Source organism: Lolium perenne, chromosome 4, assembly GCF_019359855.2.
Source record: "Lolium perenne isolate Kyuss_39 chromosome 4, Kyuss_2.0, whole genome shotgun sequence".
Classification (NCBI taxonomy): Eukaryota; Viridiplantae; Streptophyta; class Magnoliopsida; order Poales; family Poaceae; genus Lolium; species Lolium perenne.
The window spans coordinates 338,133,230-338,205,318 of NC_067247.2; the positions used below are offsets into that span (position 1 = coordinate 338,133,230).

A 72,089-nucleotide genomic window follows, 5' to 3' on the forward strand; every position below is an offset into this window, starting at 1 on the left:
CCTTCTTAAAGAATTTGGGGGAATAGCGAGAGAAGCTAGAAAAGTCTTCACTAAATATAATATGCTAGGCTCTTATACCAACTTTGCCAGTACCCTTGAGAAGATGGAAAAGGATAGACAAAAGTACACTAATGAAGTTAATTATGAGGGGGATATTAAAACATCAATACCTTGCAAGCTCTTGGGAATGTGTGAGGCACTAGAAAAGAATTTTGATTGGATTGTTCCTGAAGATTTGTTTGATGAGAGTAGCAAGCCCAAGACTAATGAAAAGGGAGCCTCTGAAACTCACATAGAAAAGATAATATGCATAGTTGAGAAAACTCCACACCCCGCTGTAGAAGTACCACCCTTCGATAATACTTGATACACACTTTCTGCGCCTAGCTGAAAGGCGTTAAAGAAAAGCGCTTATGGGAGACAACCCATGTTTTTACCTACAGTACTTTGTTTTTATTTTGTGTCTTGGAAGTTGTTTACTACTGTAGCAACCTCTCCTTATCTTAGTTTAGTGTTTTGTTGTGCCAAGTAAAGTCGTTGATAGAAAAGTTCATACTAGATTTGGATTACTGCGCAGAAACAGATTTCTTTGCTGTCACGAATCTGGGCTGTTTTCTCTGTAGGTAACTCAGAAAATTATGCCAATTTACGTGAGTGATCCTCAGATATGTACGCAACTTTCATTCAATTTGAGCATTTTCATTTGAGCAAGTCTGGTGCCTCGATAAAATTCGTCAATACGAACTGTTCTGTTTTGACAGATTCTGCCTTTTATTTCGCATTGCCTCTTTTGCTATGTTGGATGAATTTCTTTGATCCATTAATGTCCAGTAGCTTTATGCAATGTCCAGAAGTGTTAAGAATGATTGTGTCACCTCTGAACATGTTAATTTTTATTGTCGCTAACCCTCTAATGAGTTGTTCTAAGTTTGGTGTGGAGGAAGTTTTCAAGGATCAAGAGAGGAGTATGATGCAACATGATCAAGGAGAGTGAAAACTCTAAGCTTGGGGATGCCTCGGTGGTTCACCCCTGCATATTCTAAGAAGACTCAAGTGTCTAAGCTTGGGGATGCCCAAGGCATCCCCTTCTTCATCGACAACATTATCAGGTTCCTCCCCTGAAACTATATTTTTATTCCATCACATCTTATGTGCTTTGTTTGGAGCGTCGGTTTGTTTTTGTTTTTTTGTTTTGTTTGAATAAAATGGATCCTAGCATTCACTTTATGGGAGAGAGACACGCTCCGCTGTAGCATATGGACAAGTATGTCCTTAGTTTCTACTCATAGTATTCATGGCGAAGTTTCTTCTTTGTTAAATTGTTATATGGTTGGAATTGGAAAATGATACATGTAGTAATTGCTATAAATGTCTTGGGTAATGTGATACTTGGCAATTGTTGTGCTCATGTTTAAGCTCTTGCATCATATACTTTGCACCCATTAATGAAGAAATACATAGAGCATGCTAAAATTTGGTTTGCATATTTGGTTTCTCTAAGGTCTAGATAATTTCTAGTATTGAGTTTGAACAACAAGGAAGACGGTGTAGAGTCTTATAATGTTTACAATATGTCTTTTATGTGAGTTTTGCTGCACCGGTTCATCCTTGTGTTTGTTTCAAATAAGCCTTGCTAGCCTAAACCTTGTATCGAGAGGGAATACTTCTCATGCATCCAAAATACTTGAGCCAACCACTATGCCATTTGTGTCCACCATACCTACCTACTACATGGTATTTTCCGCCATTCCAAAGTAAATTGCTTGAGTGCTACCTTTAAAATTCCATCATTCACCTTTGCAATATATAGCTCATGGGACAAATAGCTTAAAAACTATTGTGGTATTGAATATGTACTTATGCACTTTATCTCTTATTAAGTTGCTTGTTGTGTGATAACCATGTTCACTGGGGACGCCATCAACTACTCTTTGTTGAATTTCATGTGAGTTGCTATGCATGTTCGTCTTGTCTGAAGTAAGAGCGATCTACCACCTTATGGTTAAGCATGCATATTGTTAGAGAAGAACATTGGGCCGCTAACTAAAGCCATGATCCATGGTGGAAGTTTCAGTTTTGGACAATATCCTCAATCTCATATGAGAAAATTATTAATTGTTGTTACATGCTTATGCATAAAAGAGGAGTCCATTATCTGTTGTCTATGTTGTCCCGGTATGGATGTCTAAGTTGAGAATAATCAATAGCGAGAAATCCAATGCGAGCTTTCTCCTTAGACCTTTGTACAGGCGGCATAGAGGTACCCCTTTGTGACACTTGGTTAAAACATGTGCATTGTGATGATCCGGTAGTCCAAGCTAATTAGGACAAGGTGCGGGCACTATTAGTATACTATGCATGAGGCTTGCAACTTGTAAGATATAATTTACATGATACATATGCTTTATTACTACCGTTGACAAAATTGTTTCATGTTTTCAAAATCAAAGCTCTAGCACAAATATAGCAATCGATGCTTTTCCTCTATGGAGGACCATTCTTTTACTTTCATTGTTGAGTCAGTTCACCTATTTCTCTCCACCTCAAGAAGCAAACACTTGTGTGAACTGTGCATTGATTCCTACATATTTGCATATTGCACTTATTATATTACTCTATGTTGACAATATCCATGAGATATACATGTTACAAGTTGAAAGCAACCGCTGAAACTTAATCTTCCTTTGTGTTGCTTCAATGCTTTTACTATGAATTATTGCTTTATGAGTTAACTCTTATGCAAGACTTATTGATGCTTGTCTTGAAGTACTATTCATGAAAAGTCTTTGCTATATGATTCACTTGTTTACTCATGTCATATACGTTGTTTTGATCGCTGCATTCACTACATATGCTTTACAAATAGTATGATCAAGGTTATGATGGCATGTCACTCCAGAAATTATCTTTGTTATCGTTTTACCTGCTCGGGACTAGCAGAACTAAGCTTGGGGATGCTGATATGTCTCCGACGTATCGATAATTTCTTATGTTCCATGCCACATTATTGATGTTATCTACATGTTTTATGCACACTTTATGTCATATTCGTGCATTTTCTGGAACTAACCTATTAACAAGATGCCGAAGTGCCGAGTTGCTGTTTCTAACTGTTTTTGGTTTCGTAAATCCTAGTAAGGAAATATTCTCTAATTGGACGAAATCAACGCCCAGGGTCCTATTTTGCCACGAAACTTCCGAAGACCGAAGAGGAGACGAAGTGGGGCCACGAGGTGGCCACACCATAGGGCGGCGCGGCCCCCTTGGCCGCGCGCGGCCTGTGGTGTGGGCCCCTCGTGCCGCCTCTGACCTGCCCTTCCGCCTACTTAAAGCCTCCGTTGCGAAACCCCGCACGAGAGCCACGATACGGAAAACCTTAGACGCCGCCGCCGCCAATCCCATCTCGGGATTCAGAGATCGCCTCCGGCACCCTGCCGGAGAGGGGAATCATCTCCCGGAGGACTCTACGCCGCCATGGTCGCCTCCGGAGTGATGTGTGAGTAGTCTACCCCTGGACTATGGGTCCATAGCAGTAGCTAGATGGTTGTCTTCTCCCAATTGTGCTTCATTGTCGGATCTTGTGAGCTGCCTAACATGATCAAGATCATCTATCTGTAATTCTATATGTTGCATTTGTTGGGATCCGATGAATAGAGAATACTTGTTATGTTGATTATCAAAGTTATGTCTATGTGTTGTTTATGATCTTGCATGCTCTCCGTTACTAGTAGATGCTCTGGCCAAGTAGATGCTTGTAACTCCAAGAGGAAGTATTTATGCTCGATAGTGGGTTCATGCCTCCATTGATATCTGGGACAGTGACAGAAAGTTCTAAGGTTGTGGATGTGCTGTTGCCACTAGGGATAAAACATTGGTGCTATGTTCAAGGATGTAGTCACCGATTACATTACGCGCAATACTTAATGCAATTGTCTGTTGTTAGCAACTTAATACTGGAGGGGGTTCGGATGATAACCTGAAGGTGGACTTTTTAGGCATAGATGCATGCTGGATAGCGGTCTATGTACTTTGTCGTAATGCCCAATTAAATATCACTATACTCATCATAATATGTATGTGCATGGTCATGCCCTCTTTATTTGTCAATTGCCCAACTGTAATTTGTTCACCCAACATGCTGTTTATCTTATGGGAGAGACACCTCTAGTGAACTGTGGACCCCGGTCCAATTCTCTATACTGAAATACAATCTACTGCAATATTGTTCTACTGTTTCGCAAACAATCATCTTCCACACAATACGGTTAATCCTTTGTTACAGCAAGCCGGTGAGATTGACAACCTCACTGTTTCGTTGGGGCAAAGTACTTTGGTTGTGTTGTGCAGGTTCCACGTTGGCGCCGGAATCCCTGGTGTTGCGCCGCACTACATCCCGCCGCCATCAACCTTCAACGTGCTTCTTGGCTCCTCCTGGTTCGATAAACCTTGGTTTCTTTCAGAGGGAAAACTTGCTGCTGTGCGCATCATACCTTCCTCTTGGGGTTCCCAACGAACGTGTGAGTTACACGCCATCAATCTCCAGATCCCGCTGTTGGTTATTGGTTGGAGAGAAGTCTCAACCATGTCTACATAGTTCGCGAACCGTAGGGTGACACACTTAAGGTTTGATGTCGTTTAAGTAGATATGGAATATGGAATGGAGTTCGAAGTTTTGTTCGGAGTCTCGGATGGGATCCAGGACATCATGAGGAGTTCCGGAATGGTCCGGAGAATAAAATTCATATATAGGAAGTCACTTTCCAAGTTTGGAAATGATCCGGTGAATTTATGGAAGGTGGTTTCTAGAATTATCCGGAAATAAATCACTATGGAAGAAGGAGTCCCGGAGGGACTCCACAAACCCTAACCAGCCAACCAAGTGGGAGGGTGGAGTCCATGGTGGACTCCACCTCCTTGGCTGGCCAAGAAAAGGGGGGAAGGGAGAGAGTCCCTGTCCCTCTAGGTTTCGTCCATAAGGCAGTTTTTCTGTTGGGGTCTTATTCGAAGACTTTGGGCAAACCCTTGGGGTTCCACCTATATAATGAGGAGGAGAGGGAGGGGGCAGCCCATGGCTTGGCCGCACCACCCCTGCCCCCCTTGAGGCCGGCGCCCATAGCCCCCTCTCCCCAAACCCTAGCCTCCCCTCCTCCACATACAAACTCCCGCAGCGCATAGGCGAAGCCCTGCCGGAGTTCTCCACCACCACCGCCACCACACCGTCGTGCTGCTGGGATTCCGAGGAGGATCTACTACTTCCGCTGCCCGCTGGAACGGGGAGAAGGACGTCGTCTTCATCAACACCGAACGTGTGACCGAGTACGGAGGTGCTGCCCGATCGTGGCACCGTGATCAAGATCTTCTACGCGCTTTTGCAAGCAGCAAGTGATCGTCTACCGCACCAATAAGAGCCTACTCTTATAGGCTTTGGAAATCTTCAAGGGTGAGTCTTGATCATTGATACGCGTACAGCACGCATCCGTTGGGAACCCCAAGAGGAAGGTGTGATGCGTACAGTGGCAAGTTTTCCCTCAGTATGAAACCAAGGTTTATCGAACCAGTAGGAGCCAAGAAGCACGTTGAAGGTTGATGGCGGCGAGATGTAGTGCGGCGCAACACCAGGGACTCCGGCGCCAACGTGGAACCTGCACAACACAAACCAAGTACTTTGCCCCAACGAAACAGCGAGGTTGTCAATCTCACCGGCTTGCTGTAACAAAGGATTAGATGTATAGTGTGGATGATGATTGTTTGCAGAAAACAGTAGAACAGTATTGCAGTAGATTGTATTTCAGTATAGAGAATTGGACCGGGGTCCACAGTTCACTAGAGGTGTCTCTCCCATAAGATAAACAGCATGTTGGGTGAACAAATTACAGTTGGGCAATTGACAAATAAAGAGGGCATGACCATGCACATACATATTATCATGAGTATTGTGAGATTTAATTGGGCATTCGACAAAGTACATAGACCGCTATCCAGCATGCATCTATGCCTAAAAAGTTCACCTTCAGGTTATCATCCGAACCCCCTCCATTATTAAGTTGCTAACAACAGACAACTGCATTAAGTATTGTGCGTAATGTAATCAGTAACTGCATCCTCGAACATAGCACCAATGTTTTATCCCTAGTGGTAACAGCACATCCATAATCTTAGAGGTTTCTGTCACTCCCCCAGATTCACGGAGACATGAACCCACTATCGAGCATAAATACTCACTCTTGGAGTTACAAGCATCTACTTGGCCAGAGCATCTACTAGTAACGGAGAGCATGCAAGATCATAAACAACACATAGATATAAATTGATAATCAACATAACAAGTATTCTCTATTCATCGGATCCCAACAAACACAACATATAGAATTACAGATAGATGATCTTGATCATGTTCGGCAGCTCACAAGACCCGACAATTAAGCACAATGGGGAGAAGACAACCATCTAGCTACTGCTATGGACCCATAGTCCAGGGGTAGACTACTCACACATCACTCCGGAGGCGACCATGGCGGCGTAGAGTCCTCCGGGAGATGATTCCCCTCTCCGGCAGGGTGCCGGAGGCGATCTCCTGAATCCCCCGAGATGGGATTGGCGGCGGCGGCGTCTCTGGAAGGTTTTCCGTATCGTGGCTCTCGGTACTGGGGGTTTCGCGACGAAGGCTATTTGTAGGCGGAAGGGCAGGTCAAGGGGCGTCACGAGGGGCCCAGATGACAGGGCCGTGCGGCCAAGACCTAGGCCGCGCCGCCCTGTAGTTTGGCCGCCTCGTGGCCCCACTTCGTTGACTCTTCGGTCTTCTGGAAGCTTCGTGGCAAAATAGGACCCTGGGCGTTGATTTCGTCCAATTCTGAGAATATTTCCTTACTAGGATTTCTGAAACCAAAAACAGCAGAAACAAAGAATCGGCACTTCGGCATCTTGTTAATAGGTTAATTCCAGAAAATGCACGAATATGACATAAAGTGTGCATAAAACATGTAGATAACATCAATAATGTGGCATGGAACATAAGAAATTATCGATACGTCGGAGACGTATCAGCATCCCCAAGCTTAGTTCCTGCTCGTCCCGAGCAGGTAAACGATAAACAAAGATAATTTCTGGAGTGACATGCCATCATAACCTTGATCATACTATTTGTAAAGCATATGTAGTGAATGCAGCGATCAAAACAATGTAAATGACATGAGTAAACAACTGAATCATATAGCAAAGACTTTTCATGAATAGTACTTCAAGACAAGCATCAATAAGTCTTGCATAAGAGTTAACTCATAAAGCAATAATTCATAGTAGAAGCATTGAAGCAACACAAAGGAAGATGAAGTTTCAGCGGTTGCTTTCAACTTATAACATGTATATCCCATGGATATTGTCAACATAGAGTAATATAATAAGTGCAATATGCAAATATGTAGGAATCAATGCACAGTTCACACAAGTGTTTGCTTCTTGAGGTGGAGAGAAATAGGTGAACTAACTCAACAATAAAAGTAAAAGAATGGTCCTTCAAAGAGGAAAGCATCGATTGCTATATTTGTGCTAGAGCTTTGATTTTGAGAACAAGAAACAATTTTGTCAACGGTAGTAATAAAGCATATGTATCATGTAAATTATATCTTACAAGTTGCAAGCCTCATGCATAGTATGCTAATAGTGCCCGCACCTTGTCCTAATAAGCTTGGACTACCGGGATCATCGCAATGCACATGTTTTAACCAAGTGTCACAAAGGGGTACCTCTATGCCGCCTGTACAAAGGTCTAAGGAGAAAGCTCGCATCGGATTTCTCGCTATTGATTATTCTCAACTTAGACATCCATACCGGGACAACATAGACAACAGATAATGGACTCCTCTTTTATGCATAAGCATGTAACAACAATTAATTTTCTCATATGAGATTGAGGATATATGTCCAAAACTGAAACTTCCACCATGGATCATGGCTTTAGTTAGCGGCCCAATGTTCTTCTCTAACAATATGCACGCTCTAACCATAAGGTGGTAGATCGACCTTACTTCAGACAAGACGAACATGCATAGGAACTCACATGAAATTCAACAAAGAGTAGTTGATGGCGTCCCCAGTGAACATGGTTATCGCACAACGAGCAACTTAATAAGAGATAAAGTGCATAAGTACATATTCAATACCACAATAGTTTTTAAGCTATTTGTCCCATGAGCTATATATTGTAAAGGTGAAGAATGGAAATTTAAAGGTAGCACTCAAGCAATTTACTTTGGAATGGCGGAGAAATACCATGTAGTAGGTAGGTATGGTGGACACAAATGGCATAGTGGTTGGCTCAAGTATTTTGGATGCATGAGAAGTATTCCTTCTCGATACAAGGTTTAGGCTAGCAAGGCTATTTGAAACAAACACAAGGATGAACCGGTGCAGCAAAACTCACATAAAAGACATATTGAAAACATTATAAGACTCTACACCGTCTTCCTTGTTGTTCAAACTCAATACTAGAAATTATCTAGACCTTAGAGAGACCAAATATGCAAACCAAATTTTAGCATGCTCTATGTATTTTTTCATTAATAGGTGCAAAGTATATGATGCAAGAGCTTAAACTTGAGCACAACAATTGCCAAGTATCACATTATCCAAGACATTATAGCAATTACTATATGTATCATTTTCCAATTCCAACCATATAACAATTTAACGAAGAAGAAACTTCGCCATGAATATTATGAGTAGAGCCTAAGGACATATTTGTCCATATGCTACAGCGGAGCGTGTCTCTCTCCCACACAAAGAATGCTAGGATCCATTTTATTCAAACAAAACAAAAACAAAAACAAAAACAAACCGACGCTCCAAGAAAAGCACATAAGATGTGATGGAATAAAAATATAGTTTCAGGGGAGGAACCTGATAATGTTGTCGATGAAGAAGGGGATGCCTTGGGCATCCCCAAGCTTAGACGCTTGAGTCTTCTTGATATATGCAGGGGTGAACTACCGGGGCATCCCCAAGCTTAGAGCTTTCACTCTCCTTGATCATGTTGTATCATCTCCCTCTCTTGATCCTTGAAAACTTCCTCCACACCAAACTTAGAACAACTTATTAGAGGGTTAGTGCACAATTAAAATATACATGTTCAGAGGTGACATAATCATTCTTAACACTTCTGGACATTGCACAAAGCTACTGAAAGTCAATGGAATCGAAATATCCATCGAACATAACAAAACAGGCAATGCGAAATAAAAGGCAGAATCTGTCAAAACAGAACAGTTCGTATTGACGAATTTTATTGGGGCACCAGACTTGCTCAAATGAAAATGCTCAAATTGAATGAAAGTTGCGTACATATCTGAGGATCACTCACGTAAATTGGCATAATTTTCTGAGTTACCTACAGAGAAAACAGCCCAGATTCGTGACAGCAAAGAAATCTGTTTCTGCGCAGTAATCCAAATCTAGTATGAACTTTACTATCAATGACTTTACTTGGCACAATAAAACACTAAACTAAGATAAGGAGAGGTTGCTACAGTAGTAAACAACTTCCAAGACACAAAATAAAAACAAAGTACTGTAGTAAAAACATGGGTTGTCTCCCATAAGCGCTTTTCTTTAACGCCTTTCAGCTAGGCGCAGAAAGTGTGTATCAAGTATTATCAAGAGACGAAGTGTCAACATCATAATTTGTTCTAATAATAGAATCAAAAGGTAACTTCATTCTCTTTCTAGGGAAGTGTTCCATACCTTTCTTGAGAGGAAATTGATATTTAATATTACCTTCCTTCATATCAATGATAGCACCAACGGTTCGAAGAAAAGGTCTTCCCAATATAATGGGACAAGATGCATTGCATTCAATGTCCAAGACAACAAAATCAACGGGGACAAGGTTATTGTTAACGGTAATGCGAACATTATCAACTTTCCCCAAAGGTTTCTTTGTAGAATGATCAGCAAGATTAACATCCAAATAACAATTTTTCAGCGGTGGCAAGTCAAGCATATTATAAATTTTCTTAGGCATAACAGAAATACTTGCACCAAGATCACATAAAGCATTACAATCAAAGTCATTGACCTTCATCTTAATGATGGGCTCCCAACCATCCTCTAGCTTTCTAGGAATAGAAGCTTCGCGCTCTAGTTTCTCTTCTCTAGCTTTTATGAGAGCATTTGTAATATGTTTCGTGAAAGCCAAATTTATAGCACTATCATTAGGACTTTTAGCAAGTTTTTGTAAGAACTTTATAACTTCAGAGATGTGGCAATCATCAAAATTCAAACCATTATAATCTAAAGCAATGGGATCATCATCCCCAATGTTGGAAAAAATTTCAGCAGTTTTATCACAAGCAGTTTCAGCAGTTTTAGCAATTTCGGGCAGTTTTTCGCGCTTTGCATTAGAAGTGGAAACATTGCTAACACCAATTATTTTATTATTATTAGTAGGAGGTGCAGGAACTTGTGTAGCATTAGCATTACTAGTGGTGGTAATAGTCCAAACTTTAGCTATATTATCTTCTTTTTCATTTTCTTCTCTTTCCCACCTAGCACGCAATTCGGCCATCAATCTTATATTCTCATTAATTCTAACTTGGATGGCATTTGCTGTAGTAGTAATTTTGTTATCTAAATCCTCAGGTTTAGCAGCCATTTTATTAATTAAAGAAGATTGTGATGCAGACATGTATGAGATTCGATTTTCAGCATTAGCAAGTTTAGTTTGCAACCCCGAGATCTCCCTATTCAGATTTTCAAGTTGATTCCCTATATTCTTCAACAAGGTAGATTGCTCATTCATAGTTTTAGTAAACAATTTATTTTGCTCATATTGTGATTTCATAAAGCTCTTGGTGGATCTTTCAATTTCTAGCATCTTTTCTTCATCAGGTGAAACATATCTACCATAAGAGTTACCATTAGCAGGATATGGCCTAGAATCATTGTAATTTTAATTTTTAATGAAATTCACATCAACATATTCTTTTTGAGCAACCAATGACGCTAACGGAACATTATTAGAATTAACATTAGGCCTACCATTCACAAGCATAGACATAATAGCATCAATCTTATCACTCAAGGAAGAGGTTTCTTCGACAGAATTTACCTTCTTACCTTGTGGAGCTCTTTCCGTGTGCCATTCAGAGTAATTGATCATCATATTATCGAGAAGCTTTGTTGCTTCACCAAGAGTGATGGACATAAAGGTACCTCCAGCAGCTGAATCCAATAGGTTCCGCGAAGAAAAATTCAGTCCTGCATAAAAGGTTTGGATGATCATCCAAGTAGTCAGTCCATGGGTTGGGCAATTTTTAACCAGAGATTTCATTCTTTCCCATGCTTGTGCAACATGCTCAGTATCCAATTGTTTAAAATTCATTATGCTACTCCTCAAAGATATAATTTTAGCAGGGGGATAATATCTACCAATAAAAGCATCCTTGCATTTAGTCCATGAATCAATACTATTCTTAGGCAGAGATAGCAACCAATCTTTAGCTCTTCCTCTTAATGAGAAAGGGAACAATTTTAATTTTATAATGTCACCATCTACATCTTTATATTTTTGCATTTCACACAATTCAACAAAATTATTGAGATGGGCAGCAGCATCATCAGAACTAACACCAGAAAATTGCTCTCGCATAACAAGATTCAGTAAAGCAGGTTTAATTTCAAAGAATTCTGCTGTAGTAGCAGGTGGAGCAATAGGTGTGCATAAGAAATCATTATTATTTGTGGTTGTGAAGTCACACAACTTAGTATTTTCAGGAGTACCCATTTTAGCAACAGTAAATAAAGCAAACTAGATAAAGTAAATGCAAGTAACTAATTTTTTTTGTGTTTTTGATATAGCAAACAAGATAATAAATAAAGTAAAACTAGCAACTAATTTTTTTGTATTTTGATTTAGTGCAGCAAACAAAGTAGTAAATAAAACTAAGCAAGACAAAAACAAAGTAAAAGAGATTGGGATGTGGAGACTCCCCTTGCAGCGTGTCTTGATCTCCCCGTCAACGGCGCCAGAAAAAGTGCTTGATACGCGTACAGCATGCGTCCGTTGGGAACCCGAAGAGGAAGGTGTGATGCGTACAGCGGCAAGTTTTCCCTCAGTATGAAACCAAGGTTTATCGAACCAGTAGGAGCCAAGAAGCACGTTGAAGGTTGATGGCGGCGAGATGTAGTGCGGCGCAACACCAGGGATTCCGGCGCCAACGTGGAACCTGCACAACACAAACCAAGTACTTTGCCCCAACGAAACAGCGAGGTTGTCAATCTCACCGGCTTGCTGTAACAAAGGATTAGATGTATAGTGTGGATGATGATTGTTTGCAGAAAACAGTAGAACAGTATTGCAGTAGATTGTATTTCAGTATAGAGAATTGGACCGGGGTCCACAGTTCACTAGAGGTGTCTCTCCCATAAGATAAACAACATGTTGGGTGAACAAATTACAGTTGGGCAATTGACAAATAAAGAGGGCATGACCATGCACATACATATTATGATGAGTATTGTGAGATTTAATTGGGCATTACGACAAAGTACATAGACCGCTATCCAGCATGCATCTATGCTTAAAAAGTCCACCTTCAGGTTATCATCCGAACCCCCTCCAGTATTAAGTTGCTAACAACAGACAATTGCATTAAGTATTGCGCGTAATGTAATCAGTAACTACATCCTCGAACATAGCACCAATGTTTTACCCTAGTGGCAACAAAGACATCCATAATCTTAGAGGTTCTGTCACTCCCAGATTCACGGAGACATGAACCCACTATCGAGCATAAATACTCCCTCTTGGAGTTACAAGCATCTACTTGGCCAGAGCATCTACTAGTAACGGAGAGCATGCAAGATCATAAACAACACATAGATATAAATTGATAATCAACATAACAAGTATTCTCTATTCATCAGATCCCAACAAACACAACATATAGAATTACAGATAGATGATCTTGATCATGTGCGGCAGCTCACAAGACCCGACAATTAAGCACAATGGGGAGAAGACAACCATCTAGCTACTGCTATGGACCCATAGTCCAGGGGTAGACTACTCACACATCACTCCGGAGGCGACCATGGCGGCGTAGAGTCCTCCGGGAGATGATTCCCCTCTCCGGCAGGGTGCCGGAGGCGATCTCCTGAATCCCCCGAGATGGGATTGGCGGCGGCGGCGTCTCTGGAAGGTTTTCCGTATCGTGGCTCTCGGTACTTGGGGTTTCGCGACGAAGGCTATTTGTAGGCGGAAGGGCAGGTCAAGGGGCGTCACGAGGGGCCCAGATGACAGGGTCGCGTGGCCAAGACCTAGGCCGCGCCTCCCTGTAGTCTGGCCGCCTCGTGGCCCCACTTCGTTGACTCTTCGGTCTTCTGGAAGCTTCGTGGCAAAATAGGACCCTGGGCGTTGATTTCGTCCAATTCCGAGAATATTTCCTTACTAGGATTTCTGAAACCAAAAACAGCAGAAAACAGCAACTGGCACTTCGGCATCTTGTTAATAGGTTAGTTCCAGAAAATGCACGAATATGACATAAAGTGTGCATAAAACATGCAGATATCATCAATAATGTGGCATGGAACATAAGAAATTATCGATACGTCGGAGACGTATCAATCATCCCCTCGTTGCTCCCATCTTCTAGATTGCATCTTGGCTTGGATTGCGTTCTCCCGGTAGGAAAATTTTTGTTTTCTATGCAACAAATCCCTACAGTGGTATCAGAGCCGTGTCTATGCATAGATGGTTGCACGAGTAGAACACAATGGTTTTGTGGGCGTTGATGCTCTTATTGTCTTTAGTTTGAGTACTTTGCATCTTTGTGGGATAGTGGGATGAAGCGGCTCGGACTAACTTTACATGACCGCGTTCATGAGACTTGTTCCTCGTTCGACATGCAACTTGTATTGCATAAGAGGCTTTGCGGGTGTCTGTCTCTCCTACTATAGTGAAGATTCAATTTACTCTTCTATTGACAACACTAGTATCACCGTTGTGGTTCATGTTCGTAGGTAGATTAGATCTCTCTCGAAAACCCTAAACCACGTAAAATATGCAAACCAAATTAGAGACGTCTAACTTGTTTTTGCAGGGTTTGGTGATGTGATATGGCCAAGATGTGATGATGAATATGTATGAGATGATCATTATTGTATTGTGGCAACCGGCAGGAGCCTTATGGTTGTCTTTAAATTTCATGTTGAGTAGTATTTCAAAGTAGTTGTAATAGTTGCTACATGAGGTGAACAACCATGAAGACGGCGCAATGAACCTTGACGCTACGCCGACGATGATGGAGATCATGCCCGTTGATGATGGAGATCATGTCCGTGCTTTGGAGATGAAGATCGAAGGCGCAAAGACAAAAGGGCCATATCATATCACATATGAACTGCATGTGATGTTAATCCTTTTATGCATCTTATTTTGCTTAGATCGCGACGGTAGCATTATAAGATGATCCCTCACATTAATATCAAGATAATAAAGTGTTCTCCCCTCATATGCACTTCGTCGTTTCGAAGCATCTCGTGATGATCGGATGTGATAGACTCAACTTTCACATACAACGGGTGTAAGCCATGTTGCACACGCGGAATACTTGGGTTTGCTTGACGAGCCTAGCATGTACAGACATGGCCTCGGGACAACGGAAACCGAAAGGTTGAACACGAGTCATATGGATGATATGATCAACATGTTGATGTTCACCATTGAAGCTACATCATCTCACGTGATGATCGGTTTTGGTGTAGTGGATTTGGATCATGTACCACTTAACAACTATGAGGGATGTTGTATTAAGTGGGAGTTCATTAGTAATTAGATTAAAACATGAACTAATTATCATAAACATAGTCTGAGTAGTATTTTGGATTAATTTTTGTAGTATTGGCATCCGCTTTCTACCATGCGCTAGTCTTGTTATAGAAATACTGTTAAAATCTGACAAGAAACTTTAAGGATTGGTACCGTATTGTTAAAGAATCAAGAATTGATTAAGTTCTATTGCAAACTTTTAGTAAACCTCACATTGTTGATTCAAAGAACTATGGTTTCAATTAGTACCTAAAGTTATCTTGTCTCTGTGAAACTTGAAAGTTCAAATATGTTTGAAAAGTAAGGAGCTGAAAATTTAGTTTTCAGAAATAATCAAGGTATGAGATATATGTGATATCTAAGACCTTATTGCAAGATGATAGAATATAATTTGGTGAGACTACATAAACTCATAAGTTTTATGGGAATGTACGAAGGTTGAAGACGCAAGGCGTCCCAATCCTCCAACTATTGGGGCACTAACAATATTCGCATATCCATGAAGTAATCGTCCTTAGTATGCACCGTTGCTAAGACTCATCGTATCGAAGCATCACGTGATGATCGGGTGTTATAGATTCTGCGTGTGCATACAACGGGTGCAAGCCAGATTTGCACATGCGAATACTGAGGTTAATACTTTACGAGTCTAGCATGTACAGACATGGTCTCGGAAAGTCATCATGATACAATGGATAAAATTATGAGTGAAATTGTTCATCATATTACAAGGTTACTAATAGTGAAATCCGGAACACTTGTCATATGATGATCAACTTCAAAGTAAGAACCTCAAAGTTATTGGTATTTGACCAACAAACCTAGAAGTTATTGATGTTGAAGTGTCTTTCTGAATAATGTGGAAAGCTAAAAGAGAAACTACAAAATATTATTAGCAGAAAGAAAGAAAAGACTAGAAAGTCTAGCTCAGGTGTATATAAAAGATATACATGTTATGGATGTATTCCTCGTTTGGTCACACAATGAAATTCTTGGGTATTTGTACCATATTGGTTGGTATGAAGTGTCATACAAAACAACGCAATACAAGAATACAATGGCCTAAGTGATTGACAAGGAATATGATAGGAATGCACGTCTGGAACAAAAATAAAGTGTTATTATGTTCATCGTTGGCATTCTATCTAGCCCTTAGAATTTATAATAAATAACTGAATAATTGTTATTTTGCTCTTGTCAAATAAAAACAATGAGTTGTTCAAATTATGACATTACTCCATGTACGATGGATAAGTTATTATAAATGTTAATGGTGAAACACACATACATAACACTGACGCTAAAATGCCGTAAGGCAAATGATTTGAATTCCATTTATTTGTGGAACCGCCATTTAGGTCATGTTGGAAAGGAACGCATGAAGAAACTCCATGCAAATGGATTATTGGAGTCATTTGATTTATGAATCATTTGGCGCTTGCAAATCTCTTCTAAAAGGAATGACTGAAATACCATTCATAGGCCAAGTTTTGAACGGGCAACTAACTTAGTGGAAACATACATGATGATGTATATGGTTCACTGGGCATAGTTGTGTGCGGGAGATTCTTCTACTTCATGAAAACTTCAAACAATGAATTGAGTATATATATGTGGATATATTCGATAAGGAAGAAGTTTGAAACATTTGAATGGATTCAAATAAATTTCAGCATGATGTGGAAATCATCGTAATAGAAAAGTCAAATATCTATGATTGGATCATAGTGGAAATATTTGAATTACGAGTTTTAGCGAACATCTAAGAGAGTTATGAAAATGTTCTACAACTCACATTTCTTGAAGTATCATAGTGATGATGAAGTATCCAAGAGATGTATCTAAACCTTGTTGGGTCAATGATGAGATAAAATATTAATGCCATTATAATTTTTGTGGATTATGTTTTAGAGACTACTGCTTTTACACTAAATAGAGCATCATCATGATCCGTTGAAATGACACCATACAAGTTATGGCATGGGTATGAACCTTAATAGTCCTTTCTTAAATTTTGGTATGCATAGCATAAGTAAATAAGTTTACAACCAAAATCGGATGAATGTTTTTGTTGGTTATCCCAGAGAATTGATTGGGAATTCTTCCACTATGGAGACAAAGACAAAAGTGTTTCTCAATGTTTCTTATTTCCAAGAAATTTTTTTCTAGCGAAGTATTTGAGTGGGAGGACAATAGAACTTGATAAGGTTTATGAACCTGAGCATAATGATCAGAATAGCGCAGCATCAGAAATTGGTTCCGGATGCGGCCACGACGATCATGGCTCCCATGACTACAAAGTGTTATAGCCATGGAGATCGAAGTACATATTGAACCTTGTAGGTATGGTTTACTTTGTGATCAAATAAATGATTTATGGACAAAGGATTGATTTTGAACAATGATAAACCAACTACAAACAAAGAAATTATGATGGGCCCTGACTCCGTTAAAATGGCTATACGCCATGAAATCCAAGATAGATGAATACTTTTTGAAAGTAAATGGATATATAAAATTGATGGACTTGGATGAAATATTCTTGAAGAAGCTTGACTTGTTGAAAAAATTATTTACGACAAAGTTCAAAGAGTTGACTACGATAAGATTAGATCTTCCGTGGCAATGCTTATAGTCTATGTGGATTATTCTAGTAATCACTACATATTTCTTTTATGAGATATGCTAGTAGGATGGCAAAATACATTACTTAACAAAAATGTGTATTAAAGGTGTATACAAGATACAACCAAGAGTTTTGCTAGTCCGTGGAATACTAGATAGATATACAAACTTCAATTGGATGAAGTGAGTATCACGGAGTTGGAATCTTCACCGGATGAAATAGTCAAAAAAAGTTTTTGATTTCATCAGAGACGATGAAGAGGCTTGCATTTGCAAGAAATTAAGTGGGAGCGCTAAGACATATTTATAATACTTATGTAGATGACATATAGTTGGTTATAAATGATGTAATTATATACTTGATTAAAAGGTTTCATTGAGAAATTAAATGAAAGAATATGGACTGAAACAAATTTTGTGTCAAGATCTATGAAGATAGATTGAAACACATAATAAGTTTAAGTCAAAGTACATAGAATGGATATTGAAATAGTTCAATATAGAAATATTAAGAAAATGTTCTTGTCATGTGAAGGTTTAACAAGACTTGAGTGTATCTGACACTCAATGAGTAAAAACAAATAAGTGATTATAGATCACGAATAATATGTACACAATCAGATGTCCTGTGTTCTAAAGTGTTATGAGCATGTACCAAAATGATTCATGTGATGATCATTGGACGACAGTAAGAAAATCCTTGAGTACTTTAGAAGAACTAAGGATATATATATAGTTTTGTATGGGGTAATGACAAACAAATCGCTGTAACGTGTTACACCGATATTTGTTTGGTCACATATAAAAAAAAAATTCAATCTCAAATTAGACTAAGTGTTGTTTAAAAGGTAGCACAATGAGCTAGAAGTTGTCTATGCTAGATTTAGAAGAGTTCTAAATATTGTGACGGATTCTACAAACGAAGGCAGAGTATGTCATTGTTTTGACAATGCCTAAGGATGTTAAGTCAAGAGGTTCTTTGAGAACTTGGTGTAGTTCCGATAGTGTCAGAAGTTTGAAGCTATATTGTGTATGACAATATTAGTGACATATTTCAGACCGCGGAATTAAGGTTCCACCAGAAGACCAAACATATTTAATGCTGACTCATTTGGAAAATGAGTGATGCGTTAAGACGGAAATGAATTGCAAAATACATACGTTTCTGAGCATGTCAGATCCGTTGACTAAAACCTCTCCCGTAAGCAAAACATGATAAAACACCGGAAGGCCAAGGTGTTATATCTTTACAAATGTAAACTAGATTATTGACTCTAGTGCAAGTGGGAGACTGTTGGAGATATGCCCAAGAGGCAATAATAAAATGGTTATTATAATATCTTTGAGTTTATGATAATGTTTACATACCATGCTATAATTGTATTAACCGAAACATTGATACATGTGTGTTATGTGAACAACAAGGAGTCCCTAGTAAGCCTCTTGTATAACTAGCTTGTTGATTAATAGATGATCATCATTTCATGATCATGAACATTGGATGTTATTAATAACAAGGTTATGTCATTATGTGAATGATATAATGGACACGCCAAATTAAGCATAGCATAAGATCACGTCATTAAGTTATTTGCTATAAGCTTTCGATACATAGTTACCTAGTCCTTATGACCATGAGATCATGTAAATCACTTATACCGGAAAGGTACTTTGATTGCATCAAACGCCACTGCGTAAATGGGTGGTTATAAAGGTGGGATTAAGTATCCGGAAAGTATGAGTTGAGGCATATGGATCAACAGTGGGATTTGTCCATCCCGATGACGGATAGATATACTCTGGGCCCTCTCGGTGGAATGTCGTCTAATAGCTTGCAAGCATATGAATGGTTCATAAGAGACCACATACCACGGTACGAGTAAAGAGTACTTGTCATGAGACGAGGTTGAACGAGGTATATAGATACCGATGATCAAACCTCGGACAAGTAAAATATCGCGTGACAAAGGGAATTGGTATCATATGTGAATGGTTCATTCGATCACTAAAGTCATTGTTGAATATGTGGGAGCCATTATGGATCTCTAGATCCCACTATTGGTTATTGTTTGGAGAGAAGTCTCAACCATGTCTACATAGTTCGCGAACCGTAGGGTGACACACTTAAGGTTTGATGTCGTTTAAGTAGATATGGAATATGGAATGGAGTTCGAAGTTTTGTTCGAAGTCTCGGATGGGATCCAGGACATCACGAGGAGTTCCGGAATGGTCCGGAGAATTAAATTCATATATAGGAAGTCACTTTCCAAGTTTGGAAATGATCCGGTGAATTTATGGAAGGTGGTTTCTAGAATTATCCGGAAATAAATCACTATGGAAGGAGGAGTCCCGGAGGGACTCCACAAACCCTAACCAGCCAACCAAGTGGGAGGGTGGAGTCCATGGTGGACTCCACCTCCTTGGCCGGCCAAGAAAAGGGGGAAGGGAGAGAGTCCCTGTCCCTCTAGGTTTCGTCCATAAGGCAGTTTTTCTGTTGGGGTCTTATTCGAAGACTTTGGGCAAACCCTTGGGGTTCCACCTATATAATGAGGAGGAGAGGGAGGGGGCAGCCCATGGCTTGGCCGCACCACCCCTGCCCCCCTTGAGGCCGGCGCCCATAGCCCCCTCTCCCCAAACCCTAGCCTCCCCTCCTCCACATACAAACTCCTGCAGCGCATAGGCGAAGCCCTGCCGGAGTTCTCCACCACCACCGCCACCACACCGTCATGCTGCCGGGATTCCGAGGAGGATCTACTACTTCCGCTGCCCGCTGGAACGGGGAGAAGGATGTCGTCTTCATCAACACCGAACGTGTGACCGAGTACGGAGGTGCTGCCCGATCGTGGCACCGTGATCAAGATCTTCTACGCGCTTTTGCAAGCGGCAAGTGATCGTCTACCGCAGCAATAAGAGCCTACTCTTGTAGGCTTTGGAAATCTTCAAGGGTGAGTCTTGATCATCCCCTCGTTGCTCCCGTCTTCTAGATTGCATCTTGGCTTGGATTGCGTTCTCGCGGTAGGAAATTTTTTGTTTTCTATGCAACGAATCCCTACACAATCTACTGCAATACTTGTTCTACTGTTCTCTACAAACAATCATCATCCACACTATACATCTAATCCTTTGTTACAGCAAGCCGGTGAGATTGACAACCTCACTGTTTCGTTGGGGCAAAGTACTTGGTTTGTGTTGTGCAGGTTTCACGTTGGCGCCGGAATCCCTGGTGTTGCGCCGCACTACATCTCGCCGCCATCAACCTTCAACGTGCTTCTTGGCTCCTACTGGTTCGATAAACCTTGGTTTCATACTGAGGGAAAACTTGCCGCTGTACGCATCACACCTTCCTCTTGGGGTTCCCAACGGACGCGTGTTGTACGCGTATCACCCATCCCATGACCCATCAGCAGCTGGAAAATAAGTACCGCTCCAAACAAGCGGGAACGGCGCTTTAATACCTCTACAGGCTCAGAACGGTCGACGAGGAAAGCATCTGCCATCTCGCCAAGAGTCTTGTCCTGCTTCATCTTTGGGAAGATCATCGAGTATAGCCTCGATAATGCTCCTTTGGTCTTCTGCAGAAGTGCAAGAACATGAACGTTGGACTCAGCGGCGAGTGATAGGGCATCGGATGTAGAGTCCTCCCGAAGCATGCGAGCCCGAGTGATGGTTATGTCGGTAGCACCTAAAAGAGGGCAGATCAGCAACCTGAAAGGAAATACTAAAGAGGAGCTATGTGCTAAGAACCTTACCCAATAAATTCGTGATGGATTCACGGAGGACGCCTTCCTTCTTGTCGGCTGCAGCTGCCGCCTCGCGCCTGGCATCTTGCTCATCCTTCATATGTCGCTTCAGCTTTTTCAACTCATCCTTCAGCAAGGCGTTTTCGTTTTTAGCATCGGCGGCAAGCCTGTTGGCCTCCAGCATCTGGTCAGCCGAAGTTTTGACGGTCTTTCGAAGATGAGCATTTTCAGACTCTAGGCGGGTGAACTGCTCGGCGAAGTCTACCACAGCGTCGACTGTGGCATAAATCGGTTGCAATGGAGAAAGCCAAGGAAACTCAGTCGAATGAGGAAGTTCGGCAAAGCAAGAAAGAAATCAAGACAAATAAAACACTTACATGGTCGTGAGCAACCGACGAGGTGGGAGCGTTGCCAGAAGGGATAACCTTCGACACCGGAACCTTTTCCACGGTCGTCCTTGAGGGCAGCGTTGGTTTGGCAGGCGAAGGGATCGATTCTTCAGCTGACTCGGACTTCCCAGAAAATAAATTAGTCCCCTTTGCAAGAGGAACGTCGTCATCATCGTCAGAGATGCTTAAGAAGATTAGATGGTTAGCATACAGAACAACAAAGGATAAGTTACAAAGGAAAAATAGATGCTCACAGGTCCAGGTCGTCTTCGGCAGCAAAAAAGCCTGTCGAAATTTTCACAACAGGGGAACGCGGCGTAGTATCATCGGCATCATTATCTTGTCCGCTAGGACTTGATTCAGCCGTTGTAATAAGGTCCTCGTTTATCTGTTTACGCCGCCTGCTCCGGGTGAGGGCATCATCTTTGGCAGCTTCGTCCTCCTGGACGTCACTGTCTTCAAGGACATACTGGACGTCCTCGGTCTCCTCGGAGTCATCGTCATCATCCTCTGGTTCCACACCACTTTCGGGTGTAGGAGAATAGCATTGAGCCACGACGGAGGCCTATGGACAGGAGAAAAATCAGAGAACACGGTGAAGAATGGCATAACGATAGCAATAAAAGCGAGAAACAGCAAGAATTACCTCAGTCGGAAGATGGTGTAGATCGTATGGGGAACGAGCCGAAGTCAAGACAATATTGTCCTTCATACTAAGGCACGTCAAGCGGCGAACTTCATCTCGGAATTCATCAGCCGACAGGTAGGCAGAGCTGACCCTCGACTTGTCGTCCTTGCCAGTATACAGCCACAACTGGTGGGGCTGGGACATTAGCGGCTGCACTCGATGTTGTAAGAACATTGAGACTACCTCGGTGCCGCACATCGTTAAGCCTCCCGTGTTCTTCAGATCCACGACCTGGTCGAACAGCTTGTCGGCTATTGCCCTCTCTTCAGGAGAAAGGGTGTTTCGCCAGGACTTCTTCGACTGAGCTATCAGGACATCTTCAAACGGAGGGAGATTGGAGCGCCGCCCAGGCACCGAGGTGTCACGCAGATAAAACCACTTGTTGCGCCAGCCTTGGACGGATTCCTTCATCGGGTAGTCGAAGTAGTCGACTTCTTTCCTGACAACAAAGCCAACGCCACCAACGATGGGGGGGCATTGTTGTCATTGTGACACTTAACATAGAAGATTTTCCTCCAAAGACCCCAGTGGGGATCAATGCCAAGGAAGGCTTCACAGACAGTGATGAAGATTGAAAGATGGAGAATGGAGTTTGGGGTCAGCTGCCAGAGCTGAATCCCGTAGAAGAAAAGAAGGGAGCGGAGAAACTCGTGGGCAGGAAGAGAAAGACCACGAAATAGAAAGGCGACAAACATAACAGTAAAGCCCTTCGGGGGCCTTGGGCGAGAAACTGGACCTGGGAGACGAATGTCGTCCTCAGATGAGGAAATGATACCGAGAGCTCGCAGCTTGTTCACATCACGGTTGGATATGGCGGAGGCGCTCCAGTCGCAGCTGACCTTGGCCGCGTCTGAGGCACTGGTGCTCTTCTTTTTTCCCATGGCGTCTCGAGCTTCTGAGAGAAGAAAAGGGGTGAAACGAAAGGATGGAGGAGAAGATGAGCAGTGCGGAAAGGTGAAAAGTGAAAACAATGGGAAGGCTCCCTATTTATACCACATGATTTATGGGAAATCGTGGCCATAACTCCATAAACAGTGTGGGAGAAGGATCAGATCGGTCGTACATGTGTCACCCAAGAAGAGAACAAAACCGGCGGCCCATTATTCCCACGATGTGCGGAAATCGAGGAGACGCCTCGGTTAGCATGCACGCTCCGATCATTTCCTAAAAACTGCCCGTGCAGAACTAGGGTGGGTCCGCCAGGTCAAGTCTTGTCAGTCAGACCGCAGCAGTGATAACGTCATCAATGATGCCATGGAGCCCTCCGGAAGCATCCGAAGAAACACAAAAACATCGGAAGCATTACGTGCGCACCCGATAAAACGTAATATCAAAGATGCCTTTGCGAAGAATATTTGAAGAAAAATGGCGGAATGTTCAACTCGAGTCTGCACCCGGCCGCAAGCACCCGTGCCCAGACTCGGGGGCTACTCCCATCGGGAGCGCTGGACGCGCACCCGATAAAACTATTTTACACTCCAGGATCATGCCCGGGGACTTGATTCTGTGTAGGGTAACGTTGTTTTGCCATCGGCAGTTAACCAGCAAAGCTGGGCGCGGTACTCATTATCCCTTGCGTGTTGAAAACTTACTGAAGAATACGAGCCCCGACGCAAATGTATCGGATGACCCATGAAGACTCGCATAAAACTTCGGCAGAAGAAGACATCGAGTGGTATAACTTGAGTCTACGCACGGATTGCAAGCATCCGTACCTAGACTCGGGGGCTACTCCCATCGGGAGCGCTGGACGCGCACCCGATAAGAGAAGATGATGCTGTTACAAGATGGACAAGAACAATCAAGAAGAAGATCATTAGATGAAGGCATGCTTTAGTCTCTACCCGAAATATCTTCGACTAGACACTCGGGGACTACTGACGTGGGCATTACCCTTCGGGTAACCGATATTGTCTTATCCCGTTCAGTTCAACTGGAGGCCCATGAAGATACTTGATGGCAAGGCGGGCTACTAGGACGGCGCTGGAGAAGATTCCTTGAAGAACAAGACATAGAAGAGCCGAACAAGGAAAGTTTAGAGCTAGGTCTTTTGTAAACCTAGTCGTAGCCGGACAGACCTCTGTAGACCTGGCCTCCTATATAAAGGTCGGGAGAGGGGCTGCCGAGGGACACAACCAATCTTAGCAACTTTAGCCACCAAAAAGTCTAGAGCTAGGTCGCCGTAGCACTTAGCCTCTCGACAAGATTACAGCCGAAACCTTCGGCACCCCATTGTAACCCAATATTTTCATAATCAAGATCAGACAGGCAGGACGTAAGGGTTTTACCTCATCGAGGGCTCCGAACCTGGGTAAATTGCTCTCCCCGCTTGTCTGTTCACCGATGTCTCGTGTTAGCCTACATGATTCCATCAACCCTAAGCTCCAATCGGAGGGCATTGCCGAGGAATACCCTTGACACAAACCCTTAGTCCGCTTCGGAGTACGGCCAAACTTCGTCAGGGGTAGCTTAGTCGGGTGACCCCCTAGACTTTCTTGTTGAACTTTGAACGTTCTTGTTGTGAGACTCCGCACTTGCTATGTGCGCTTTTCTATAAAATTACAGATAAGTTAGGCCTATAATTTGTGACAATGAGTAATTAAACTTGAGTAATGTAATCTTTTAGCTTCTTAATCATAGGTTAAATAGATACACACACACATAAATGAAGCGAGGGAGAAAAGTCCGCTGCAACGCGCGGGCACTTAGCTAGTTCAGCAAAGAGTTATATACAGTTTTAGTCCCACAACTTGCATCAAAGGAGCATTTTAGTCCCACAACTTGTAAAACGTGCACCGGTGGTATCACAACTTGCTTAGCCGGAACAAACTAATCCAATCAATCCGAATAGTGCCAGGTAGGCGCTGGCTATATTTTTAATTGTTGCACTTCGGTCCATGAGAAGACTAAGAAATAATAAGTATGGTCCTTCCGCCATGCAGTGAAGAATTTACGGAAAGAGATCTCGTTTGCCATTTCTTCAGTTTTTCACTTACGTTTTATCTACCAACAAATAGAGCGCACATCTCGGCGACAGAACTGAAGTAGTTGGCAGCGACGGCAAAGGTAGTTCGTGTCGTCGTTTTCGTGGATCTCGGTGATCATGCGCTACCGCGAGCACAAGGAAGATCTGCCACTATACGGTATGACCAATTTCTACTGTACCCGTCTTATTTCTCCTATGATGGCCATGCTGGTGGTGGACGTAGATCGATGCCCTGTTTTCCCTGGGCAGCATCGCTCCGGCACCGGCACAGTCGATACTCAGCGTGGTGGTTGTTGTCGCTCCTGGTGCGTCTGTCGTGGCTGCCGCCATCTTGATCCGCGCGTTCCTCTCGCACTAATGCGAGATGGTGTTAGCCGCTGTAGACACCTATTGTATAGAGTATCTCGTCAGAGAAATTGGTGCAGACTCACTCCAAAATAACTCCAAAGCTGACCCAACCCCAATACTTGCATAGTGATTCTAGTGCTATGTTGTTCAACATAAAAGGAAGCTCATGCCTGCACAATTCAACATCGCGTAGCTACAGCATCTTCACTGCAAGGAACTGCGACGACGGCACCGCTGCAACCCTTCACTGGATGTAGAGCCTAACCCCAGTCCCAAAAGAACGGGCCTCCCGGCGGCGGCGCCCGTACTCGATGACGATGCAGAGAACCTGCAGGAGGCACCGAAGCACGTAGCCGTGAGCCAGAAGCGAAGATGAATAGCGGGGCTCTCGGTGACGGAGGCGACGAGTACTGCAGCGGCAACGGCGACGAATAGGACGTTCCAGAGCACGTCGAGCAGGACGACGGCTTGGAATAGGCCTAGTCTGTCTAGTGCTCCTCGAGGTGCTCCGCCGTCGGCTCCCGCACCCACACCGATGGCTCGCGCATCAGGCGGCGGCATCGCATGGATGCCTGAAGGAGTGACGAAAGGATTTTTTCCCCTTCTAAATATCCAGTAAAGAATAAGAAGATTTAGTTGGGGGGTTTCGGCAAAACGTTCACAGCAATGCGATGTCATGAAGCCACCGTGGCTCACACGTGTCGGCAGCGGACGACTTTGGGACGAAAATCAATCCGACTTGCAAGTTGTGGTACTACCGGTGTACGTTTTGCAAGTTGTGGGACTAAAATGCTCTTTTGATGCAAGTTGTGAGACTAAAACTGTATATAACTCTTCAGCAAATATTAGCAACTAGTACATCTAAATAAAGCTATGTCAACTAGCAGCTATTCCAATCAAATTGATTCAGCAAAAATTAGCATCACTAGTTATCCAATCAAATCCATCACTGGTATGTGCAAAATACGTCCATGAGAATGAGCTAGCTACTCAATCAATCCGTGCGAATGCTGCAAATTTTGCCAGCTGCAAAGAAATTTTGCCAATCAAATCCATCACTTAGTGCTTCTGAAATTTTGCCAGCTGCAAAGAAGAATTAGTTGGTACAAAAATATAAATATATAATCACAAGAAGCTGATCTTGGTTTTTCGTTAAATCTGGTGATGTGATTAAATACGAGACACTTATCCTAGGCACACTGAAATGCCTGATGAGCCCAAAAATGGTGACATGAAATATATCACGCTGACTAGAAGGAAGATTGTTGGACGTATTTCGATTGGGCTAAATCCTTTTTGGTAATTTAAACAACATTTGCTGAAAATGAGCGCGCCAAAGCACGCTAGGTTCATCTAGTTATACCAAACCAACAATCAAGCAAGACGGTTAGAGTTCTATTGTTATCAAGAATCAGAGCGATTAGAGGGCGGTGGGCCTTCAAAGTTTTGTATTGATAGCAATATGCACAGCACGTTGATAACAGAGAATTACAGAGAGTTCAGACCCACACCACGTCCACCCACTAGCTTCCGACCATTCAGTATTGTCTTGATTGCCAAACTAATCAAGATGGTTTTAGAAAATCCAGAATTCTAAGAGACTATCAACTACAGTAGCGCCTAAACAAATTTGATCATCCACAACTACAGTTAACTTCCAGTAGCAAAATTCCCCATGGTCAACAAAGAAGAAGAGATGGAAGTAGAACCAAATTAAGGCAGAAGAGTAGAACGAATCTACAGGCAGTAAGCCCATAAGCCCATAGTGGCAGAAGCTCGAAAACCATGCTCACCGCCGGCACGGGCGCGAGCTGAGCTGGGTGAGCAGATCGTCCATGTCGGGGTTCAGGTACCGGACCCAGCGCTGGCAACAAGACGAGTCGTTCGCCTAGACAGTGTGCAGCAGATGGCGTCCCACCCGCAGCAAGCGGTCCTCCTCCTCGCTCCACATCCCCTTCAGAGGTGGCCGCTGCGGTGGATGCTTCGGTAGGTAGTGGCCACGGCGGTAGCGAGCCAGAGGGGCCCGGTAGCGAAGATACCGACATGGTCGCAATTTTAGACAAGGGCAAGTGCAATAAATATAATTTACACTAAATTGGTATACTCTTCTATAGCTAGTTTTATTATGTTACAGTCTTAATAATCATATATCTACCTCATTACATAGTTATCGTACTAAATAAAATATAAAATTTTACAAATTTTAACTGTATCGTTTTCTTTTCATTACAATGTACAATTATTATTACACTTGCCTTGAGCTAAAGATAAGTTTGGTAGATATATGTACTGGATATGTCCTAACAAATATCTTAATAGGAAGATTTTTAGTGTACAATTATGAAAGTCTAGTGGTATTTTGTGGTCGGATGTGCCTTATAAGTTACAGTATGTTCAATAATAATCTGAAATTGCATGTATTATATGCACCTGATATTCAAAATTACTAATCACCATTTATCATAAAAAATTGAATTCTCTAAATTTCTTGAACACATGATTTGAATCGCTAGGACGATCAAGATGACTTTGGTATACACAACTATAAATGTCAGTTTTCCAAAACAAATTGCGCATCATATTAAAATGGAAATTGAGTTACCATTTCTTTCACTACAACTAGGTGAGTTTCCATCGGAGAGACCAGCAACCACTCGACGTATGCGCCGTGTCAGGTTCATGTTTTCCCGACGCCCGCCTGACTTACGCGTTTTCAACCGTTACACACGTCTTTTAGTTGTTCGGTCATGGTTTTCACCGTGTCGCGAGCGATACGCGAATCGGCATGTTGTCAGGTTCATGTTTTCCCGACATTCGATCGACATACCCGTTTTCAGCTGATTGTCGTGACCAAAATTTATTTGGACCAGCCCTAGGACCATGTCGGTATCTTCGCTACCAGGCCCCTCTGTCTCTGCAGGTGTTCACGTTGACGTGCCCACCCGACGTGCCCGCGAGGTCGATTTCCCGGATGCCACAAAACTTGCGCGTTCCAGCGCGTTCTTGGCTGTTCGACTGACTGATACGAGGACATAGCCTATCTCTTCATTGTTATATGAGGTTTGTGGTGTGGACTTGCTACTACAAATAAAATAAGCATTTATCTATATTCAATATCGCTATATTTCATAACGTAAGCCATTTTAGCAAACTAAAATATTTTGCTGATACTTACACTATGGTTCGAGATGAGTAGTTTGTTAAACATACTACCTCCATCCGGTGGGTTAGGCCTACAGGTATTCTTAGCTTCAATTTGACAAACATAAAAATACGCGTAGGCCTATTCCAACGAAACGGAGGGAGTAATAGATAATAGTATAATGTTGATGAAAAAAATTACTTAGAATTTCCCAGTTTAATCATTTTTCAAGATTTACAATAGTAACTTGGGTCTAAAGACATGGAAGATTCATGGCAAAATTCAGTGCTTGTCCAGTTCACCCGCTACTGCCCCAGGAGAGATAACAGAGTTGCAAAACTGATCGGCCAACTAACAGAGCAGCGGCGTTTCTGAGGATTCCATTGGTAAAATGGCGTTTTTGAGTATGGGGTGGCGGCAAGAATGATAAAGGCAGTCAATTATGGGTTCCAAATATATGAACAATCAAAGAACAATATTGACATTCAACTTGCGTATAAACATCCTGAGACATTGGTGTTTAGCCAATGCAGTGTCAAGCCCTTGAATGTCCACATCAAAATAGGGTCTGAGATATTACACCATGGGGAAACCAATGAGTTTGGGTGGCAATGCACTTTTGAACAAAAGCAGAGTATCGAGCTTCAGGTCTCGCAAACAAGTAAATAAACCAAAATACATGAATTAAGAGGTTTGCTTGCATGACTTCATCGATATAAAATCAGGGACATAAAATAGATATACAAATACAATACCCATATGAAAGAAAGGTGTGGCACGACATGACATTAACACAAAAGTTTTTGACTGACAATATCACTTATTCGACAATCAAGTTAACTTGATCCTGATGCATACACACCTGAGATGCAATTGTTGGCAGTCTACATGCCTTTGGGAATGAGTAGCGGCGTCTGGTTAGTCCCGAGCAAGCACCTGGGGTGCAAGTTGACCTTGAGGGGAACACACCAGTACCGCCACACACAGCTAGTGCTACAGTGTGTGCACTTGACTGGCGTGGCCACGGTGTTCACGAGTAGGTGCGCCGGGCGCAGGGGCGAGACAGTCGTGACTGGCAGCTGAGAACACACGGGGTGCACGTCGAAGCCGCACAGGCGGTAGCTGTAGTGCATGCCCCGAACAGATGTGCTGCACAGGTCGCATACCCGTGGGTCATCTGCGAACATGGCTCGCTCGAGCGGAGCGGATGCTGACCGTGGAAGGAGAACGGCACGGTCTTTGGGCACGTCGCGCAGAACTCGTGCAGGTCGAAGTCGCTGGCGTCGCATCAGTATCGGAGGCCAACGCCGTGGCAGCCGCACCGTTGCAGCGGAATCCAGCACTGCCGGTGTCGACGAAGACCAGGGGATGCTTCTTGTGGGCGTCGTGGACGATCACCCTCGGCATTATGGATGGATGCCTTCTGGAGAATGGTGCGAGAGATGGAGTTGAGCCGAGCCAAATGTGTGTTACATATAAATAGAGAGGCCATCCGTTGGGTTGGGCAATAGCTCTCTTCGTGGAAGTTTTCTAAGAGGGCCAGAGGGGGAACGATAGGTAAGAAGAGGCATGGAGACAAGTAATCACGACCACCTGCAATGCCCCCAATGTGCGATGATTTTTCTGTTCACAGTGGTCGCAGCAATTGGGCCTAGTGTTGCCGCCATTAGTTTTGAGCAAGTTTCTTACTCCCACTCGAACAGGAGACCACGCCTCGTCTTCCCAACGCCCAGCACGCTACCTAGCAAGGCCAGACAAGGTGGAGCGCACCATGTCTCCTTTTTCTAGTTTATTATACTCATTTGATTACTTCATTCAGTTACAGTAGCTTACCTCTACGCATACAATGAACTCTTCAGAACCATTCAAATATTTCCCTGGCCGAAACTCCAAAGCTGTGACCATGAATTATCAATTGGTGTTCCCCAAATCTGAATAATACCTCAAGCTGATGTTATTGTATTGGCGTGTCGTCCATCACCATTGTGAGGTCTTCTTTCAGCAGGGTGATCTGATGAACGCTTTGGCAATCCTCAGGTGTAAGCCATCCAAATTGTGTCGCTTGTCAGTCGCCGACAAGTCAGAACAACAGCAGAAGGGACATGGGGTGCAGGTTTACCTCGCAGGGAACGCACCGGTAGCACGGCAAACAGACGGTACACTCCATTGGCTTGGCCAGGGTAAACATAACGAGATGCTCCAGGTGCAGGGGCAGATGGCTGCGGCTGGCAGATGAGAGCAGACTCGTTGGACGGATCACACAGGTCGCATCTGTGCGGGGTGTGGCCGTGGAAGGCAAAAGTCACCTCATCGCGCAGAACTTGTGCAGGTCAAAGCCGCATGCGTCACAGCGGTAGCAGCAGCCGTTGCAGCGGAAGGCAGAGCTGCCTGTGTGGCGGAGCACCAGGGGGTGCATGGTGTATCTTGTGGGAGTAATGGATGATATCGTTCAGCATTATGCGTTCGTTCCTTCCAAAGAATGGTGCGAGACAGTGAGATGGAGTTGAGCATCACTGGTGGGCTGTGGGCAATAACTCTGCTCCGGGAATCCTAGTACCCGAGATGGAAAACAAGCAGACGCATGAAGCATTGAACACTGTTGCCAGAATTCTAGGAAGTGGATGGAAGTCCAGTCGAGCAGACGAACAGAAAGTTAAAGTTAGTACTCGCATTTTCAGGTCATTCACAAAAAGGAAGAAGTCACACCTTCAGTTGCAGAACAGATTTATCATTTATGAGCACTTCTGTGTCACCCTCACGCCAAAGATTCAGAGGCATGTATGTTTTCCGACAAACACAGAGCTTTGGTATGAGTCAGTTTATAGTGGTAGTTCCAATTCTGCAGCCATCACTATGAGCTTTCATGATGTTGGAATACCATACAAATTTCCAATTTCGTATGCATCAGAGTGATTAGAGAACGGTATCATACCATATGGTTAAACAGGCAGGCTAAGGTCTTCCAAAGTTTCAATGTTGATTTCAGGAAAATAATGTATCACTACTGCGAATAATCTGGCAATATGGGTTGTATTGTCCGTCGATGACATCACAGATTTTACACCTGTTTGAAGAGGCAATATAGGCATCAGAAACTATGGAGGCAAAATGACTAACCAATATATTAATATGAACAGAAAAAATCTAGAAGTCTTACCCCATAGTAATAACATGAATTCTTCAGATCAATTCATTTATTTCCTAAGTTGTGACCATTAATTATCAATTAGTGCTTGCTGTCATCTGAATCTGGGGTGTTCAAATCTGGGTCAGGTTTAACCCGTGGAAACCAGCTAATCTGATTTGTACTGGCACAGTAGTGTATGCTCCAATCGGCCCCAATCAACTAGATCATAACAGGGATAAGTTTTCAAAGGTTCGGGAAAACTGTTGTTGAACACCCTAACCTGCATAAGATGCTAAGTTGCTGTTATTATATCAGCTTGAACTCCACCACCATTGTGAGGTGTGCTTTCAGTAGTGTGATGAACCCTTTGGCAATCCTCAGCTGGCAGCCGTACAAACTGTGCCATTTTCTCAGTTAACCTGGCAACAGCTTCTTCCCGCTTGGCCAGCTGCATGAGTATCTTGATCCTTCTAAATGAAACACTGCTGGGTTTCTGCCCCAAATCAGTCAGTTGATGAAAGCACCTCTCAGCTTCCTCCAGCTTTCCCTCATCACATAACAGGTCAAACAGCACATCTGACACCAAGGTGAATGACCCAAACCCGTTCTTCACCATATCGCCCCACAGCTCTAGTGCTTCCGCCACCTTACCATGGCGATGACATAACCTGATGATAAACATGCAAGACTGGGTGTTTGGGAAGCATCTTTCGGACCGCATCCGCTCATACAACAGCCATGAGCTACCAATGTCAAACGCCCAGTAATAGCACCGGAAGAAAAGGTTATACGTCGTGGCGTTCGGCATCAGCCCCTTTGAGGCCATCTCATCCATCAACGCAAAAGCATCACCAAGCCTCTTGGCTATAACAAAGTTCCGTATCGTGGCATTGTACGCCGCGACATCCGGGTGGCACCCGAGCTCGCGCATCTCCTTCAGCAGGTCCCTCGCCTTGTCAGGCTGGCCAACCAGTCCCAGCCCGCCAATCAAGCTTGTATACGTGATCACGTCAGGAGCGATTTCACTCGCACGCATTTCATCGAGCAGGCTGTAGGCCTTCTCCACGCCCCTGTTCTTGCAGTGGCAATCAATCAGAGAGTTGTAGGTGACCAGGTCAGGGCTGATCCCGAGCTCTCGCATCTCCGCGAAGAACGCCTCGGCGTCCTCGGAGGACTTCCAGCCGGAGAGCAGGATGTTGAAGGTCTGGCGGTTGACCTGGAACTCGTACTTGTGCGCGTGGTAGACGTTGCGCGCGTCGGACATGCTCTTCTCCTGGCAGAGCGTGCGGAGCAGCGCGTTGAAGAGGTCGGCGGAGTCCGCGCCCCCCTCGCGGCCGCGGAAGAGGCGCAGGAGGCGGCGGAAGGACGAGACGGTCTCGCGGACGGAGCAGATCTTGGCGACGCGGCCGAGGACGACCATGGCGGTGCGCGGGGTGACGGCGTCGGGGCAGAGGCGGCGGCAGGAGTGGACGAGGTCCCACATGTGGGAGAAGCGGCGGGCGCGGCCCAGCACGTAGAGCGCCGTGTCGAGCGCGAACGGGGAGGGCGTGACGCCGCAGCGGTCGGCGGCGAGCGAGAGGAGCGAGAGCGCGCGGAGCGGGTCCCCGTGCGCGAAGCGGAAGCGGCGGAGGACGAGGTCGAGGAGCGGCGCCGAGAGCGGGACGGCGGAGGCGGAGAGCGCGGACTCCATGGCCGACGGCGTGGGCGCGGCCGTGACGATGCGGTACACGGAGTCGGCGTCGGCGTCGGACGCCAGGGCGTCGCCGCCGGCGGGGATTTCCGGCAGCGGAGACGGCGGTGGCCGGCGGGACGGGGAGAGGTACTGGAAGACCCGACCTGCCGGCCTGGGAGGCATCTTTGGGAGGTGGGCGGCGTTTCTTGGAGGTTTTGGAGAGGGTTTTGGTGGCGACGGCGCGGAGCGAGCGGCATGGAAGAGATTTTTCAGCTCGGGAGAGGAATGAGAGTTCGTGTGTACCTCAAGATGGGAATGGGCCGGGTCGACCCACTGGGTCACTGGCCCGATCCAACAAAACAGGGCCGTTGGGGCAGTCGGGTCGGCTTCATACAAAAAAACGGCGCTGGATCGGGCCGGCTCGAACGGCGCTGGGACGTGCTATACACCGAGCTGGTCGGTCGGTGCAACGCACCGCACACCCCCGCAACTCGGGCCGGTTCAGTGAGCCGCGGCCCATCCCAACAGGTAAGCTTTTTTTCCTTTTTCTTTCCTTTTTGCTGTTTTATCTTTTTCTGTTTATATTTCCGTTTTTAAAATCTAACAACTTTTTTGGAAACATAAAACTATTTTTTGAGATAGAATATTCCGTAAAATTTGAACATTTTCAAAACTGAACAAATTTAGAATTTGACAAATTTTAAATTTGAACAATTTAAAATTTGAACATTTTTTAAAGTTGAACATTTTTACAGTTGAACATTTTTAACTGAACAGTTTCAAAGTTTGAACATTTTTCAAAAATTTAAATTTGTACACTTTCCAAATTTGAATAGTTTTCAAATTTGAACGGTTTTCAGATTTGAACGGTTTTCAAATTTGCACATTTTTGAATTAAACATTTTCTCAAATTGAAATTTTTAAAAAATTAAAATTTTTCAATCAAAAAAATATAAAAAGACCGAAAACGGAAAATAGAAAAAAGGAACCAGAAAAGAAAAAGAAAAAGGAAAAACAAACTACTACAGGCTAAACAGACACAAATGGGCCTGGCCCAAACCCGACCAGGGGGTGTGCGATGGCCGGTAGCCACCGACCTGGTCGGTGTATAGGCTTTGCCAACGGCGCTGGGCTAGAGGCTAGAGCGGAATCTTCAAATTTAGTACACACGGGCCGAATTTGTTTGTCATCAGGGCATTAATGTGGGCCATTGGGCTATGCCCAGTCTCACATGTTCTCATTTTCAGTCTCCAAATGTAGCATAATTAATTCTAGGGCCCCTCTATCCTTTTTTTTTTCCCGAAAAGTCCACGGATTTAGACATAATCCTCAATAACATTATAAGAAAAAACCAGGATTGAGAACTCATCCTCCGGCGAGCCTTTCTTCTTCCTCTTAAGCAAATAGTGTCCCGCAGCCACCATCCTCCCCACTTTCGGCTAGCGCAGTCCACAGTCACCTCCCGCCATCCCTCAAACTTGTTGCTTTCTCCTCTGGCTCTGACGAACCCTAAGATCAGGGTAATAACGCCGTAGTTCAGACGCCCCATATCAAGAGTTCCAACGTAGAACTCTTGAAACATGGGCATGATAGTCCCCTGGAGTTTCTCCCAGAATTTCTGGAAGAAGACAACCGGAAACCCATGAGGGCTAGGGACCGAGTTGGCCTTCATGCCATCCAGCGTACAACGGACTTCCGTTGAGAGGAACGGAAGGGTGAGATCGGCATTCTCATCCTCGGAGACCCAGGCCCTAGCTGGCCATAGATCTGCCGCGAGGGCAACCCCTGTTCTGGTGCCGGCCGCAAATAGACCTTTATAAAAGGTATAAATATGGGTAGTGATATCCCCGGCCTCCTCCAGTAGGATATCACCATCCTAGAGACAGGGGATGGAACACTTCCGACGACGGCCATTCGCAATTGCATGGAAGTATGCAGTGTTCGCATCCCCTTGGAGGAGCCAATTCTGGCGACTCCGTTGTCGCCAGAAGACCTCCTCCCCACGGTAGATCTCCATAAGCGAGTGTTCAAGGGCATAGCGTTGAAGCCACTCCTCAGCGGCTAGGCCCTCCTCGTCCGCGACGGATCTAACTCCTGAATCTGGCGAAGGAGTAGGTCCTTCTTCTGGCGTACCTCCGCCCCGAGGTTAGCCCCCCAGCCTCTCATAAACTAGCGGGCGATCTTCGCATAGTGATGCCAAACATCAACTACACTGAAGACCCGCGGTGGGAAATCCGCAGGCAGTTGGATATAGACATAGTCTTGTGTCTGTTGAGGCCAAAACAGATAAGTCGTGTGTTTGTACCAGCCAAAAACGAAAGTCATCTCCTGTTAAGAAAAGTGTGAAACATGGAAGATCACGGTGTCGGACCTAGCTAGGAATTTGGAGGCAAACGCTCATTGATGTTGGTTGGAGATGGAGAAGGATTGAGAGTGATGCCTAGGCACTAGTCATCATCCGCTATCGTAGATTGTTCTCGGTAGGGGATGTTTGCTGGTAGGCAATGTTTGTGTTTTGTTTGATGTAAGAAAAGCTGCCTCGAACCTTATGGAGGAGCCTCTAAGAACTTGAATAATGTAAGTTTGAATGTTTTCAGAAATGGACCAGGCTGAGCCCTTTTCTTCTAAAAAAACAAAATAAAAATATAGCTATTTTCGGAAAACTTAGAAAAAAACGTGTGCGTGTAACTAATGTGTAGATTAATCTTGCATAAATTTACAAAAATAAATATATGCAGTGAGGCAATTGGATACAAGTAGAGTCTTGTGTCTGCTGAATCCAAAACAGAAAAGGTCTTCTGTTTGCAGCAGCCAAAACCGAAAGCTCACTCCTCCTGAGATGAGTCTTCATGCATACTGATGCCAACGGAGACCTCACTCCGCTTCCGTTCCGTTTTGCATCATCCAATCCGGCTTCCAGACAAAATCCCTATTCTATTTCCAACGAAAAATGCGCTTCCTTTTCTTAGTGGCACCCCGGTGCTGTCATATGAGCGAATCCGATCCGCTAACCCTTCCTCAGGAGTGATCGATATCGACGTACCACCGTAGGGAGGTAGTAGCTACGGCTGCTAAGCACGTTGGTGTTAGGTTCAGAGATATTTATTTGTCTGCCAAAAATGCGAGAAGAGATTCCGTGCGATCAGTCGCGGATAGCCGCGTTCCCATTGCTAACAGCGATATCATCTGCAGGGAAAATATGATAATCCAGCCACGTCTCAATCTCGGTGTGCGTGTTACGATCGAGCAGCTCGCAAAAGCCATCCTGCGGCTGGAAGCGGCCAGGGCGGCGAGTTTCGTGCTGCTTGCGAACAGTACAAAATCCGACTTCCTATAACACTGATGAGCGAAGCTTTGACCATACATAATTGCCATCGCGATCGATCGGTTCAATCCGATCGCGTCTATACTTATTTTTTTAAAAAAAAACATAAGGTTTCCAAGTGCCCGATTTTGAACTAACAAAATTATCAACCGGTTAGGAGTACAAGGATTACAACAATAGAAAAAGAAAGGCTAAGGTTACCAGCTAGAGGACATGGTGATGAGCTAAAACCTAAACAATAAAAGAAAAAGACAGAGCGAACTACAAGTTGCACCATAGAACTCGAGACTATAGCTAAACACCGACAACTCAAATGGCCCCGTCCAGCACCGAGACACCACTCCACATAAATGCACCGGATCGGAATGGCTCGACCACCAACCACCAAGGAACTAGCTAACTGCCCTAGTGAGCATAACCTCCAAATTTCAAAGGGAGAAAAACTTCACGACAACGCCTCCAGAAAGGGAAGCGGCGCTCGCAAGCGTCGCCGTTATCGGCACATGGACCGCGTAATGCTTTCGCAGGAGCTTCACCACCCACCTCCGGGGAAAGCCTAAGTCTTTGCAGGACAGCCACCAGCTGGTGAAGAACACCGGTGTCCCCCTTGCTACGGCACCAACTCAGATAGCCACCCTATGCTCGGGAGTGGCCATGCAAAAGCGTAGGAGCGTCGTTTAGATTAAAGAAGCTGGTCACAGCTTCACACGAGACATTAACAAGTAGGGGGTTTTAGGAGTAACTCGGAGAACTCGTAAATCAGTAGTGAGCAGATAGTATCGAGGAGAAGGTTCTAGGCGAAGGCAACCAGCAACCAAGGTACGCCAAAAATCCAGATCGCGTCATCATCGACGTAAACTAATCTGGATGCATGTGGACGATCTATCTATCTGCATCGCGACACGTGGTTGTGCAGTCTACAGTGTGCACCTCCGGAAGATTTCGCCCATTATATAATGAGCAAATTAAGTATTTCAATACTGAAAACCTTAGCCAGGTGTGGAATCCAGTGGCTAGGCGGCAGGACCGCGTGGCGCTGGAGTTGGCGATCGGGAGACTCCGCTCTCTCCACGCCAATATCCGGGACCGTTCGGCGTGAGGATCTACGTCGGCGGACCGAGTCGAGCTAGTTTTTTTTCCTTTTTCCACCTTATGATATCCCGTGCGTCGTACTAGTTCAGTGTGCATCTCCGAGAGGCTCGTTGGGGCGACCCCTTTCGTTGATGCTATGGATGCTTTGCTCGGTTAGGAGCATGTATGGATTGTTCGTGTTGTATGTCTGTCTTGTGTACTCTGCCGTTGTGGCTTCATTAATTTAAAGCCGGGCTCACCTTGAGCCTTCCGTTTAAAAAAAAAAACCTTAGCCAGGAGCAGGATAGATGTGACACGAGCGTTAGGCATGTCGCAGCTCGTGTCGTATGCGGCGGATGGGATATCTTGGGTCGCGCCCACCCTAGTTGGGACTTGGGACTCACCTTTGCATCACACTTTGCAAGCATGCTCTACGCCATGCATATTGCCTTTGCATTGCTTGTTCAACCAAAAAAATAAGAGAAAAAAGGTGGAATGATAAAGGAGAGGCCTTCGTCTCTTCTGGTGTCTTTTATAGCAAAAAAAAAGTGAGGTGAACGCCCAGTTGATCCGTAATCGTGTTGAGTGCTGACTAGCGTCAATCACGCTTGGGGAATGCAAGTCGCCTGGCTACCTGTCCAGATGTAACCGGGAACTGAGCTGGTGATTGCTGCACAGCGTACGTCTCCATAATATTCAGAGCATCTCCAGTCGCAGCGTCTCCCAAAGGGATTTGGGGCGCGCCGGACACAAAATGCGTTCCAGCCGCGTCCTCCAAAGTCCATTTTTGTCCAGCGCGCCCCGATACGGTGTCCGGCGCCCCGAGCCCGTCCCCGTCCCACAGGGGACGCACCGGGGACGCCGGACACAACGAAAAGCGAGGCGGGCTCCCACATGTCGGCGACTATTTGCATAAACCGTTGGTTCGCGCCTCTTTTCTCGTCGCTCCTTCCTTCCCGCGCCTCCCACCCCATCGTCGCCGCTGGATTTCCCGGCCGTTTGGGCGTCTGATCTCTGCTGAGAGTCGGCACCGTTGTCGCGGCTGGGGCTCCCGCCGGTCGTGGCGCCGCCGCCGCGTCGCCAGCGCGTCCCAGAACGCGCCGTCAAATCCGCCCCACCTCCGCGCACAGAAGGTGCTCGACGACTTGCCAGGTAGGCGCGATTGGCCGCTGTTTGTTCCGTCGTCTGCCTCGGCGCAATTTTAACCATTGATTTTGCTTTAGCCATGGACAGCGACGATGAGATGGTTGCCCTGCTGCTGGAGGACGAGCAAGCCTTGGACGACGACGTGCGGGAACATTTGCTGATCATCGCGTCCCTCCAGGACATGCTTGACGCTGAGGCGGAGAAGAGGAAGAGGCCGCGCCGCGGAGGATCAAGGCCGGGAAGAAGGAAGTCGAAGCCCCGACAGAGGATGGAGGGGCATGCCATGCTGCACAACGACTACTTCGCCGACGACGCAACACAGGCCGACAATTTTCGGCGCCGGTACAGGATGAGCAAGGGGCTGTTCATGAATATCCTCCACGGCGTTCGAGAGTTCGACCCCTACTTCAAGCTCAAGCTCGACGCTGTAGGCGTCCTCGGGTTCTCGTCGATTCAGAAGTGCACCGCCGCCATGAGGTTGCTTGCATACGGAGCACCTGCCGATACACAGGACGACTACCTTCGCATGAGTGAGTCTACTGCCATTGAGTGCATGTACAAGTTTTGCCGAGCTGTGGTGGGAAAGTTTGGCAAATACTACTTGAGAGGGCCAACTGAGGAAGAGACTGCAAGGATCATGGCACAAAATGCTGCCAGAGGATTTCCTGGAATGCTTGGAAGCATCGATTGCATGCACTGGGCATGGAAGAACTGCCCGTTTGCTTGGCAAGGTATATACAAAGGCCGTCATGGATATTGCAGTGTGGTGCTTGAAGCTGTGGCAGATTATGACCTGTGGATTTGGCATTCTTTCTTTGGCATGGCGGGATCACACAATGACATCAGCGTGTTGCAGCGGTCTCCGGTGTTCAGCAGACTAGTGGAAGGGCATGCTCCACCATGCAACTATGAGATCAATGGCCACCAATATACCAAAGGCTATTATCTAGCTGATGGTATATATCCAAAATGGGCCACTTTTGTCAAAACAATCTCGAATCCATCAGGTCTGAAGAATTCCCACTTTGCTACGTGACAGGAGGCTCGCAGGAAGGATGTCGAGCGGGCATTTGGTGTGCTTCAAGCACAATTTGCCATTGTCCGGTACCCTGCTCTAAGCTGGTCTCACGACCAAATGTGGGAGGTGATGCAGGCTTGTGTGATCATGCACAACATGATCATTGAGGATGACCGCAAGAATCATGTTAGGTCACATGTTGGTACCTATGAGTGTCAAGGCCCTCTTGCGGAGGTTGATCATGAGTTGCCTGCAGATTTTGCTGATTTTCTCGCCATGCACGCAGAGATCCATGACAGCAATGTGCATGAGCAACTTCAAGCTGATCTCGTTGAGCATTTGTGGAGGATCAAAGGAAATACTGTGGCACCTTGATGTAGCATCTAGCCCTATTTATTATATTTGATTACTTGTTTTATTGTTTGTTGTAATTTAATTTGAAAACAATCCTCGCAAACATTTTTATTCATATGCTACATTTGATAAATGTTTTATGTGTTAAAAAAAGTAATTTAAATGTTTGGGGGCGGCGTTTGGGGGACGTGGCTGGGGAGCGACGTCCCCCAAAGGCGACACGAAGAAAACATGTCCCCCAAACACTCAATCCGGCGCGGTTTGGGGGACGCTTTGGGGAACGCGACTGGAGATGCTCTTAGCTCACGGTCGCGTGTAAGGGCATCTCCAGCGGCGCGACGCATTTCGGACGTCCAAACGGACGCGTCGTGTTCGTTTGCGTCGGGCCAAATGGTCGAAAGTGTCCGGGTGTCCGTTTGCGTCGGGGGTGGCATCAGCGGTACGACGCATAATTTTTTCTTCATTCATACGCCATAATTTACATGATAATAAAAAGGACATAAAAAGCCAGAAAGGGGTGCTAAAATAGGCGCTGTCTACTGGTCGCCATCGCTGACGAGGTCAATTAGCTGCGGCGTCGGCCATGGAAGCTCGTACGCCGGCGGTGGAGGAGGTACCGCCGCACGGGCAGGAGGCTGTGGCCAAGGATCCCACGCTGGAGCAGCAGGCGGAGCGCGGGCGTTGGAACGCGTCGGCGTGGCCGGAGGAGTCGCCGGCCTCCCCTGCGCGAGCGCTGACTCGCGGAGCTGGATTGCGAGCCCATCCCACAAAGCGAGCTCGTTGAGCTCGTCCTGCTCGCTGTTGGCCAGTGCCATGGCAATGGCCTCCTCCTCTAAACTGTCCGGCGGCTGGGTCTCCGGATCCCACGCCGGTCCGCCGTCGTCGTGGTCGTACTGCGGCATGGTCACGTCGCCGTCCTCGTCCGCGTCCTCGTGGTCGTTCTCTTCTTCTTCGGCAGCGATCTCGCGCTCGAAGTAGTCTACGTCGGCGAGGTAGCAGTGCGGCACCGCGCGTCGAACTCCCACGTCCCGAAGGAAATCCAGTTGTAGGAGTTTAGCGCGTACACCGGATCCTCCCGCAGATCCGGCGGTAGGGTTGGACAAAAAGCTCGAAGCTCGACGAGTTAAATGATTGCTCGTTTGCTCGACTCGTTTGACCTCGGCTCGTTTTGTTAACGAGCTGAGCTGAGCATCAGTTTTTGCTCGTTAAGGTTAACGAGCTAAACAATCGAGCCGACTATGTTCGTGAACTACTCGTTAAGATCGGTAACAAGCTAGGCTTCACCAGTTTTGACAATGAGTCACTTTAGTTATCTCAAATATTTGGCACAAAGGGGCCAAGCAAAATAGTGCTCTTTAAGCATGTTTGAAACTCCTACAGTAGGATCTAAAAACCTATGCTTCCGCTCTTCCTCACCAGACAATGCACACATGTTTGCTTTGCATTGCCTCCTTAATGATCCTTAACGAGCTGCTCGCGAGCGCTCGAAAGAACATAACGAGTCGAGCTGAACAATGATTTTAGATCGTTATTCTTAACGAGCTAACGAGCTTAACGATTCAAGCCTTAACGATCATGAGCTTAACGAGCCGAGCCTTAACGATCCGAGCAGCTCGTTAGTTGTGGTGACCCGGCATACCACTGCATGGTGTAGTATGCAAGTCTGATATAACACCAATGAAACACAGTTCCACGGGTATTATATCGCTCAGAGTGGTACAACAGAAACATATGCGGGTCCAAGGCATGTCTATAGAATTACAACATCGACTCTTTACAAAAGATCCACACAGCCTCCTACTTTACAATGAGGTAACACTGCAAATAAACTCCAGAAGAACGACTCGTGATCTAAGCCTATCACGAACTCTATTTGTAGAGTATTTCACTAACTACAGAGGCTAAGCATAGATTCTAGCTAAATAGGAGCTAGGTTTAGGAAGAAAGTTCCTTTCTATTGCTAATCTAGGTTTTCTCCTTGTTGGATGTGGTATCTGACTCATCTGACAGGGTCCTGTCTCTTGAAGTAGTTGTTGACTCCTCTGTCTTCGAGTTGCATTGTAGATCCTCCTTCGATGCCTCCATATCTAAGCAGGGGATTTAAGAGTGGGATGAGTACGAGCGTACTCAACAAGTTCATTATAGGAAAGAGGTGTTTAATGCACTAGCTACGGCATTAGAACAGAAAGTCTAATACCAATGCAGGTTTTCATAATCATTTCTTCAAGAGGTTGCTTTTATTCAGAAGAACTATGTCCGTCAGCCTTCACCGGTTTACTAGAACTTCATGGAGCTCCTTTCCGGCCGCGTTCGCAGTTCCATATCCCGGAACAGGGAGTGCCTGGTCACGATTCATTACACTCTGCAGAGGTGTGTTGCTTTACCCATAAGAGATCTTAACCTTGGTGCCAACCGGGCATATGTTCCCGTCCACACTTCCTTTGGTGTGAGGCCCGGTATAAGGTCTAGCCAATCATGTTCATCCGCTACCTCGAACACCCACCCTTTGTTGCATACCCCGACCCTGGGTCCTCGTCGGTCCTCTTATACCACTTAAGGATGGACCCCGACCACGACAACGATTTGGGACTCGTTAACCAAACTCCTTCGCCGGTAGCTGCAACCCATCATAGACCGCAATACCGTGGGGACTTTAGGCTTCCCCAGCCCACCGCTTGCACTTCGAGCGACAAGTGTCTACGGACTATGCCGTGGGGACTTAAGGCTTCCCCAGCCCACCGCTTGCCCTGACAGATACAAGTGTCTACGGTAAAGCGCATCCGTTGATGAACGAGAGGTGGAAACACTTTTGACTACTCCGTCCCACTCCGGATCTTATGGTTAACACGGATATTACGGCACAAGAATCACTGGCGACATTTGTTGTTTAATCCTAGATGGATATAAGCCCGTGCAATGGAACCTCCACCATATCAACACAATCCATGGTTCCATTGCCCACCACATAGTCATATTCATAGTTATGAAAGTAGTGGTTTTGATTTTTGTGCAATAGTGATAACCATAATACTTTGCAAGTAATTTGATAAAAATACTCAATTGACATGAGCAAGTGATGAACTTGCCTTTCTTGGCTGCAAGATTATGCAGACAAGGTCTTCGATGCGTAATAACTCCAAATTCTGAAATAGCATCATCGTCCGGTAAGGACGATGTTCAAAAGATTGGCAAGGATGCAATAATGCATAAATATGAGATGCAATCGTTCTAAGCGTGTCCTAACCCCGATGATTTAGGATTAGTGAGTGGGAATGATTAGTTCAGGGTGTTTTGCACTTTTAGAGTGATTCACAAACAAGGTTCTTCTTCAGGTGTGATTACTTGGTATTAACAATAGGTAGATAATAAAGCATAATAATCAATTGAGCACACAAAGAATGATAATTGGCATAATGTTATCAGGTAAAGAACAGTGGTCAGTTTTAGTATTATATGGCATGGTTAATGATTGATTATCATATACTTTAAAAGAATAACTTTTGAAGAACATGTTCTTTAATAGAGAACAAGTATGGTAATTAGGTTTGTGGTTTGCTATAATTTATTCTGGTTCCAAGTATTTTCTGGAGTAAGTATAAGATGGATCACAACATAGTTGGATTCATCAGCAACTAGGGCTTGTAAGGTTGAGATAAGCCTAGGCATCCTAAGCAATTCGTTATACATGGTTGTTGTCAAGGTTGGTTTATCTTGCTAGTGATAGCTGGCTAGGGTGTATAGGTCCTTATAAGCAGGGTTGGTGATGATTCCCTATTTTCTTCAAAAGAATAACTTTTGAAGAACATACTTCATAAATAATATGAAGTATTTCAATTAGGGTTTAAGTGATCTAGGTTTTACTGTTGGTTCTATTAAGTAAGGAGTATTTGACTCCTGAATAGGATGGTTCATAATTATGAAGTATTAGTAGGGTTCAGTGGACTATGGTTATGTAATGATAAATATTGGGCCTAGATGCTATTTGGGTTCATCACAATGGTGTGATGCTAAACATGGATGAATAAGGATGATGGTTTTGACAGTAGAAGCTAGGGTTTAAACTTGGTTGATCCTATTTGATCAACAAGGTTGAGTGATATGCATACATGGAATACTAATTTGCTAGTGATAGGGTTCTACATTTTATGTGGACATAGGTATGTCTTTTAGTTGCTAATGGTGGCTCTATGATTTGAATTAAAGTACCATGATCACCTGTTTTAACCTTGGGTTTAGGTTAGAAACAAATTAGGGTTCACATGTAATAATGGAATTAGGGTTTCAAGTTGAATTAGGGTTTTAGGTTTCACATGAAATGATGAGTTTCTAGTGTTCTTCTTTATGGAACTAGGGTTGCATAGTTACTATTGAGTTCATAACTTAATAACTTCATTAATAAATTTGAAGTTATTAATCACTTTGAAATTAAAATAATGTTGGATATGGCATTTTACTATTTTTAATGAATTAATAATTAAGATAATTATTAATTAGGGTTTAAACCTCTCTGCTAATGATTTAACACATTAACAAATAAAGAAAATTAGTTTTAATGTTTTCTTTATTTATTTACTGGTTTTTATTTACTTTTGGGAATTTTTACTAATTATTGAATTTTAATTGAATTTAGGATTAAAGAAAAGGCTTAATTCATAAGTATTAAATAATTGAATTTTTATTAAAAATAAAAATTCCATATTATATTTTTATTGGATAGAGATTAATTTTCTAAGAATTTTGATACCTTACTTATTTTTTTTCTGAGCTATATTGGATTTTTTTGGATTTATTTAAAGTTGCAGAGATTATTGGATTTGAAATATAACTAAATCTACTAAATGCACCCGGCTAGGTTACCCGCAGAGGCACTGACCAGTGGGCCAGAGCCCACGTCAGCTGCCACTGTGGCGCTGATGTGGCAGGGAAGTGGCCGGCCGACGGCCAGTTGCCGGCGGCGACGCCGATTCGGGGCTCCCGCGCCCCTCCTGAGCAGCGGGGGAGATGCGCGGCGATGTGCTGAGCCAGAAGGTGGCGACGCCGCTCCCTATTGGTCGCCGGAGCCTTGCCGGCGGCAAGCCTGAGCGGCGGCGGACAGGGAACGACGACGAGGCGGCACTACGGGGCACAATCGAGCAGGCACAGGACATGGTGAGATGCAGGAGCTCACCAGGAGGCTGTAGAGCTTGATGGCGAGACGAGGGGAGGTCGACATCGCCGGAATCGCTAGCTCCGGCCGTCGGAAAAGGTGAGGTCGTTGACGGCGCTCCGGGAGGCTACGGCTCGATTCCTCTTGCCTAGTGGACAAGTTGAGCACGGTGATGACGACGGTGACCACGGCGATGCTTGGGAAGGCTCCAGTCGTCGACGGCAATGGTGACCGAGGTGGTTTAGGGTTTCGGTTTGGGCGAAATGGGGAAGAAACGGAAGAACACGAACATAGAAGGATTTGGCGGGGTATTTATAAGTTCCCCGGCGTTTCTTTAACGATCAACATTGGCGGCGACTGTGGGACGTGGGGCTCTGCCGGCGTCGTGCTGTCGAGCATGCCCGTGTCGAAGAAGACGGAGACAAAGATCTCTTCGTCCACTTCGCGTGGATAAGAGGCGAAGAGGTAAGTTGGCCAGGCTGCTCCTGGGCTGCGGCTTGGGCTGCCTTCGTGGGCCGTTTGCTGGGCTGCCGTGGTGGGCTGTGGCAGCCAGGTGAGCCAGGTAAGTCCCTTTCTTTTTTCTTTATTTCTGTTTTCTTTTTCTGTTTTGTATTTCTATTTTTGAATTCTATTCAAATTTGAATCCTTTTATTTTGCAGGTGTTTGAAAATTGGAATTTACTAAGGACTAATAAGAAGATCATTTGAATACTGAATTGTTTTTGAATGATCATTTAATCTTTATGTATGAACTTTTTATTGCTATTTTAATTAACCATGATTTTGTGCTCTCATTAATAATTTCCATTTTCTTGTGAATCAAATTATTTGGATTATTATAGTTGATATTTTCAACTCAAAGTATTTCAGAGATTGTTCTTAGGGCTTGGTTTCTATTTGAGGAATTGGTCATTTGCATATGATTTTATGTGAGCACATATTTATTAGGGTTTTATAATTATTATTATAATCCTATTTCAATGTTATCACTATTCTTATCTTTGAAAATATCTAAAGTAGATATTGTTTCCAGAATGGTTTGGTCTTATTTACAAGGTTTAGTGGTTGATCACCACACATAGGTTTAGGTAAAGGGTTTAACACCAGGTGCTTCTTATGTTCAATAATTGAAGCATAAGATTTTATTAATATGCCACACTAGGGTTCTAGTGATATTTACCTAATGGCCATTGATTTAATTCTCAATTATGGTCTAGGTTTATATGGTAATCACCATAGTGATACCATAACTAGGGTTGAGATATAATTTTAGTTTGTATGAATGAGGTGACCCATATTGCATTGGCTAAAGTTTAATCTCCCTATCTATGATAAGGTTACTTGCTTAATACCTTATGTGCTTCTCTAATTACTAAGGATTTGAGAATTGGTATTATCTTCTACCAATTAACTACAATTATTATCCTTAATTTATCATTAAGTTAACTACATTGGTTATAGTTCTTTTTATAGTTAACTTTGGTCTCATGGATTGATGATTTCTCACCATATCAAGTATGGAGTTTTACTCTAAAGCTTTATTAGATGAAGAATAAGTGGAATGTAGGTGTGGTAGAATTCTACTTGTGATCACCAAGTGGTTCACAAGTTAGGGTTTAGGATATAAGTCTAGGTTTGTTTACTAGTTACCTCCCTATGATTTCATGTGGGGAAATAATATCTAATAATCATATTAGGGTTTAACTTATCTTCACATACCTCAAGAGCATGATCATGGATTAGGCATGATCAACTTGTTCTTAATATCTCTACTTCAAGTTCTTAGGGTTTATGATCATCACTCAATTTATAATGATCAAGGTTTGGATTCCTAAAGTATTCCTAATGGAATGGTCTTCACTTCTATGATCAAGTGTTGTCTTGATCAACTAAGCATAATATCTCCCTTATAGTTTCTTGGATGGACATGGCTATGGTTGTCTCAATTATCTTGGGTATAACACCATAGGTTGAGCTTTCTCATTTATGAATGGTTATTCTAGGGTTTATGGTGTACTCCTAATATCTCCTTAGTATCTAGACTAAGGTTTCATTTGTCTAGCTTAATTGGGTTGGTCTCTTCCTCACCTAATCAATTCAGGGGTATTATTATTATTCCATGTGATATTAGGTTATCTCACCATTCCAAAGGAAATGGTTTTCAACCTAATACTTTAATTCAAAGGTTGTCCTTTATTCTTGAATAGGTCAAGCTAGAATTGATATGAATGGGCTCTCTCACTTGGGAAGGTCTTGAATAATATCCTAAGGTTTCTCTTAAAGATGATGGTTTGAATATAATATCTTGGAATAGAGAAGAATTATATTCCTTAGTTGGATCTCCTTGTCTGGCTTCCAAGATTAAAGTAGAATGGATATCATAGGGTTTATGATAAGAGCATGGATTAGTTTAAGATATGGAGAAGATAAGTGAAGAATAGTTTCTCCAGTTATTGTTACTTGATTTCCAATTAGATGTAAGTTCATATGTTATGGTAAGGATTACCTTATTATGATCTGTTATGAGATCAAGCAATTGATCATTGAGTAAAGTGTTGTTGTGTTGATTATTAGTTCCATTTGATCTAACCCCTTAGATCAAATCATCTTTACCCAAAACAAGGTTTTAGCAAAGTCACATTGAGGTTTATAGCGCTTGACTTGATGAGCTACTTCAATTCCACCAAGGTCAAGTGAAACTTCAGTTACTGTGACTGTTTTACTTTAAAGCGCGAAAATTCCCCAGATTTTCTATGCATGAATGCAATGCACACATCTGTTTCCTCTATTTTTGTAACCCCATTACCTGGGATATTACAGTCTCTACCCTTAAACTAAACTTCGTCCTCGAAGTTTGATATCCCTCACGTTCCGGAGTGTGGATCTGACTTGTGCAGACTACATCTCTTCTCAATCTCCTTGGTGATCTCCCTGGATATAATTGAATATATCCCTTGTCCAGATTCTTCCTGGAATCCATTAGTGTTTGACCTCAAACAACTATTACTTCCTTTACTTCCATGATTTCCTCCCATATTATAACTTGTTTCCTTTCTCATTGAATATTCAATGATTGGGACTTCTTCTTGTACTGACAGTCTTAATTGAGGACTAAATGGATAACATTCTCCTATTTGATAAAATAGGTCTTTGTTTTTCCCTTACTACCAAAACTGCAATAATGGTACTTGGTAAGGTGCTTACTATGGAATTGATCATGGTGGTTTATTCCTCTAAGAATGAATTAGACTCATTTAGTCCATCCAATCATGGTTTATAGTTGATACCTCTAACTATTTTGTGTTCTTTAGGTTCCATGAAAGGAATCATTCTATTAGTCCTTGACATTAGTATGTTCAATCTTCTTCATTCTTTGACCATCTTGGCTTTATTGGTCTACGGTATTTCCTTCGTCCAACTTCATTATACTTAGCTTACTTGAGCTTCTGTACTTCTGAGTAAATTGTACTTACTTTCTCAATTTATTATCCACTTCTTACTTCCTCGAGGTATAAACCTCGGCTTCTGGTCTGACATACTTCTGAAAGTAATGTTCAACAGTCTTATGAAAATAAGATTGAACTTCCGTTCAGTTCAGACCTTCTGTTTCTATCTAACTTAAAGTATTGAGTCATTGTACATCCAACTCAATTTTTACTCTACCCCTTAGGGTTTACTTATGTTCTTCGACTCCTTTTTATTCCAACCATTGGATTGATGGTTAGAATATTAGTCTAGGTGTAGCTTGTGGTTTATATTCTTCTAAGGTCTTGTGAAGAATCCTTGTGGTGTATCCACTCAATTTTGGACATCCAATGTGAATCCTTTGACTAAATGTTTATAGATCTAGCTATTTGGCTGACAAGGTTTTTATTTGTTCACAAACTTTTGTTACAACTAATTAAATCGTGGACTATTTGTAATACCAACTAATACCAGCTGTGGTTATTATACCAACTGTGGCTATTTGATATCAAAAAAAATGGATTCTATTATAGGTTCTGATCAACTGGACGAGACATCTTCTACTTTATCTCGCAGTATTGATATTATACCAATTGTGGTCTTCTGATATCAACTATGGTCTTCTTATATCTGCTATAGTTTCATAAATCATCTTCCTTCATTTAGGGTTTATTGTTGCAAGAAAACCACTAGCTAACACTATGATTATAGTATTCAAAGTGATTTCCCATGCATTCCCTCTTCTATGTGGATTATGGATCCGCTTCAGCTTCACCATAATCATTATATTTCTCACCTTCATGCTTCTTATGTACGAAAGTACTCCTCAATTGAGGTAAAGCATGAATTTTGATTGGTACTTCCTTCCAAAGATTGTGGTTGCTTCCCACAACTTTGTTTCCTTTATCTGATGAACCTTCATCTTGACTTCTAAATCTTCCAGATTTCGTCGCTTCCTCACACGAATACTATTACCCTCTAGATCTATAGCATCAAGTATGAACTTGATATTGCAACATGCATTTGCATATCAAAGTCAAACTTCATGTATGGATCTAGTCAAACAATGAAAATCCAATAAAATCCAAGAAGATTCAGCTTTGTGCATATAATACACACCATCATAAGCCTGAATATAATAGTTGAGTAAGACATCTCTAAACATCAGGCTCTGATGTGTAGTATATAACACCACATAGATAGGTTTATATCGTGATACTTAGCACGAATATAGGGAATTCTACTATTTGTCTCAACCTTTACCTTAATTGCACAATTGCAATGAGATAAACTTGAAACAAAGTGGTCTAGGATGGTTAAGGTTAACCTAATTTCCTTTGGAAGTACTAACTTAGCTTCTATTATGTTGAGGACTACTTCCTATGATACATTGAGTTCTAACACATGGCTACTCTGAGTACATATCTACTAGGATATCGTTCCTATACTTCTAAGTGTTTCTACTATAAGCATATGGTCATGATGTGCTTGGCACACTTCCCATATTTTTGGAACACAAATATTGCACTATTGTCTGGCTTCTTATTGTTCTCCTCCTAAATGTTTATGATGTTCTATTCCATCACATAATGATTCTCAGGTGAATCATATATGATTTCTATCTCTACCATGTAAGTAGTCATATATTATTCCTATCCCTCTTCCTTTCCTCCCATGATTGACTCATCATGGTTAATACAACCTCATATAACTTATATTCATTCCTTACTATCAGTTGTTTCTACACGTTTGGATAATTTACTTACCAATTACATGTGTTGGTACACATCTTCCAATAGGATATCTTCCTTATGGTTGTATCCTCTCTTTGGACTACCATGTATTGTATACCAACTGTGATCTACTCATCTATTGTTTAAGGACTTCATGGTATACTATATGTTTGGAATTAGTTAACTAACTTTACCTAGTAAAGATAGTTAAGAAAGGTTGACTTAAGTGTGTCAGGATTATTCTCAAGTGAATATCCATCTCAAGTCATAAGAAGTATTTGGTTTACCTAGGACAACTTCCTATAGACACTACCAATCCTATAGGTCTCCTTTAAAGGGTTTTAATCCTAGGGTCAAAGCATTTGCTCTGATACCAACTGTGGTGACCCGGCATACCACTGCATGGTGTAGTATGCAAGTCTGATATAACACCAATGAAACACAGTTCCACGGGTATTATATCGCTCAGAGTGGTACAACAGAAACATATGCGGGTCCAAGGCATGTCTATAGAATTACAACATCGACTCTTTACAAAAGATCCACACAGCCTCCTACTTTACAATGAGGTAACACTGCAAATAAACTCCAGAAGAACGACTCGTGATCTAAGCCTATCACGAACTCTATTTGTAGAGTATTTCACTAACTACAGAGGCTAAGCATAGATTCTAGCTAAATAGGAGCTAGGTTTAGGAAGAAAGTTCCTTTCTATTGCTAATCTAGGTTTTCTCCTTGTTGGATGTGGTATCTGACTCATCTGACAGGGTCCTGTCTCTTGAAGTAGTTGTTGACTCCTCTGTCTTCGAGTTGCATTGTAGATCCTCCTTCGATGCCTCCATATCTAAGCAGGGGATTTAAGAGTGGGATGAGTACGAGCGTACTCAACAAGTTCATTATAGGAAAGAGGTGTTTAATGCACTAGCTACGGCATTAGACCAGAAAGTCTAATACCAATGCAGGTTTTCATAATCATTTCTTCAAGAGGTTGCTTTTATTCAGAAGAACTATGTCCGTCAGCCTTCACCGGTTTACTAGAACTTCATGGAGCTCCTTTCCGGCCGCGGTCGCGATTCCATATCCGGAACAGGGAGTGCACAGTCACGATTCATTACACTCTGCAGAGGTGTGTTGCTTTACCCATAAGAGATCTTAACCTTGGTGCCAACCGGGCATATGTTCCCGTCCACACTTCCTTTGGTGTGAGGCCCGGTATAAGGTCTAGCCAATCATGTTCCTCCGCTACCTCGAACACCCACCCTTTGTTGCATACCCCGACCCTGGGTCCTCGTCGGTCCTCTTATACCACTTAAGGATGGACCCCGACCACGACAACAGTTTGGGACTCGTTAACCAAACTCCTTCGCCGGTAGCTGCAACCCATCATAGACCGCAATACCGTGGGGACTTTAGGCTTCCCCAGCCCACCGCTTGCACTTCGAGCGACAAGTGTCTACGGACTATGCCGTGGGGACTTAAGGCTTCCCCAGCCCACCGCTTGCCCTGACAGATACAAGTGTCTACGGTAAAGCGCATCCGTTGATGAACGAGAGGTGGAAACACTTTTGACTACTCCGTCCCACTCCGGATCTTATGGTTAACACGGATATTACGGCACAAGAATCACTGGCGACATTTGTTGTTTAATCCTAGATGGATATAAGCCCGTGCAATGGAACCTCCACCATATCAACACAATCCATGGTTCCATTGCCCACCACATAGTCATATTCATAGTTATGAAAGTAGTGGTTTTGATTTTTGTGCAATAGTGATAACCATAATACTTTGCAAGTAATTTGATAAAAATACTCAATTGACATGAGCAAGTGATGAACTTGCCTTTCTTGGCTGCAAGATTATGCAGACAAGGTCTTCGATGCGTAATAACTCCAAATTCTGAAATAGCATCATCGTCCGGTAAGGACGATGTTCAAAAGATTGGCAAGGATGCAATAATGCATAAATATGAGATGCAATCGTTCTAAGCGTGTCCTAACCCCGATGATTTAGGATTAGTGAGTGGGAATGATTAGTTCAGGGTGTGTTGCACTTTTAGAGTGATTCACAAACAAGGTTCTTCTTCAGGTGTGATTACTTGGTATTAACAATAGGTAGACAATAAAGCATAATAATCAATTGAGCACACAAAGAATGATAATTGGCATAATGTTATCAGGTAAAGAACAGTGGTCAGTTTTAGTATTATATGGCATGGTTAATGATTGATTATCATATACTTTAAAAGAATAACTTTTGAAGAACATGTTCTTTAATAGAGAACAAGTATGGTAATTAGGTTTGTGGTTTGCTATAATTTATTCTGGTTCCAAGTATTTTCTGGAGTAAGTATAAGATGGATCACAACATAGTTGGATTCATCAGCAACTAGGGCTTGTAAGGTTGAGATAAGCCTAGGCATCCTAAGCAATTCGTTATACATGGTTGTTGTCAAGGTTGGTTTATCTTGCTAGTGATAGCTGGCTAGGGTGTATAGGTCCTTATAAGCAGGGTTGGTGATGATTCCCTATTTTCTTCAAAAGAATAACTTTTGAAGAACATACTTCATAAATAATATGAAGTATTTCAATTAGGGTTAAAGTGATCTAGGTTTTACTGTTGGTTCTATTAAGTAAGGAGTATTTGACTCCTGAATAGGATGGTTCATAATTATGAAGTATTAGTAGGGTTCAGTGGACTATGGTTATGTAATGATAAATATTGGGCCTAGATGCTATTTGGGTTCATCACAATGGTGTGATGCTAAACATGGATGAATAAGGATGATGGTTTTGACAGTAGAAGCTAGGGTTTAAACTTGGTTGATCCTATTTGATCAACAAGGTTGAGTGATATGCATACATGGAATACTAATTTGCTAGTGATAGGGTTCTACATTTTATGTGGACATAGGTATGTCTTTTAGTTGCTAATGGTGGCTCTATGATTTGAATTAAAGTACCATGATCACCTGTTCTAACCTTGGGTTTAGGTTAGAAACAAATTAGGGTTCACATGTAATAATGGAATTAGGGTTTCAAGTTGAATTAGGGTTTTAGGTTTCACATGAAATGATGAGTTTCTAGTGTTCTTCTTTATGGAACTAGGGTTGCATAGTTACTATTGAGTTCATAACTTAATAACTTCATTAATAAATTTGAAGTTATTAATCACTTTGAAATTAAAATAATGTTGGATATGGCATTTTACTATTTTTAATGAATTAATAATTAAGATAATTATTAATTAGGGTTTAAACCTCTCTGCTAATGATTTAACACATTAACAAATAAAGAAAATTAGTTTTAATGTTTTCTTTATTTATTTACTGGTTTTTATTTACTTTTGGGAATTTTTACTAATTATTGAATTTTAATTGAATTTAGGATTAAAGAAAAGGCTTAATTCATAAGTATTAAATAATTGAATTTTTATTAAAAATAAAAATTCCATATTATATTTTTATTGGATAGAGATTAATTTTCTAAGAATTTTGATACCTTACTTATTTTTTTTCTGAGCTATATTGGATTTTTTTGGATTTATTTAAAGTTGCAGAGATTATTGGATTTGAAATATAACTAAATCTACTAAATGCACCCGGCTAGGTTACCCGCAGAGGCACTGACCAGTGGGCCAGAGCCCACGTCAGCTGCCACTGTGGCGCTGATGTGGCAGGGAAGTGGCCGGCCGACGGCCAGTTGCCGGCGGCGACGCCGATTCGGGGCTCCCGCGCCCCTCCTGAGCAGCGGGGGAGATGCGCGGCGATGTCTTGGCCGAGCGAGAAGGTGGCGACGCCGCTCCTATTGGTCGCCGGAGCCTTGCCGGCGGCAAGCTGAGCGGCGGCGGACGAGGAACGACGACGAGGCGGCACTACGGGGCACAATCGAGCGGGCACGGGACATGGTGAGATGCAGGAGCTCACCAGAGGCTGTAGAGCTTGATGGCGAGACGAGGGAGGTCGACATCGCCGAATCGCTAGCTCGGCCGTCGGAAAAGGTGAGGTCGTTGACGGCGCTCCGGAGGCTACGGCTCGATTCCTCTTGCCTAGTGGACAAGTTGAGCACGGTGATGACGACGGTGACCACGGCGATGCTTGGGAAGGCTCCAGTCGTCGACGGCAATGGTGACCGAGGTGGTTTAGGGTTTCGGTTTGGGCGAAATGGGGAAGAAACGGAAGAACACGAACATAGAAGGATTTGGCGGGGTATTTATAAGTTCCCCGGCGTTTGCTGGCAGTCAACATTGGCGGCGACTGTGGGACGTGGGGCTCTGCCGGCGTCGTGCTGTCGAGCATGCCCGTGTCGAAGAAGACGGAGACAAAGATCTCTTCGTCCACTTCGCGTGGATAAGAGGCGAAGAGGTAAGTTGGCGGTGCTCCTGGGCTGCGGCTTGAGGCTGCCTTAAATGGGCCGTTCTTTGAGGCTGCCGTGGTGAAATTTGTGGCAGCCGGTGAGCCAGGTAAGTCCCTTTCTTTTTTCTTTATTTCTGTTTTCTTTTTCTGTTTTGTATTTCTATTTTTGAATTCTATTCAAATTTGAATCCTTTTATTTTGCAGGTGTTTGAAAATTGGAATTTACTAAGGACTAATAAGAAGATCATTTGAATACTGAATTGTTTTTGAATGATCATTTAATCTTTATGTATGAACTTTTTATTGCTATTTTAATTAACCATGATTTTGTGCTCTCATTAATAATTTCCATTTTCTTGTGAATCAAATTATTTGGATTATTATAGTTGATATTTTCAACTCAAAGTATTTCAGAGATTGTTCTTAGGGCTTGGTTTCTATTTGAGGAATTGGTCATTTGCATATGATTTTATGTGAGCACATATTTATTAGGGTTTTATAATTATTATTATAATCCTATTTCAATGTTATCACTATTCTTATCTTTGAAAATATCTAAAGTAGATATTGTTTCCAGAATGGTTTGGTCTTATTTACAAGGTTTAGTGGTTGATCACCACACATAGGTTTAGGTAAAGGGTTTAACACCAGGTGCTTCTTATGTTCAATAATTGAAGCATAAGATTTTATTAATATGCCACACTAGGGTTCTAGTGATATTTACCTAATGGCCATTGATTTAATTCTCAATTATGGTCTAGGTTTATATGGTAATCACCATAGTGATACCATAACTAGGGTTGAGATATAATTTTAGTTTGTATGAATGAGGTGACCCATATTGCATTGGCTAAAGTTTAATCTCCCTATCTATGATAAGGTTACTTGCTTAATACCTTATGTGCTTCTCTAATTACTAAGGATTTGAGAATTGGTATTATCTTCTACCAATTAACTACAATTATTATCCTTAATTTATCATTAAGTTAACTACATTGGTTATAGTTCTTTTTATAGTTAACTTTGGTCTCATGGATTGATGATTTCTCACCATATCAAGTATGGAGTTTTACTCTAAAGCTTTATTAGATGAAGAATAAGTGGAATGTAGGTGTGGTAGAATTCTACTTGTGATCACCAAGTGGTTCACAAGTTAGGGTTTAGGATATAAGTCTAGGTTTGTTTACTAGTTACCTCCCTATGATTTCATGTGGGGAAATAATATCTAATAATCATATTAGGGTTTAACTTATCTTCACATACCTCAAGAGCATGATCATGGATTAGGCATGATCAACTTGTTCTTAATATCTCTACTTCAAGTTCTTAGGGTTTATGATCATCACTCAATTTATAATGATCAAGGTTTGGATTCCTAAAGTATTCCTAATGGAATGGTCTTCACTTCTATGATCAAGTGTTGTCTTGATCAACTAAGCATAATATCTCCCTTATAGTTTCTTGGATGGACATGGCTATGGTTGTCTCAATTATCTTGGGTATAACACCATAGGTTGAGCTTTCTCATTTATGAATGGTTATTCTAGGGTTTATGGTGTACTCCTAATATCTCCTTAGTATCTAGACTAAGGTTTCATTTGTCTAGCTTAATTGGGTTGGTCTCTTCCTCACCTAATCAATTCAGGGGTATTATTATTATTCCATGTGATATTAGGTTATCTCACCATTCCAAAGGAAATGGTTTTCAACCTAATACTTTAATTCAAAGGTTGTCCTTTATTCTTGAATAGGTCAAGCTAGAATTGATATGAATGGGCTCTCTCACTTGGGAAGGTCTTGAATAATATCCTAAGGTTTCTCTTAAAGATGATGGTTTGAATATAATATCTTGGAATAGAGAAGAATTATATTCCTTAGTTGGATCTCCTTGTCTGGCTTCCAAGATTAAAGTAGAATGGATATCATAGGGTTTATGATAAGAGCATGGATTAGTTTAAGATATGGAGAAGATAAGTGAAGAATAGTTTCTCCAGTTATTGTTACTTGATTTCCAATTAGATGTAAGTTCATATGTTATGGTAAGGATTACCTTATTATGATCTGTTATGAGATCAAGCAATTGATCATTGAGTAAAGTGTTGTTGTGTTGATTATTAGTTCCATTTGATCTAACCCCTTAGATCAAATCATCTTTACCCAAAACAAGGTTTTAGCAAAGTCACATTGAGGTTTATAGCGCTTGACTTGATGAGCTACTTCAATTCCACCAAGGTCAAGTGAAACTTGATTCGTGTGTTTTACTTTAAAGCGCGAAAATTCCCCAGATTTTCTATGCATGAATGCAATGCACACATCTGTTTCCTCTATTTTTGTAACCCCATTACCTGGGATATTACATTAGTCCACCCCTATCCGGCGGCAAGACCGCGCGGCGGCGCCGCACCTTGTCCCGCCGCTCTCGGCCCTCGCGCGGCACGGGGGGACCGGCACGCGCCGCGAGTTCAAGTACCAGCCCCCTCCCGGCAAGTTCGCGTCCGACCATGGTACCGGCCGGTTTTCCTCCCATAGCTGCCGAGCGAGGTCAACGCGGACGTACCGGCCGACCCGTGCTTTCTTGCCGGAACGCGAGCCGCTAGCCTCCTGGTCGTTCTTCATCTTCCGGAACGGCCAGTATTTCTTCCCCATGGCGTCGGTGTGGTGGCTACTGTGGGATTTTGCCAATGGTTTTGGTCGGGGAAATGGGCGCCGGCAGCGTCCCTTTAAGGCTCCGACGCCATCTCGCCTTCAATGGCCTGCCAGTGCAACGCCTACTAGCTGCGCACGCTCGCGAAAGCCGAGGCACGCCATTAACGCGGCCCCTGCAAAGGCTGCAGCGCCGCCCAGAAGTAATACCGCGGAAGACGAAGCAGTTGTGCCGCTGCCAGGCGGGCCCGCGCGAGGACCGAGCGGACACTTTGCGCGTCCGCGCAGCGTCCGCCGAGACGCAAACCTGGCGTATATTTGGGCCAGGTTTGCATCTCCGCGGACGCTCCGGTCACTTTGCGTCGCCCCGCTGGAACAGGTTCCAGACGCATTTCCGGTCACGGCGGACACAAACGCTACGTCACGGATTGTAGTGCTTGTCGAATATCTAGTGTCCGGTTTTTCGTGCATGATCAATCTTTGGCATAGAGTAATTGGCATCCGGTGTCTCTAGGAGTAGATAAGGAATGGATGTGAGGATCAATTAGGCACACATGCTGGTGTATAAAAATCGGCTCTGCCAAGAAAAATACTGTACTTGCTGATGACTGTCAAAAATTTTGGTCAGAAGAAAAGTCCTCTCTATGTAAACGTTTCTGCTTCAGTCAATTGGTGGCATAAAAACAACATAAAGTAGGCCTAACATGTTTTAGTTGCTTGTTTTATCTTAGCAAGAAAATAACCAGGGAAAGCATATGCCCTAACGGCATTCATTTTCTGATTTTCTCGTGCTCTTCCGGCGCCGACAATACGAATAAATTTGGTCTCGTGGACCAGCAGCGCAGACACGGGCGTTGCAGGCGTGGCATTCCGTTTCCTCGGCGCCGCAGAGGCTGCCCGCTGGGCCCAGCCGCGCATACTGCTTGCCACGGTGTCCACGGCCTCGTTCGGCTGCCTAGTAAGCAAAACCTGGCTGCCAGTACGTAGGATACATAGTCAGTGCTAGCTCAGCCAGAAGTAAGCTGCGCATCGTGCCAGGTCGAGTGGAATTGCAGTGTGATCAGGGCCCAAGTAGCCACGCCTGGATTGGTAACGTGACGGGAGCTAGCTAGTGCGCTACCGGATCGCCGCGTACGCAGCCAGCCACATCTTCGAGCATGCTGAGCGTGAGAGCAGGCATCTTCGCCTTCACTCTTCCTTGCGTACGCCATACCACGCCAGAAAGTGCAGAGGGGCCAACGGAAAAGGAGAGGCCTCCGTCTCTTTGCTTGTCTTTACAGCAAAAGTGATCTATATCCTCTCTCCCGAGTGATGGCTACTACGATTGCAATTAGGGGCTGCAAGTTGCATGCCTACTGCGCATGATGATGTAACGGAGAATGAATTGGTGTCTGACACGCAGCTATCGCATGAATTTTCATAACCTGGCTACCACTAATCCCGCAGTGAACAGAAAATACTAAATAAAAACAGAAAAGTAAGGTGCATACCTTTTTTCCTCAAGTCAATCCATGTACCAAGCTTATAGAAAAAGTTGCTGACAACTACGATACTATACAGATAGGGTCATGAACTCATCATGCATCTAATGACACTGATTTTTTTGAGGTTAAAATGACACTAATTTGGCATGGTAGATCTTGATGGTTTTTTTCTAAAGACTTTGACCAGCTTTACCGTGTTTTCACTCTTGGAAAAAAAAATATACTGTGCCTTATTTTACGGAACGGCGGTACTACGACTCAAAAGTCTACTTGTTGTAAAAAAAATAACTTGTTTATTTTAATAGTCTATATATGCTGTAACATAAAAAAAGATTTTTTATAAAAAACTTGAAGGTAATAGCAATGTAAACACAGAAACGTTTTTTATAGAAAAGTATCAAAATCATTATAAGAACGTCACTATGTAATAAAATGGAAAATACATTTCATTGATATCCACTTTTTTTTTCTACGGAACTTATCTCTACAGTAATTATTCTTGTTTATATTACATTCTATATCTATCAGTTTTTTTCTTTTCCTAGATTATAAATTTATCATCGTGGGTTTTATGAAATTATATTCAAGTTAGAGCATGTCTAACAGGCCCCGTATAACCCGCCCACCCCGTAAAATTCCGGCGACATACGGGGCAGGCGCGGTTTGGGCCGTCTAGCAGGCCCCGTATTCGGGCCGCCCCGTTTCGGCGGAATACGGGGCCCAGGAAATCGGCCCCGTCGCCCCGTACATATAGTGGGCGCAGGTGCGAGTGAGGGGTTAACCCCTCACTCGCAACCCTAGCTCCGCCGTGCGCCGCCGCCTCCTCCTCCTGCTCCGGCGAGCAATTAGTCGCTCCCCCGCGCCGCATTCCACCCGCCGCCACCTGCATGGACTCCCGCCGCCGTAGTAGAGCCTCTCCGGCGAGCGGATCGAAGCGATCCCGCTCGCCGGACACCGTGGAGGAAGCCTGGCGGCTCAAGTGCAAGCTTTCCGCCGCGGGGAGCCGTCGCGCGGCCTGCAAGTACGCCGGCGCGCTGTACGTGCCGGATCCGCTCCGGGAGTACGCCGCGGGTGGGCGGTGGTACCGGCAAGACCCGCCGCTCAAGCCGATGAGCGGCGAAGCCTTCGAGAAGTGGCGCGCGCAGTGGCAGCGCGACCGCGCGGCGATGGCGGCATGGAGGGCGACCATCGGCAGCACCAGCGGCGGAGGAAGCGGAGGCGGCGAGGAGGAAGAGGAGGCGGCAGAGGAGGAGGCGGCCTTCCGCCGTGCGGTGGCCGAATCCGAGGCGGATGCCGCCGAGAAAGCTCGGGCGGAGGCAGAGGAGCAGGCGGCGGCCATCACCGCCGTCCAGGAGTTCGAGGCGAGGCGCGGGAGGCGCAGGAGGAGGCGGCCTCCATCGCCTTCATCCCCTACGTCATCCTTGACGAGTAGACGTAGGTTGATCCGTAGTTAGATGTAGTATGATCCGTAGTATGATCGGAATGTATGTATGATCCGTAGTATGATCAATGAAGATGAACTTACCGGGGTTTTTATTTTTGAAAATACGGGCGAAATACGGGGTCTGCTAGACGGAATGGCTCGAAATGGAGCAGTTTTTCGATACGGGGCGAAATAAGAGAGTTATACGGGGCAGCGAAATACGGGGCCTGTTAGACATGCTCTTACTTCATTGATTAGGCTACCCAGTCTCGGAAACCAGTGGCACTTTTCAAAGTTGTTCTAAGTTTTCGTGGAAGATCAAATATGTTCGCACTTTATAATTGAGCGACCAGGTTTGTCTAATAATGTGGATCATACGTAGACTCAGAACAGTCGAGGATTAACATTTGAAGTCTTCCAAATTCATTTGTATGCTATAGTAGATACAAAGAGACCATTACAAACTTATGAACCAAAATGCCATATTTTCATCTAGAGTTTACCTGCACAAAAGAGAACTAACATTCGCACATTTAGTTTTAACAGCTACAATACACAAACATGCACAATACCCGCTAGAGACAAGAAGAAGACAATTGTCCTAGAAAATTGATGAAAAGAACCCCAAGGTATAGAAAACTACAAGAAGGTCAATGTGATCTTTGCCCACACCAAAAATATGCATGTCACAAAACTCTAGTGCCACCTAGATGCCCACCGTAGGAGATGTTCAACCTCTACCATCTTCGATCTAGGTAAGCACATGAGCCAAGTTCCTGGTCCATTTCAAGCAGGGATGCACGTGTTGGTGGCACATAGACAAAAAAGATCATCCACAAGCTAACCTAGACATGGATCCATTTCATCTCCACAACCCAATAAGGGAAAAATGTGTATCCACTCTGCCAAACCACCAACCCTACTCCAGAATGTCCATCTCATCCCAAGTGTTGGCACAAATGTACATAAAGTAACCGCTTGAGACAAATAGAAATTCTTTTCTCACCGACCCAACTCGACGACGAGCATCTTCCCGATGCCACCATGGAGGATGCCACCATTGTGAGGAAGAATCCTATAATTTTATTCGACGGGCGGTGCACTCATTGTACTAGCGCACCGCTCGGAACCTAACCCTATGTCTGTGAACAACCCCTTAGGTGCAAATGAACATTGTATCATCTACTTTCAAGGGTGTGGGGGAGGGGGGTCGTTGATTCTCACTTGGTGTTGAAGGAACTCATGATCTCAGAAACTCAAACATAATTTTTCTTATTGTAGGGAACAAGCTAAAGTGGAAGGGCTATGTTTTTTATGGGATGGAAGTGCAGTTTCTTTTTGAGAGAGATGGAAGTGCAGTGTTCAGCATGAAACCGACACACTCTTCCTTCAAAATACAACACTCTTTTTTTTTTCATGACCTTCAACGGCTCGTGCACTCGTTACTTGCGGCCGCCGCCTAGAAGAAAACCGCACTTCCGCCTCCACCATAGATCGGTTCCCCCTCCTCCGGTTAGCCTTGTCGGCGTTGGGATTGGTGGGGAACCCGATCTATGCGTGGAGTTTTCATAAAGTAGGGTTTTGAACATATTAGGTTAGGGTTTGGTAGCCATCTTCTTGTTGGCCTTCGCCACATTGGAGATGTCATCGTCTACAATAAGTATACTTCAGTCCTTCTTTCGACGACAAGATCTCATTCATGGCGTCAATGGTGGTATTTCCGGCTGTGCATAACCGAACTGAAACCGAAAACCGAACCGAAAAAACCTAACTGTAACCATATTATAGTTTTTTTTCAGTTTTAAGTTAGGTTACAGTTAGCAAAATAGCTAACCATATACGAAACAGTTAATTCAGTTAAAAACCGAAATAATTCAGTTAAACCGAATGAAACCGAATTGCCCAGCTGGCGAACACTTTTTCTCTCCTATCCAGCTAAACTTCGCATTCTACGTTTACATAAGATTTGAATTTAAGTTTACATAGTGAAGAAATTCCAGTGTGATGGTACATACGTGTTGTTTTGATTCGATTTGGGCACACGTGACTATCAACCTTAGCTACATTTCTGTTTTGGCCGCATTGTTTTTTATTTTTGTGTCTTGCTCTTGCAAAACATTCCGTTTAATCATAAAAATAAAATAAATATGAAATATATGTCCATAAAATGTATGTGCTATTCAACAATTCGTGTTAACTGCGGTTAATTTAGTTATTACCGAAACCGAACCGATATTTTAGGTTATTACCGAAACCGTACCGTATTTTTATACGAAACCGTATTTACCGAAGTATTGAAACCGTATTAACTAAAAAACCGGTATAACCGGAACCGAATTAACCAAATTAACCAAACGCGCAACCGGAGTGGTATTGGTGGATTATAATTATCTAGGTATGGATCTTCAGATCTTGCTTCGCCAGATCGATTTTGGATTTTTTCTCATGGTTGCCCCGAGGAGGATTATCCTTGCAATATTTGTAGGGGATGCTACGTCCTCGACAATGGTGATTCGTACTGTCGGCTCTCCAACGACGTCGATCAGGCTGTTCGGTTAATTTTTCCTGGCATACTGGTGGTGGTACTCTTGCGGCTCAAGTTAAAACAATGGGAGAACCTTCAATTGTATTTTCAGGTCTATGGTTGGTATTTATTTTTGGTTTCCTTCCGAGAACTATAAGATTGTGTCATGAAAGAAAGGAGAATTTGAAAATCTCAATGATTTACTCGCTTCTTTTATACTTTATTTTATATTTGTTGGAGTCAGCTTGTGTATCTCTACCATGTACTATTTATTAGTACTATAAATATATGTGGTATTGATTGTAAAAAAACACTCTTTTTTCACGCCACATAAAAACCAATAAGAATAGTAAATCTAGATAATGTTACTAGCATCCACACAACGACAGATCGTGATTATAATTGCTCAATGAATTTAAGTCTGATGGATGTAATCAGATCAATAAACAAGTCTGTTCTAAAGAAAAGGAGAGATCAGTCGGTAACGAAGTCAGATAACTTTGATATTCATTCTTTATTTGTTTTGTTTTGCGTAGGGACTTTGTTAACCGCATCATGACTTTAGAGAGTTCCATTACTCAACGTGATGTCTCAAAGCATAAAATAGAATCGTGCGTCCACTTTCCGCTGTCAATTCTGCCACGCACAAACATGCTGTTTATCATCATGTTAATCGCAAAAGAAAAAGACAAACAAACAAAAATATGAGACGTGGTCGATGCGGTTTCAATCCATGCCGATTCTTCTTGATTTTTCAGAAGATGTAAAATGCACGAAATTCTTTTGATTTTTTGTTCGATGCGAGATGTGTACAAAAACCATTAATGGCGGATTAAGAAATCGAACCATAAAATCGGATAGTGGAGGAACAAAGCAACTCCCATCTCCCGGCTCACTCGCCCACCCCACTCCTCCACGCGCGCACGCATCCTCCCGGCCCGTCCCATGGCGTCCCGCGACCTCGCCGAGAGCCTCCTCCCGGGCGCCGGCCCCTCCACCTCCCACTCCGACGAGTACGACGAGCGCGCGTACGACTCGGACGACAAAGTCTCCATCTTTGTCTCCGACGACGAGGCCGCCGACGACGACGGCTCCGGCGCGCGCCCGGCCTTCTCGTGGCGGAAGCTATGGCGCTTCACGGGCCCCGGGTTCCTCATGTGCATCGCGTTCCTGGATCCGGGGAACCTGGAGGGGGACCTGCAGGCGGGCGCCGCCGCCGGGTACCAGCTCCTCTGGCTGCTTCTCTGGGCGACCGTCATGGGCGCGCTCGTGCAGCTCCTCTCCGCGCGCCTCGGGGTCGTCACCGGGAAGCACCTCGCCGAGCTCTGCCGGGAGGAGTACCCTACCTGGGCCACCCGCGCGCTCTGGGTAATGACGGAGCTGGCGCTCGTCGGCGCAGACATTCAGGAGGTCATTGGCAGCGCGATTGCCATCAAGATCCTCTCCGGCGGCATCGTGCCGCTCTGGGGCGGAGTCGTCATCACCGCGTTCGACTGGTGAGTCGCTTCGTGCTCCTGCTAGGAACAATCGGTTCCAATTTTGTTCTCTTCCTCATCTTGGTAACCAACTCGAAACTTCAGGAGACAGATTTGGGTGGTAGTTGGTTAAATTCGCGAATATAAGTTAGTTAAGGGGTTCCTTTCCCGTACAGAATGACAAACAACATGCTGTTACTTTCTCGTGATTGGTAAATTTGGACATTCGGTTTGCTCTTCGCTGCTCTTGTTCTTTTCTGGTTTTGAATTCAGAGCCATGATATATTTTCTCAAAGTTGGGGGTTGGACTCGAATGGATGGCACCTTTCTTCGCATAAATTGATTTAGCTTTGATCACTGCCTCCCTTGGATTCGGTTGGTTCCGTCATATTTTTGTTTGGTCACGGTGCAGTCTGCATCCATCTGGTGTGATGTGCTTATAGAGAATCGATTCCGGGTGGGGCTGTTCTCTTTGTTTGCTTCCTGTTGTTGGTTTGCTTGCTGAAAAGTTTCACACGTTTGGGGCATCATCTGGGTGCTTAAAATTGGCGCAAGAGAACAAAACAGGCAAACATTAAGCTGGAGATAAAACTACTGATATGAGAATTTTGGTGTTCTAGTAGGGCTCTTGGCGCTGCTTGCGAATTAAATGAAGTTGCGGTACCAACTGTTGGTGTTGTTTGCACACTTTGGTTGATATTTTTCTTAGACTTGGTTTGTTCTGTCAGTTTGTCGATATCATCAGTTCACCATGTTTTGAGGTCCAGTTGTGTCTTTACTCTCTCAATTTGATATCTTGTGTGTGTCAGAAAAACACTGTCAACTGACCAATAAGCTGCTGATATGAGTCTGGCAGTGTTCTGAGGGGGCTCTTGGCGCTGCTTGCGAATTAAATGAGGTTGCCCTGTCAACTGTTTGGTGTTGTCCTCACACTTTCGTTGATCTTTTTTTCTTTATATTAGTTTTGTCGATATCATCAAGTCAGCATGTTTGGATGCCCAACTGTGGCTTAATGCTATTAGTTTTTATATCTTGTGGGTCAGACAATACTGCATGTTTATTGGTCACTGATTTGTGGATACGATCTCATTATAGATTAAAATATGGGCTTATTTTTGTCTATTATCCGTACACTTATACCAACTGCTTCTCTGTTAGCCCTCTTCATTTTTGGATTAACAATGGTTACACGGTTAGGGCTGCTTGGATGATGTGATTGATGACACTGGAAGGAATGAAACCGATCGAATTATTATTTCAAAGAGTCATGCCAAAAAGATTAGGATTCTCCTTCTCCGTTTATCTTCTATTGAGCTATCCAATCTTGTCTGATTTTGACTTCAGATTTGTTTATGTAGCATCAATTGCCTCTTTCCTCATATAGTTAAGAACCTTTTCAGCAAAACTGATAAATATATATTTGGCTCATATGACATGTTCTTGATGCCAGCTTCATCTTTCTATTCCTGGAGAACTATGGTGTGAGAAAACTGGAAGCATTTTTTGCTGTCTTGATTGCAACCATGGGTATATCATTTGCGATTATGTTTGGTGAAACGAAGCCTGATGGGAAGGAGCTTCTGATTGGTAATTCTCAGTTTGATATGTTGGCAGATGCTTTTGTTTATTAATGCACTTTTGAGAAATTGAAGAGTTTAATTGGTCCTTTTTATATTCAGGTTTGGTGGTTCCAAAGCTGAGCTCAAATACCATCAAGCAGGCGGTAGGAATTGTGGGGTGCATTATCATGCCCCATAATGTTTTCTTGCACTCAGCACTGGTGCAGTCCAGGAAGATTGACACAAAAAAGAAATCCCGTGTTCAAGAAGCAGTTTACTATTACAACATTGAGTCGATTATCGCTCTCATCGTCTCTTTCTTCATTAACATATGTGTTACAACAGTTTTTGCTAAAGGATTTTATGGGACTGAACAAGCTAAGAACATAGGTCTTGAGAATGCTGGCCAGTACTTACAGGACAAATACGGATCTGCGCTGTTTCCTGTCCTCTATATCTGGGCTATTGGGTTGTTAGCGTCTGGACAGAGTAGCACCATCACTGGCACATATGCAGGCCAATTTGTCATGGGAGGTTTCCTTAATCTTCGATTGAAGAAGTGGTTACGAGCAATGATCACACGAAGCTTTGCCATTATCCCAACTATGATCGTGGCTGTATTTTTTGATACTGAAGATCCTACCATGGACGTTCTGAATGAGTCACTCAATGTACTTCAGTCCATACAGATTCCATTTGCACTGATTCCTCTCATCACCCTTGTTTCGAGTGAGCAGCTCATGGGGTCATTTGTGATTGGTCCTATCACCAAAGTAAGTTTTTCTTTGATTCTCTGGTTGTCATAGAACTCATAGCATCATGTTAGCAGTGAACTTTACTAGTTTTATCATGTTTTACATTTGACGTATGAATTCTCGGTCGTGTCACCACATAAGATTATAGTTACTGAGCAAAGAGTCCTTATTTCAGACCCTGAGTTGAATTAGGTGCCTACAGCTACATAGTCAACTTTCAACTTTGGCGGATTCTCAACAACTTTTATACTCACTTAGTACCCAGATGAGAAAAAAAAATCTGAAGATATATGTTTTTGGATAGGTGGGGGAGGATAGACAATACCACAACTTTGCAGAAATAGTAACACTCTTGATCCCTGGTTTTGCTATACTAACTTGTTTTGTGCTCTTCTTTAGGTGATTAGTTGGATCGTCACGATATTTTTGATGCTCATCAACGGATACCTTGTATTGTCCTTCTATACCGACGAAGTCCGGGGCACATTTGTTCGCTCAAGCTTGTCGGTTGTGCTGGCTGTTTACCTTGCATTCGTCGTCTATCTTATCGTGAGAAACACCACCCTGTATTCTCGCCTTCGCTCATCAGTCTCGAAGAGCTCATGAGAGCCTTCGAGACTGCCATGTTCATTCATCAAGATGAACTGAAGCGGATAATACTGGAAGAAAGCTGCTCCCTAGTGTACACCTTGTACGGCTATTTGTATTAGCTCCAGGGGAGAAGTCTATATTGTATATCATTGCTGTTGTATAATTGTATTTCTGGATTAGCAGTTTTCCCCTTTAGGATTGGGCTTAAACTAAACAGCACCAACATTCATGTATTTGGGGTGGTAATACAGTAGATGGTTTAGTCTGTCTCTTTGCATTTTCTGGAGAATGATCAAAGGCGAATGCTATGCTATCATTCCTATTTGCTGGATTTAAAAAGATAAAATGAAGTAAATGTATGTAGATAACACATCTTTTAATTTCGCGCCTGAATTGTACATGTGTGGTCAAATTATGAAGAAAAAGGGTTGGAAACCATCAAGTATCTTTTGTGTGAGTGGTTCTAAAACATTGTACTCGTAACTTTTTAATAAAAGGCCGTAGCCGGGGTTTTAATCCCCTTTTTTTTTTAAAGTATCTTTTGCGTGATTGTACCAGTCCATGTCTTGCTGCAAGATTCAAGGAAATCACGCCAACAGTATGTACAAAAAATAAAACTGATTAGTCCTCTAGCAAGTCCTGCATATGAGCTTGACAAGTGTCAGTAGGCTTGATAGGGTGTCTGTTGTGTCAAAATACGCGTCAATTTCTTTTTTTTTCTTTTCGATGAAGCGTATATATTAATATCGAAGAGATACCAATTACACCCGACCTCTGCAATAACATCATGCCCTAATGGCATAAAGGATGCACACAACCAAAAAAGAGAGAAAAATTATAGGGATCGAAAACATGAAACAACGACACCGACACCACCAAGACAACACCAGAAGATTAGCTTCTCCATAAGCGACGCCTTCAAGAAGGAAACAGTGCCCAAACGCTACCGTCGTCCGATCATAGATCTTAGGTTTTCACCCTGAAGAAAGTCCTCCCTCTCAAAACAATGTCTTCAACAAGAACATTGATAGACACAATCAATTAAGGCCAGATCTTGGACTTTCGCCATGAGAGATAGAACTCTGAACTTCTCCTAGGAAGTCGCTGTTTGAAGTCACGAAACTCCACATACAAGTCGCTGTTTGAAGTCACGAAACTCCAAGCCAATTCCACCTCACCACCAAGATCCAAACTCGTCAATTTCTATCTGCCAGATAAAAGAAACCATTCAAACCTATGGAAACACTATTCTCCGACAATAAAAATATGTATATATGCACACAATCTATATTTATATTACGGAATAATATCTGTAGATGGACAATACGATTCACCAAAAATAAAAAGAGTGCTAAACACATAATAGTAAATATATATCCTCCAAACAAATATGCTCGTGTTCAGTACCTGTGGAGTACTGTGTGGTAATGCAAGCGTCTAATTCTCCTGAACTTTTTTATCACGTGGGTGAGGTGCAGTAGATAGAGAACATTCGTAATGTTCTGTTGGGAAGGTAATGAAGTTACCTGGGTTGTGTGAAGGAAGGTTTCTAGGAATGTACGTAGTTTAATTTGAAAGTTGTAGATATGAAAAATACATAACAGTTTCTACAAATCTATCATTTGATTATTATTTGAACCTTTAGATGGGAGCTTTTGTCTTGCATAACGGATGGATCTGTGTTCCTTCATACTTTTTTTAGTACTTTCGGTTTCAATGCATCAATAGATGCATATGACCTCTTTATTACTTTAAAGAAAAAGTATTCAGAGAATTACAAAAACATCTCATGAATCACAGAACGTCTCAACAAAGATGGGCCAAAAGAAAAAAAAGCCAGTGCCATGAAGAGCCTCTACAACATCATGTCAGCCGCCTATCAGCACTCCAGCCGCACCGGCTGGAAAAACGTTGTGCTACCGTCACCAACCGGTTGCACCTAGTATCCAAAACCAGAAGCTCTTCCGCAAGGTTAACCATGTGTAACATGCATCTTTCTCTCTCAAGTTTCAATATGCTAAGAAATGACCAAGTTACCACTGTTCCTGCTAGGGTACTACAAGATGAGGGGAAAATAAAGAATTTACACCCTCCATTCCTCTCCACAATTCATTGCGAAAAGCACAACAATTATGCATCCACACCTATTCTCCACTGCCGCCAAGTCAATTTTTCGAGGAGAGGGAGAAAGTCGTCACCACTAAAGCCGAGGATGATGCCACCATTTATAAATTCATCACTCACAACTTAAAGGAACCTAGTTTGCGATTTGATGCCGCTTTAACGAAGTGGAATACATTGAGATCGAAGAGGAGAGGCAAGAACCTCAAAATAGAAATGCCACTCTATTTAAGGTCAAATTTAAGATCGAGTGTGTAATAAATAAATTTGTAAACACTAAAGTTTTTTTAAGCGGTGGGGTTATTCGAGTACATGTGTTACATGCATCTTTCGCTATCAGGTGCCCCTATACTAGGAAATGACAAGTTTCTCCTTCTAGATACTAAAATACAAGAAAAGTAAAGAATTTACACTCTCCATTTCTTTGCACAACTTGAAATGAAATGCCCTTCAATTACGTTGTCTGCACCTCACATGCGCACAATGGCAAAGCCAACTCGAGTGGATAGTCCATGCAAATTACAGGTCTTGGCCAATGAATTTTTGCCCACTGAAACTTTTGAGTAACTACTCTAGACCTTCTATAATTGAAACGGGGCATTCTCGGCACATTCCGGGCAACTGCCCGCCCTTGTCGGGCTGAAGCTCGGCCACTACATGCGCATCCACTGCTAGGTCAAGATGTTTCAAAGGTAAGAGGAATTTGTCGCCATCAAATCTATGGAAGATGCCACCCATTTGAAAATTTAGCGCCACAACTCAAATGAAAGTAACATTCATTTGATGCCACTTTAACCAAGTGAGATACAAGGAGGACACAGTAAAGAACCCAAAAATAGAGGCGATGACATGTATTCCATTTAAGATAGAGTGTCTAATACACAAATTCTGAAAAACCTATAGGTCCTTTTAAAGAAAGCCATGAGCTTAGCTCATGTGTTGTTTTCTCACTCGGGTAGCCGTCTACTAGGAAATAACCAAGTTACCCACGCTAGGTCACTAAAAGACGAGGGTAAAATGAAGAATTTACAACCCGCTCCTATATGCAACTCATTATAATATTCACCGCAATTACGCGTCCGCACGTCAACCGCACCGCCGCTGCTAGCCCGAGATGTTCCACGGAATGGAGGAATTCACCACCACTGGGACCCGAGGAACATGCCGTTGTTTGAACATCTATCGCCGTTTGAATTTTTACCGGAGGTTTATGAACCTTATGGAAAAATGGAAGGTATGAAATGCAATTCACAGAAAACCCTACACAACGTCCTTTCTTTTTGCCCCGCCTTTTTCCCTTCCTCCTCTCATGCCCATACCACCGTTGAACCCCTTTCTTTGTGATCTTGGTCACACCCCTTTTCCTCTCGCATAGACTGAGGCGTTGATGTTCCCGTCGCCCCCTCCTTGTTGTACGCAACTCGCTATGTAGGACCGTGCAATTATGCATATGTACCTCTCATGTGCAGCTGCTAGGTCGATATGTTCCAAATGAGAGAGGAATTTTTCGCCACCTAATCTATGGAAGAGGACACCCATTTGAACATTTGGCACCCACGAATCAAACGAAAGTAACCCTCCATCTGATGCCGCTTTAACAAAGTGAGATACATGAGATATGCAGAACCCCTAAAACAAGCAATGTCATGTCATACCATTTAAGATCGAGTATATGATACAAGACCAAATAACTAAAGGTCCTTCTTGAAGAAAGCCATGGGATTAGCCGATGTCACGTGTTACGTGCAGCGTTTTTACTTTTTTTTGAAATAAGACCCCAACCAAGCCTAGCTTTATATTGAAAGCTTTAACAAAGTTTAGAACAATAGACCCCACTAAGGAGGCACACAACACGTTCAACCTCAACATGCCATACCATTAGACGAGAACACACTCTCAACATCTATTACCCTTGGAGCTCCCCCTACACTAAGAGAGAAACACCTAAAGCTACCAGCCTTTTTTCACATTGAAAGCTTACAAATACAGACACCAAATCCAGAGGGCGACGAAAGGAACCAAAGTTGTTAGGAACAGAGGAAAGCTACCCAACTCCAGCATGGTCATGCTCCTTCATGCCTAGCTCCCGCAGTTTGTCGTCAAACCTGGAGACGATGGCCTTCGTCGCCGATAGCCTCTTAGCAACTACCAACGGCTTCCACTACAATTTCTTACTTGGTTGCCCATCAATTAGGAAATGACCAAGATTCCCTTGCTAGGGCACTAAAAGACAAGGGCAAAATGAAGAATTTACAACCCTGCTTCTCCGTGAGACTCGTTATAAAAGATCCCGCAATTACGCGTTTGCACGTCATCCGCGCCGTGGCGGCCAGACCAAGATGTTCCACGGGAGGGAGGAAGTCGC

The 72,089-nt window shown here is 43.5% G+C and overlaps 2 protein-coding genes and 1 long non-coding RNA gene across 5 annotated transcripts; 1 reads left to right on the forward strand and 2 right to left on the reverse strand.

Annotated features, from left to right (window-relative positions):
- Positions 1-25,170: 25,170 nt before the first annotated feature.
- LOC139839326 (uncharacterized) lies at positions 25,171-26,189 on the reverse strand. The gene is made up of 2 exons (XR_011756912.1): positions 25,768-26,189; positions 25,171-25,636 (listed from the first exon to the last, which is right to left on the reverse strand). It is a non-coding gene; the product is annotated as an uncharacterized lncRNA (long non-coding RNA).
- Positions 26,190-29,792: 3,603 nt separating this feature from the next.
- Positions 29,793-33,793, reverse strand: LOC127296581 (putative pentatricopeptide repeat-containing protein At1g02420). 3 transcript variants are annotated; one of them, XR_011743924.1, is made up of 3 exons: positions 31,897-33,793; positions 31,672-31,803; positions 29,793-31,578 (listed from the first exon to the last, which is right to left on the reverse strand). XR_011743924.1 is itself a non-coding variant. In XM_051326717.2 (2 exons), the coding sequence occupies exon 1, from the start codon at positions 33,719-33,721 to the stop codon at positions 32,159-32,161; it is 1,563 nt and encodes a 520-aa protein (XP_051182677.1). In that variant the 5' UTR covers positions 33,722-33,793; the 3' UTR covers positions 31,558-31,803; positions 32,147-32,158. The 3 variants fall into 3 exon arrangements, 1 of the variants encoding a protein (XP_051182677.1); XR_007848572.2 differs by having other exon boundaries at positions 31,558-31,803; XM_051326717.2 differs by having other exon boundaries at positions 31,558-31,803; positions 32,147-33,793.
- A 30,303-nt stretch (positions 33,794-64,096) lies between these two features.
- Positions 64,097-67,868, forward strand: LOC127296582 (metal transporter Nramp2). The gene is made up of 4 exons (XM_051326718.2): positions 64,097-64,719; positions 66,149-66,285; positions 66,378-67,030; positions 67,412-67,868. Exons 1-4 carry the CDS (start codon positions 64,169-64,171, stop codon positions 67,616-67,618), a joined length of 1,548 nt encoding a protein of 515 aa, XP_051182678.1. The 5' UTR covers positions 64,097-64,168; the 3' UTR covers positions 67,619-67,868.
- The last annotated feature ends 4,221 nt before the right edge of the window (positions 67,869-72,089 follow it).

What these genes read in the sequence shown, in the direction of transcription:
- LOC127296581 (XM_051326717.2), bottom strand. Translation starts at nt 33,721, where the DNA reads ATGCCTCCCAGGCCGGCAGGTCGGGTCTTCCAGTACCTCTCCCCGTCC.
- LOC127296582 (XM_051326718.2), top strand. Translation starts at nt 64,169, where the DNA reads ATGGCGTCCCGCGACCTCGCCGAGAGCCTCCTCCCGGGCGCCGGCCCC. An exon ending in GTCATCACCGCGTTCGACTG is followed by an intron (nt 64,720 to 66,148) that starts GTGAGTCGCTTC and finishes TCTTGATGCCAG; the next exon opens with CTTCATCTTTCTATTCCTGG. An exon ending in TGATTGGTCCTATCACCAAA is followed by an intron (nt 67,031 to 67,411) that starts GTAAGTTTTTCT and finishes GCTCTTCTTTAG; the next exon opens with GTGATTAGTTGGATCGTCAC.